The sequence below is a fragment of the Triturus cristatus genome, chromosome 3_2, assembly GCF_964204655.1.
Source record: "Triturus cristatus chromosome 3_2, aTriCri1.1, whole genome shotgun sequence".
NCBI classification, from domain to species: Eukaryota; Metazoa; Chordata; class Amphibia; order Caudata; family Salamandridae; genus Triturus; species Triturus cristatus.
Genome location: NC_140584.1, coordinates 1,051,481,972 through 1,051,554,060, shown reverse-complemented (window position 1 = coordinate 1,051,554,060; position 72,089 = coordinate 1,051,481,972). Strand labels below are relative to the sequence as shown.

General features: G+C 43.2%; 1 protein-coding gene across 1 annotated transcript; it reads right to left on the bottom strand.

Moving 5' to 3' along the window:
• Window positions 1–18,604: 18,604 nt before the first annotated feature.
• Window positions 18,605–65,912, bottom strand: LOC146859094 (eosinophil peroxidase-like). The gene is made up of 14 exons (XM_085649748.1): window positions 65,846–65,912; window positions 65,115–65,192; window positions 61,696–61,789; window positions 58,882–59,057; window positions 56,364–56,484; window positions 48,244–48,373; window positions 46,450–46,656; window positions 41,047–41,362; window positions 36,317–36,477; window positions 31,773–32,031; window positions 25,769–25,939; window positions 23,427–23,664; window positions 21,487–21,698; window positions 18,605–20,143 (listed from the first exon to the last, which is right to left on the bottom strand). Exons 2-14 carry the CDS (start codon window positions 65,188–65,190, stop codon window positions 20,121–20,123), a joined length of 2,184 nt encoding a protein of 727 aa, XP_085505874.1. The 5' UTR covers window positions 65,191–65,192; window positions 65,846–65,912; the 3' UTR covers window positions 18,605–20,120.
• Between the last annotated feature and the right edge of the window lie 6,177 nt (window positions 65,913–72,089).

The window sequence follows — 72,089 nt, the reverse complement described above, 5'->3', positions numbered from 1 at the left end:
CTGCATACAGAGGGACCTTGTCACTATAAGTATCCGACAAGCAAAGCCCATATATCGCTCATCCAATCTTATAAAACATTCGAAAGGCTCCACTGCTAGTGTGACTCACAGAGGCAACAGTGGGCGTCCTTGCCTGGTACACCTTTGTAATGCAAAGGGAGGTGACAGATCTCGTCCTACTCTCACCCAGGCACAGGGCACCGCATACAAGAGCTTTATGTAGGAGAGATAAGTAGGCCCAAAACCTAGGTGCCTCAATAATATAAACAGGTAATGCCATGAGATGCTACTGAATGTTTTCTCAAAGTCAATTTGATTATAGATGAGTGTTCCTGTATTGCAGGAGTCAGTGGAATATCATTGTGTTCTTGACGAATATTGTGTCTGTTTGAGGGGTGGGGCATAAAGCCGCTTTCATCCTCATGTATCAGATCTGTGATAACAGTGAGCAGGCGCGTCGTCATAACTTTGGCGAGTATTTTAACTTCACTATTAATGAGGGAGATTTGATAATAGGAGACACAATTGTCCATTGGTTTGTCAGATTTAAGTATACTTATAATATGCATTTCCTCCAATTCCGAAGGAAGGTGGCCTTGTACTCTAGCCTCCTCGTATAAATCCAACAAGGGTTGGGTGAGTATATCAGACGGACATCAATAAACTTCACAGGGAGGCTGTTGAGGCCAGAGGCTTAGTGTGGAGCCAGTTGAGAGATGGCCCCAATAACTTCATCAGTGGTTATAAGCATGTCTAGTTCAAGTGTCTGATCATTGGTGAGTTGCAAGCATTGTAATGCTGTCACATACTTATAAAACTTATTTATTAATTTGAGTATTTGATTTGTGTATAGCTTTGTATAGTATTGGGCTATGGCTTCTGCTATGCCAGTGGGGTTTCTATGGACTGTACCCTAAATGTCTCAAACATGAACTGTGTTTGTATTTGTTTTCGCTGCAGCTAAGCCAGTACATCAATTTGCCTGTTTTATTACTGTAATGATATATGTGACCCTGCGAAATCTGCCATATGCTCCTCACATCATTTTGTTGGACCTGTCTTAGCCCAAGCTCAGCCCTATCATGGACATGGAAGCATTGGGATGAAGTGTCTTGTTCATAGTTATGCTCTGCTAGAACATTGTCCTCTAGTTGTGTTATTTCCTGCATCCTTTCATCCTTTTTTAAGCTAGTTTGGATATCACTGTCTCTCAAGTTGCTCTCCATATGCAACCCACAAACCACCTGCCAAAGAACCTGTGTTTAGCTCAAAGTATTGTGTTAAGATATCCTGGAGCAATTCTTGAAAATCCTGTTTCATCAGCCACCAGGACTTGAGTCACAAAGGTGGGAGAGTGTACTCCCTAAGTGGAATTCTACCAAAGTGTGATCAGGCAGTCCCAGGTGTAAAGGATGCCGTTAATCAATTGGCTGGAATAGAAGCAGGGAATAAAGAGATAGTCCAAGCAAGAAAAGGACTTGTGCTCTACTGAGAAGAAGGTTTTTCCCTCCTGCTCTGGGATAAAAGCACCATACATGAGGAACAGGGACCGTCCTCAATTGGGCCTTTCCCTGTCAAGTAAAATATTGATGAGGCAATTAAAGTTCCCCGTTTGATTGTTCAACTGTTCAGCCCTAAGGGGTAGAGAAAAGCACCAAGCTCAGTAGGTTGAGGAACTCTTGAGTGAGGGAGGAGAAGCATACCGTAAGCATAACACAATTGGGTTGTCCCACAGGGATCTACTCAGCCAGAAGTATCGTCCCAGCTTGCCTGTTTGCATATCTATATTCACTAATTTTGCCCTTTTAAATACTGCCCACATGAATTTGTTTAAAAGGCCATTAACATTCCAGGAAAGGCACCGTAGGGAGTACCCATTAACTGAATAGACACTCCTAAGATGGTTTGGTGGTGGATGTGGCTTGTAGCCAGTGGATGTTGCGTGAAATATGCATAATGTATATTATAACATACCTAAAGTGTACTAAACACCGCCTCATACCTCGAACAAAGAAGAATCTATCTTTTGGGATCTACTGCTCTATCCTTACCCTAGTAGCTCAGGAAAGCCCCGCTATGGGGTTTACCTCAACAGAAACAACCCCTAATTCACTGAAAAGAAACAATTTTCAAAACATAGGCACAATGGATTGTTGTGCAAATCTAAATTGTTACTATAGCGGAGTCATGCCTCTAATAATGTCATTAGAGAAGTGGGGAGAAGAGCCTCTGAAGGCTAGGATACCCTGATCACTATGGTTACATGCCAGCTTGCGGAAGACCTCTCTACCAGCATGCAGGTACTATACAGGCAGCCAATTCTGATTTCAAGTGCAATGAAGGTACCACCTGCCTCACTGTTCGCACAGGGGATCTGTCCCTTGTGGTACCTTAGATCGACCGTCTGTGATGCACGTGATTACATGCCATCTCTGTCTGAAGATTCGGATGGAGGTTCTCTGGTAGCTCTTTACCGGCTCCCAAAGTTGCGTGCTGTCTGTATTGTAGCATTTCCTTGATATTTGTTGGCAGGTGACTTCCATTCATCCATGAGGCACATGCCTGCCAGGAGTGGTCGGTCCTCCACCTACCTCCAGGCCAATTCAGGTCATGGTGGAACACTGGTGGGGTTTTAGAAGTGGGTCATGATCAATCGTCCGGTCTACCCTTTCAAGGATGAAGCTGGGAGAGAAGTCTTCCTTCAGGATCACTGTCTCCAGTCACTTTGTTGGGAAGCACCCAGGGTTTGTTACACAGCACCCTAAGGGAAACCTACAAAATGCCAGGTGTTCTTGTGGAATTGTCCCTCTGCGTTCTATACCTGTGCCGACTGGACTTTTGATTCTACTAAAACATGTGTCACCATGATGCAGCATTCCCTATTTGTCTCCCCAAGCTCTGGTATCTGCCCCTTGTACAAGGCACTAAATTCACTTTGATTTGGATGCTTGGTATAGCGCAGACATGAGCAGCGGTGTAGCGGAGTAGTGATGTAATGCCGGCCTTGCCCTCAGACAACCCGTTGCTCTCTCACTGTGAACCGAGGACCCAGACCAGGTCCTGGTCCTGGACCTGGAGGTCCCTTGCTTTGCCATTGCTACCTGTTCCCGTTTCCGTCTGTCCACTTGCCCTCCTCGTCTTCTTGTATTCTCGCTATCACTTGTAGCCGTGTAGCAACACAGTGGTTGGTGCAGCATGACGCAGCGAGGTGAGGAGCTTAGCAGGGGCATGGTGTGTTGTGCCAGAATGCTGAACCAAGGAGCTGTTGGAAGGGGCAAAGCGTGGCCAGGTTGCAGCGTGGTAGGCGCTATACCATAGGGTAGAGGACCACGGTGAGCAGAAGAAGCCAACAGTGTTTAACAGGATTACAGTTTATAAAGATTCACCACCCCTGTACACCTGAGACTGTATGTATCAGCTCACTATATGCTGTTAAACTCTAGGTGTCCTGGACAAAAGAGCACAGCTAGGATCCAGGAGGAAGGGGGGATAACCATATAACCAGAGCAGCACAGTGGAAATGCAGCTGAGATGCAGAGACGCAGGCATGCGTGCCCGCGAGTAACGGCACTCGATGACCTGATGTCGATCTGTTGACCTCAAGAGGGGTTGCTTGAAGCTAAGTCACACTAGTAAACAGCTGATCAGAGAGCTGGAGGTTGCACCAGGCCTGTACGTGGGATAATACCCACCACCAGGCACCATAAGAAACAATCAGTTCATCAGATAGGAAAACCGTGAGTGCCAATGCCATTGATGAAAACTCAAAATATTGAGGTGTCAGTGAATGACGGTAGTTTGCTAATTTTATTGTATATTTTACTCTCTATTTTTGTAAAATTATAAAAAATCATTTAAGTGATCCTTTCTGTATGCACAATGTGCAAAACAAGGGGGAACTTAAAATTTAAAAAAGCAAAACCAATCATGTCTGATAAACAACTGCGCATAAAGCCTGGAGGATTTTAATCCACTAGAAGTTTGGTCCACACTGTTGCCACATGTTGTGAGATCTCAGGACTATAAATGCCTATAACCCTGTGTATGGGGAAACAAGTACTGGTTATGACTACGCCACTGGTCATGCCAACGCACACAACCCTAAACATGGGAAAACAAGAGTTGGTTATGACTATGCCATTGCACATCACCAAGTGCAACGTTGCCAAAGTTAACCCTGATGACTTTATGGACCACCTCATGGATGGTAAGAAGTGTTCCCAAACATTGCTGTCGGAACCAACATACAACAAAAAGCTTGGCACCAAAAAGGTCCACATAGACCGCCACCAAAAGAAGTACGACTGATTCAATCATTATTCTCTAGGAGTACTGGCTAAATGAACACTGTAAAAGTATTACAGTAACAATCGTGTTAATACACCAGCTTCACCACATCAGGGCTATTGATTCCACACACCTGAGTGGTCACTCTGACTACCTAAGACATCAAATTTACAAAGAGCGGAAAGTTTCCCTGGAATTTTGCAAATTACATCACCAGAAGTAAAGGCGTCTCAAAAAAGTATTAGTATAAGTAACAGACAAACGTTTACCAGAAATACCACTAGAAATGCCACAAAAACCTCAGCTCAACTTAAATCTGGTTTCGATTGAAATAGAGCTAGATCTTGGGAGTCTCCTGGTTTTACTATAGAAACTGCAGAGCCACCTGTTTTACTATCTCCTGACAAACTAAACTCCGAGGGCTGAATTCTGATTTAGGTGTCACAGAAATAATACCAAGCTGCATGAAATTGATGCTCACAAAAGCTTCTCCAACACAAAAATTACTCTATACAACCCTTACAGCCAAAATTCAGCCTCTAATCTAGACATCCGGTGACTGGACTCATCTCTTCTATCAAATGCAGAGGTTCCGGCACAGGGCAGGTCAGGTAGTAATGAGCTAGATTCACACATGGATTGCATAACTTTTGATTGTGATCTACTTGATAAAGAACATCAACTGTATAAAGGATACTAGACAGCTGACCAACGCATGGATCGAATGAGTATTCACTGGACCAACCGATGCTAAGTATCATGAAGGTTATGTGCAAAACCTTGGACATAATCGCTGATGCAAATACGACACAGTACTCAAAACTTGATGCCCAAATTACCAAGCAATTTACAATGTCCATAGGGCCTATCAACTGTAGGATGGTCGTGGTTGAAGAAGTTGTGAAGGAAATAAGAAGAATGGTGCAACGGGACAGCTATACTTCGAAGCACACCGAGTAAGTAGATTCCATGTGTTATCGGAATACACTGGAGAAAGGCTATAGCAGCACCGGTTGTCTGTAGTTACTCCAGTGAAGTGTGTAAAGGAATAATGTGTATTGGAACAGGAGTTCACATTTGTGAATACAAATGGTTAATAGGTCCTGACCAAGGTCACAGTGCCGCCACCTTGTATTGAGGGCGAATATCATGAAACTGATTCAACTCAAGAAACCCACGAAACTGATTTAAATCAATTAAATCAAATGAGTCATATCAACCAAATAAGTCAAACCCAATTCTAACATTGTGAAATAGATAATAAATACTTCTGCTGTCCATTGATGCTTACCAGCAATCTTCAAATAAGACTGCATGTTCCTAACAGAGAACTTTGGATACAACATGAAGCAAGTTCAGAACAAATAGATCTAAGCATTTCAAACGTTCTACATTGGAAATTCTAGGTTTTAACTCCGTGTGATCTAATAACTCCGGTTAGTGGCTCAGCCACTGATGACCTCGCACAGTTCAGTGTAAAAATAGTAAATTCTGTGCATTATAGGGTTTAACCACCTACATTGGATATCCGGGGAAAACCAACCAACGAAATGAGTTTGGGTAACATGCACATAAATACACTACTAGACGGAACCAAAGTAGCATAAACACTACTAAAGAGCAGTAGACAATCATATTTACCCACGAGTATGCATCGCACGGGAATCGATATATTCTCAATATAGGCAACATTTTGCAACTTATAAATACGTTGCCAGATCTGCAAAACATATGGTCAAATGATCTGATAGTTGCAAGCTTTGATCAATCCAACATAAATGGGGGAAAAGAATCCACACACACCGTATTGTCCAGTGTAAAAGTAACAAAATACATTTTAACTCATACAAATCAGTTGAAAATGTGGGGCGTTCATATTGAGTCACCAGAAATTGAATCCTACCCGCTCATCTTTTTAGAGCAGCCAAGCCTAAATATTACAGAAAATCAGCAAAAGTCCAAATGAAGCATACATCCACCCTGAAGGCTGGAGTTAGCTTTGATCAACTTCTTCCAGATTGAGCTAACCTGATGGAAATAAAGTTCTGTATTGCAAATGATTTATTGAAAAATCAACCAGTTACTATAATTGTAGAAACGCAATAGCAAACAGTTCTTCCAAACCACCCATAATCATCTGCCATTAAAAAGACCCTCACTAGAAGATCAAGCATGTAAATCGCCTATAGGACAAACCCAGAACCTCTAACTCAATAATTAGATTATAAGCACATCTAAAAATACTGAGTTGGAACGTAGAAGGCCTTAAGTCAAAAATGGATGATAAGTATTGGTCGACTTTTATAAAACAACAATAAGCTGCTTGCAAGAAAAGTGGGCCGTCGATATCATTGACCTTGATAGATACTTAACATACTGTTTACCCGATACCAAACAACAAAAGGGTAGACCCACAGGTGGCTTGACTATCTGGGTGAGAACCTCTCTGGCTGCTAATGGTGAAGGGACCAATACTATAACAAATGAGAAGATACAAACCCTTGGCCTAAAAGGCCAGGTGTGGACACATAGGATACTGAACGTTTATTTTCCACCAGGTGGATGGGTTCACGTTAAACCTGTATACTGTTATTTGTATTTCAGCTCATGGCAAAATGGCTGGCAGAGCCATCGATGATGCCATTAAAAAGTCTGCATGGAGGGCCCCGTATTGTAAAAAACAATTGCATGCTTGTGTGTTATGATTTTAACTGAGAAATGCACCCCTCCATACTGGATCACACAATAAAAGATGAAGACAGCGCATGGAACATTCCTTCATTTTCCAAAGAGCACTGCACTCTCACGAGGAAAGGCAAATTTATCTTCGAAACTATAGTCGAGGGAGGTATGCGTCCATTGAACTCCATCAGATAATCTAACAAAATTCACTTTTAGATCTGGACACAGGCATAGTACTTATATATATTTTCCTGATCACTGATTTTCAAATAAATGTCAAATCTCGAAGAAGTCCAATACGAAGCTTTCATATGAATGTTGGAATGCAAGTCAATTTCAAATGACCTTTAGAATTCTTCAAACTGTACAGGGGTTCCAGATAGATTTTCATGCCATACCTGCTCAATGCAGTCTATATGCTTCAATGCAGTTCTCTTGGGAGGATTCAGAGTTAATCCCTGTAGAAAATACAGGATTTGCTTTCAAAAGGAGCAAAAGAACCATGTTGCATGATCCTAAAGGTTTTGTCAGCAATATTTTTCTGCTTCAGAAGAAAAACAAAAAGTTCACACCCAGTAATAAATCTGAAGGATCTCAATCAGTTTGTGCTCCTTAGCCATTTTAGAATGAAGACAGTAACCCGCTTACGGGATATCTTACTTCCTGCAGATTGGATGTTGCGTTTGAATCTTAATGATGCCTATTTATTGGTGCCAATATGTCACAATCTCATACTGGGTCTCTAGTTCCAATGGCAAGGTCAGATGTACAGGTTCAGCTTCCTACCTTTTGGTCTATCTGCCTCTCCCTGGTGTTACACCAGACTGTTAATGCCGGTGTCAGCGGCTCTTAGGTTCCAAGGACTGAGCACAGGGATTTATGTGGACGATATGATATTCCTGGGTCAAAAAAGAAATCTTTCAATGAGAGTGGTTCAGGAGGTAGTAGATTTAATCCACAGACTAGAGGTTATTTTATCGATAGAAAAGGTAGATCTAATATTCTCAAGGAGAATTAACTTTCTGGGGTTCCTTCTATGATCAGAAAGGAATTGAGGATGGCGCTGGCTTAGCTACAGATTTCCTTATGGCACACTGCAAGGATGGTGGGTCTTCTCTCATCTCCTACTGAAGCGATCTTTTCAAGACCTCTTCACTACAGGGTGCTACAGCAACTACAGATAAGGCATTTACAAAGGCCTTGAACTACTCATATAGATGTCTGGAACAGGCAGGCCGCCTTTCCTATTTACCCAGATCTAGTATTAGAGTCAGATGCAAGGATCTGGATATGGAGGTAAGGTGTGGCACCTTCTTGACTGGAGGAAGATAGTCCAAGATGGAGTCTTCCATTCACATACATAGTTTAGAGCTTCTTGCAGTTTCCTTTGCAATCCAGAGCTTAGTAAAACACAAGGTAAAATGTGTAGTAGCCGCATGTTTGTATATATATATATATATATATATATAGGTACATAATCAGGTTGTGGGGAGCAAAGTTGGAGCCCTTAGTGAAGTAGACCAGGGCAAAATTTGAGTTTTCTCTTCTCCAGAATATATCAATGATACCAGAGTATCTTCCGGGACAACACAACATGGTGCCAGATTGGTACTCAAGGAACCTCTATTCCGTGATTCATCAGTTTCATTTGCTAGACAGCTCTTTCATATCAGGCAGACAGCTCAGTTGAAGAAATTCTTGAGCTAGAAACCAGATTCAGCTGAGGCTGAGAGCTTGAAAACCCCTGGCAACACAAACACAGGTGCCGGTCGCCTGGACCTGGGGACCTTGGTGACAGCAGGCTGGAATACTTGGTCCTTGGCCTGCCCGCAGGACAAAAAGACAGCTGTAATGTCCACTGGCACAAATATAAGGGCCCCTTATGCGACTTCAGGTATTAGAAACACAAGGCCCACAGAAGACAGGAAAAACAATAGAGGGGAAGTGAAAGTTGGAGGTAACTTGGCAGCCACTAGATAAGTTCACTTATACTGAATAAAGGCAGAAAATACACAGGAAGGGAAACAAGTCTGAGAGATTACTGTCCAGGCTCCTAAAAAGAGAGACTCCTCCACCCCTTATATTGATCTTAAACAAGCCAATTTAAACACTGGCTATAACACAGATCAGCATTAATGCTACCCTGGCCACATATGCAGCTACCCAGTATCAGAAACCACCAGGTTCCAAGAACAAAGGGCCGGGGAGGCAGAATTCCTCAATAAGATTGGGCTCCTGAAAATACACAAGGAACGGCTACAGGAGCTGGACACCAAAATTTAGCAGAAGGAGATGTCTGTAGCTAATTGGGAGCTGCTCATAGTAACAAACCCTGGGGTGGAGGGATTTCTGCCAGAGTTATATAAAGTTTGTTGCTAGACTCCCTGATAAGCTCTTGGAAGTTTATCTAGAGGTTAAACAAATAGGAAGCCTACCGGAAGGTATGAAGGATGCCATTATAACTATGCTACAGAAACCAGATACTTAACAGTCTTGTGTTCATATAGGCAGATCTCTGTTAAATCTAAAGACAAAAGTACAGTCTAAAATACTGGCAAAGAGACTGAGAAGGGCTAATATGTGAAGATCAATGCAGGTTTCTCCCTTGCCGCAGCACACTAATGAACACTAATGAACTTGAGGCACCTTAATCATGTACTACACATGACTAAAAAAAGACCTAAGCAGAGTGTGTGGAAATGTGTAATATTTTACTTAGCATAAGCGACAGCCATTTTGGCTGTGATGTCCATTTCGTTTCCTTCGTAATTCTTCCATCCCCTGCTGCTCGTCTTTTCACTCTGCTTGTGTTATCTATTTTAGTTGACTTCCTGACTCAGCTAAAAGCAATGTACGTGCTGAGGGTTTGTAGCTGCCAGTGCACCTGGTCTCAGATGTTAACTGTCGACCATTTACTGCTGCCATAAGCATTCTTGCTCCCCCGCCCACTTTGCCGACCACGTAGTAATTCATCTGCCCTTGTTTGCTGATTTTCTATTTGATAACTATTTCTAAAGCTTGTTCTTCCTATTTCTGTTCACATGCTTACATTGCAGAAAACCGGTATAAAAGGGACGACGGTTTGTGAATTCAGTGTACTACCTCCTGCAGCACTTGAGAGAGTTGTGTGGATGTGGTCCCGCTCAGTAGTGATTAATAAACTTGTTATTTATTTCAACTCCAGTGCCAATCTCTATTTTGTTGGTCTTTGGACCCGTGGACAAGAGGGTGACCCTGCACCAGTGTGCCCACTTTTAGGCACATTTCCACAAGTGCCCTATTGGTATTAGAGATTTGGACATGCGTTGGTTACCCTAGATTGGAATACATGCTAGAGGTCCTTGGAAGGATGCACTTTGGGCCCAGTTTTCTGGGCTGGATGCACCTATTATACTTCAAGGCTGATGCCAGAGTTCAGCGTTCAGTCGGGATGGATGGTGTATGGTAGTTAGAGGACCACAAGGAGCACTAGACTTGATTGACCTTTGTCATCATTGCTATTAGCCCTGGTGATTGAACAATTGGTGATTTGACTTAGGACAAAGACGCAACTGTGGGAAATACGAACCGGTAAAGCAATACAAACATGTATGCAGACAGTATTTTGGTGTACCTAAACTAGCCTCAGAGTCCTCTTCTGCTCTGTGAACTTGATAGATTTGAAGCTGTCTCGACCCTACACTTTGAAAAAACAAGCTGGTTCTGTTCTCATTATCGGGCCTAGTGAGACAGTCTTAGGTGGAACTCCCAGTGCTGGACCTGCGTTGGTAAACCAACAGGTTCTGTTATTTGGGGATATGGGTGGCACAAACTAGAGGGAAACGAAATCCTTACGATATGGGATTGGTGCTGCAGGACTTTGCATCATCTAAATGTTTCTGGAATTCACCACTGCTCTATGTTGCGGGAAGAGTGGCCATAGCGAAGATGGTTCTGCTGCCCGATGCTTGTACACACTCCAAATGTCGATGTGTCTAATACCAATGGATGCTCCGGAGATGCCCGTGACATTGGAAATGGGCCAGGTCAATGGCAAGTTGCTCGTCTTTATGGGGCCTTTAACAAATAGGCAATATACTCCATTATGGCCTATACAAACTTGGTACTTACAAGACCCCCTGTCTGATTCTGAATTGCACACAGGTGAAAAAGGTAGAGAGCAATACCAGATTCTAATTGACGGACTTTAATCTCTTATGCTGCACATATTTGACACTCTAAGATTAACAGATATATTGAAGCAGATTGCTTTGCTGCCTTAAATGCTGTGACCCAGCAGTTCCATTCATACACATGACCTGGGCCTGTCCATCTGTAGTAGAATTCTGGAGTGAGGTGGTGCAAACTCAGTGCACCTCAACTGCTATAAATTGTGAGGTAATCGTATTCTACCAAAGCCCAAGAACAGAAAAATGCAACATAAATCTGTGTTGCTAGAATTACAGTTGGCAAAGCGCTTTACTGTATTTTGTGGGGAATTAAGTGCAACACCCACTGGGAAGGCCTGGGAAACAGATGTGAAGGAATGGGTCCTGTCGGAAGAGATATTAGAACTGAGGAGAAGGCAAAAGAGAATTTATTGGTTTGAGTGGATATGTTATCTAATATGATTGATATACCGGCAGGAGACTCACATGATATAGGGATCAATTACCACCAGCAAGGTGATACCAAAAAGGAGCTCAAACATACGCAAGAACGCCCTCTCTCTGGAGGTGGGAATAGATCAGAATGGACTAGCCTGACTATGAAGGGAGGAGTACATGGGAGCGGGAGGGTGGTGTGGGAGGAGGACTATTCCAAGGTGTGAGTTGACTGAGTTAGGAACGGTCTGGAATATAGAAACTGTGCATAGATTTGTGGAAACTTCCTGATGAAGGCTGGTGTGTCCAAGGTCTTAAAAATGATAAATAAAGATGTTAAAAAAAAAAACAGTGGATGGCATGGAGAAGATATTTCAAGTGGAAATACCCAAGGAAGAGAAGAATTAATGTGGTTGCTTCCTGGTTTACTGTTATTATTTTTACTGTTTCATTTTACAAACGGACTATAGACTTTTTTGAGATCATCACAAAAAGACGAAGTTAATTATTGGCTGTCCAATTTATACTGTTGTGTTGTTACTTCCTTCCTAGGGTAATTGTAGTTTGCTTTGGAAATTTTAACAAAGATAAACAGCAAGAAATAAGACAGCTTAATGCTTTTGTCTTTGATAAAATTAGGATCTTCCTCCACCAAATGGCTAGGAGAATCTGAAATTTGAACTGAAATCAGCTGGTTTGGGTCTCAGCAGTGCTTCTCCTCAAGTCACAATCCCGTCTCATGTGATGCCTCACGCCGCTCGGGTGTATTTGGCAATCCCTGCCTCTAAGCGCTAGACGTCTACTACTTACAGCTTGTGGACTACCTGCGGGCTCAGAGCACGCTGCTTGTCAGATCCTAATCTGAATGAGTCTCGGTGACTATCCTGCTGAGGAGTGACACAAGTCTTCACAGTGCTCCTGACTTACAATGTATGGATCACAAACCTGCGAGGCTGTGGGTGGTGCTGTGCAGTCTGGGTAAGCCTGATAACAGGGAGCCAGCAACTGTTCTTTTACTAGAACTTTAATTGGGGATAACGAGCAGGCAGGTCTGAGAAGCATAGAAGGATGGAAAAAGAAAAGAACATTTGGGAATCATCGACATAAATGTGATATTCCAGACCATGAGCACAAAAAGGTGGAAATAAATTAATAGAAACATTTACTTGCTTTACATGTGTGATGCATGTAGAGCAAGTTCTGTCCCACATAAAAACCAAAACTACATGTTCCAAAATGCAACTAGCGATTTGCTTGCTGAAGGTATCCCACTTGATGATGGGGCTCCAGGGCGTAGCTTTCATTGGTGCACCAGGCGCAGTTCACCGTGCCCATAGACCGAAGGGGCCAACTGAGCCCTGAGTATTTCTGTATTTTATCATTCAAACAGCAGCCAGGGGGGCCATCCCCTTACTTGCGCCAGGGCCCACGACACACTCGCTACACTAGTCATGGCGGCTACAGCTGCAAGCTATGTGCAGAAATACAGTTCACTGTTATGCTTTGGAGATGTAAAATGCTGCTGCAATGGCAGGAGCCCAGAGTTTCCATACCTTGCTGTGGAAAAAGTGAGTCGCACATGCCCTGACTGGGAGCAGGTTTGTGCTAAGGTTAGAAAACTAACTTCACATGAGTACAGTGTACTGATGTTTGTAAAAGGTGGAGGCTGTGTGTGTTGGTGTGTAAGAGAGAGGGGGTTTGTGGTGTTAAGCACACAAGAGCTGCTAAGTTCTGTGTTTTGCAGGACTAGCACCTTTGAATGGTCTTGGATTTTTAGATAAACGTTTGATTCCCTGGTACTTGTAGTTGCATTTTTTCAGGGGTGAAGTGGTATTTAACCTTACCAGGCTGATTCCCTTGCATCAGAACTCAGGACTTAGCCGACCACCAGCTTCACTGCATGACACATTATTTCCTTTATAGCTAGCATCACTAATAAACTGTGTAAATTACATGTCGCTGCTGCAGGACCTCCCTCCCAGCTTCCAGTGTAAGCACGTACAGGCTGACCTCAGGCACTTCTATACAGATCACATTTACTGCACTACACCAGGGCGATAGAACCAAAGCAGCTCACTCTGTTAAAGAACTTTCCCATTATAAGATAAATCAGCATCGAACAAAATATTACGTTTGGCCTTTTGAGGTAACAGTGCTTCTTTATTCATTGGTAAATGTATTTGTGTGATAATGTGGAAGAGTGAATGCAAACAAGAGTGAATGGGTAAATGAAGAACTGCAAACTTGAATAGATGAATGGATGAGTGAGCGAGTGGACAGCCGCCTGGGATGGTGCATGACTACATATGTCTTAGGTGCAATACAAGTTGCATAAATATAGATATATTTATAAGTAATAAAAAAGTTGATTTTTCCAACATAAGTATTTGAACAGGACAAAGCACAAGTGCTTTAATAATTTATGAACATGACAAACAACACCGTATCTCACCTTCATTACAAACACACGGCTTAGCAAAGATTCTGCACCAACATGCTATGAAGCCACCCCTCCTGATTTTCACATTGTTAACAAAAATTGCAAAATTGGCAGAGATCTAGGTGTCATCCATACATAAACACTACAAACAACAGTTCTTGAAATTCTCACCAAGGACGGCTGTTTCTAGGAAACATCAACATATGGTTTGACAGGACAAATTGAACAGCAATCACAGTTATCACAATGAAACCTTCAACCTTACAACAAATAATTTCTGGCCCAACTCACTGTGCAGGACAAACTCTAGATGTCATATTTGCACCCCTAGGGCAAGACAACATCCCCGTAAGCTAGAGGGACCACAACGTCATAACCTTCAAGATCCACACACCTATCAATAATAACACTTTGAAGACAACAAAAACCAACAACAACAAGCAATTCTACAGACAATGGAAAAAAATAGGCATCCAGCAACTCAACAGTCACCTTTAAAAAACACCTCAACAAACATGAGGCCGAAAGACATAAACACCTTCTACAACTGGACAACAGATACCAACAAAAAATAAATTCAGAGCTAACCACAAAAATAATTCAATGTGGTTTAATATCAAACCTCAAAAGAATGAAAACACAAGTCAATATACGAGAGAGCAAATGGAGAAAATCAGGAGATGAAAAAGACAAAAGCACCCTACTTCTCTATAACCGAGCCCACAAAAGAGCCACCCGAACCACAAAAACAAACTATTACTCCACGTGCATATCTGAAGAAGACTGCCCTTTCAAAGAACTCCATAAAATTCTAACAGAATGCCACAATCCAGAGTGCCTAAACACAGAAACACACACAATCACATGACTTCTGTGACAAAATATCCAATGAATTGATCTAAAAAATACAAAGTCGAAAAAATTACTTAAAGGAAAACACAGATAACACCACAACAATGCCTGACCTATCAACCACAGAAAGAGACAACAATAACCATCCATCAATGCATACCATCGATACCCTGTTTCAAAAAGATTACCTCAATATTATCATTGTAGCCAGACCATTAGGATCGCCATCGGACCTGGCACCGCGAAGAATGTTTAAACATATCCTTCGCTCAACCTGTGCAGGAGAGGAAGCCAGATGCCGATTTAACAAGGCTCTAGAACACAGCTCATTCCCACCTGAGCTCAAAATCTCCATACCAGGCCCATATCAAATGGACCATTCTTAGGAAACATTTTTGAGAGAGCAGTGTTTACTCAACTCTCTAATTTTACCTAACATTATGGCTTACTGTCAGACCAACAGTCCAGTTTCAGACACGACAGAGGTACAGTGTTAGCCATTATATCTATCTGGAATGGTCTAAATCTCACAGTGTATGTGGCTTATTATTTCTGGGTTTATCGGCTGCATTTGACATTGTCCACTACCATACCCTACAGCAAAGGCTTCACGATATCGGAATCTGTGGAAATGCGTCTTAACTCACAGACAAATTGTAGTGCGCCTACTCCATTTCACATCACCTCCTCACACACATCACTGTGGTGTTTCTGAGGGTCCATGATCTTCCCTCTATTATTCAACATCTACCTAACCCCCTTACCAAATCTAATTAAATCTTACAAATGTCACCTGTTACATCAATGCAGATGACACCCAAATCATTTGTAAAATGGATAGCCAAATAGACCTCTACAATCCAAAACTCAATGACTGCCTACATACTATAACCACATGGATGATGCATTACCATCTAAAGCACACCACTGCAAAGAGAGAGATTATGACAAGTGGACAATGGCAAAACTACCACCCTACCGCCATATGGTCTGGAGAACTTGCAGCCCATCCGACAACATCAAGAAAAGTTATAAACCTAGGAGTAGCTATGGATTCTGGTTTATCCTCGATAACGCATGCTAACAATGTCACAAAGAGTGCCTTCTGCACAATGAAAACACTAAACACTTTCCAAACACTTTCCAAACACTTTCCATACCCTTCATAACAACATAAACTACAAGCCATTCTCACACTCTCAATCTCCAAGCTTGACTATGCCAATAGCCTGTACCTGGGTGCACCCTCATTCATTATATGCATCATAGAACTCATCCAAAATACTGTCTTAATGCTTCTTCTGAGCCTTCACCCAAGAGAACGCATGACCCCAGTCCTGCAATTGCTCCACTGGCTACTATAGCTCGAAAGGCACTGTTCAAGGCACTCTGCAGTATCCACAGAGCATCTCAAGGAAAAGCACTGCTATAGCTTCAAGTTAAATATAATCCAAGTAATACAAACAACACGGAACACTGTGGTTCAGGCTTACACCTCTTATAATAGTATTACTTTACCATAAGAAATCCATAGGAGGCACTGCTTTCTCAGTACAAGCTGCCAAGGTCTAGAACTCCCTACTAGCCAGCACAAGAAGCCCCCATAACCACTTACACTCCCAAAGACAGTTAAAAATGTGTATATTTACTAGATAAATACAACACTTGCAGATAGGCAGCAAAGCCCAGACAACAGTCACACCCTCACTATCATTCCTCAGCTTACAATCAATACATTTCAAACAACTCAACCAGCAAACTGCGCTGCTTTTATTATGTAGATAAGCAAAAAAGGGCTGAACTATGGCTTGCCATGACATTGTATAGTTATGTACTTCCATATATAACTGCCATGTTCTACAATAATACTAAAACCATAATACACACTTGTCAACAACTTGTAACTTTTACCTACCAAATTAACTTAATACATGCCTGCTATGAAGGCACCCAGCACTGTACAGCCCCAAAAAACAAACATCACCAAATGAACAGGCATGGAATAAATAAAGAGATCTGTCACACTTAACTGGACAGTTTTGGAGGAGTTTAAAATAGCCCATTCAGTGCAGATGCCAAATATCTGAATGATCTGACCGCTTCTTAACATCTCACATAGATACTCAGTCATGGGAGGATAAAAATGGCCATAGTTTCTGGTCTCTCCACTTTGTTCTCTTTCCAACCATGCCAGCTCAGGACCACAACTTTACAGAGGATCTCAGATTTCTTAGCTCAGTGCAGTAACGAGCTATATCATAAGAAATACCATAAAGGGGCCTACAGAGCTGTTCAAAGCTAACAGCATACTGAAAATCATAAAAATGCATGTCTATCTCTTACATTTCATCATCCAACACACTGCTCTGAACTGCTTCTCATAACACAATAACCGCACCTCAGTTGTCATCACGCATAACATAGAAACACTTCCCACATTGGATTAAAACAAAAAGACCATCCTTCCATCCACACACCCTACATGGAGAGTGGCGTAAGTATGCAAGTACTTCAGCACCCTACACAGGGGTTGTAAGTGCTATATGAATTCTGCTATATAATACAATACAATACAATTCTCCTAATGAAGGCTCTCTTTTCATTGCTTCAGTGGCAGGAGCCTAGCAGTGACACCTCTGCACTAGGTTCTTTAAACGGGTTTTAGTCAGGATCAGACAAGCCCTAGCTGTGATGGGTGTGAAGTGTGCATGTGGTACTCACGTTGTAATCGATGGTGGGGAACAGGAGCAGCAGAGGACCTCCAGCCTGAGCCCAAGATACACACATAGCAAACACATCATAGACAACTGCAGTGAAAGCTTTCCTCACAGCTCATCCACCTGATACAGCACAACACTGTCAGTGCAAACCTCTCTTTACACACACTAGATGCAAAATATGGGCAGCCTGCTCACTAGGGGCAGAGAAATTAAGATTAAATTAATTTCCCAGCAGTCACCAGGGATCCTACAAAGAGGAAAAATGCTAAACCCGATAGTAGGTATGAGAGTGTGGTGGACCCTGCTGGAGCTACATGGCCACGAACGCTGCACACAAGAGGTACCCCTACTGTCCTGCGAGAGACAGGAAGCAGCCTTGCAAGTGGCTCAGTACAGACAACACCGTAATGCCATTAGGTCCAGGAGGGAGGAGGGGCAGTGTTGCGTGAAGAGTGGGCAGTCCGACACCTCACACTCTTCAAATTTTTTGTTGTCTTGAGTGTGCAGCAGGAGCATTATATGAACTGCTGGTGTGAGGCCTAAGCACACTTGACACTTGCGGCATTGGGGATTAGAGGGTATTGCAATGTAGCACGGAAAGGAGAGGGCCTCAGAAGGTGATAAATTGGGTGCATTCTGTGTTGCTCTCTTGTGAATGGCATCACAGGAGTGGCTACCGCAGGGCAAAGGAGTAGCACATTCAGAATTAGTGAAGAACCCACTCAAGAGCACCTATTTATTAGCTGTATCAGGCACAGGTGCAGTTTCATTGCCTGGACTGGCAAAGTCACCCAAGCGTTCAGTAGGCAATACTTTGCTCTCTCCAAAAGAACACAGCTAAAGAGCAACTAGTAAGCATTTTCCATAAAAGTCCCAATCTTCAGTACACTCTTTGAAGCCCAACAGCCAATAAGCAGAGAGATCTTCGCAGCCAATCTATTGACAAGCACGCCACCAAACAAGCAATGATCCTTACATGTTCCCAATTCCAGTAGAAAATGTTTTCTCCAGAGTATTAATGCCATGGAGAAGAAGGTGTTAAAAACAGAAATAGAAAAGAATAAAACTCAATAAACATATTTATTAATAACAAAAATAATATGTTAAGTTGAGATTCTTTGAATAATGTCAGTATTTGGATAGTTAACCCTGAATAGGTTGCAAAACAATTAGACAAGTAAACAAACTAGAAGTACAGGAAATAATGCTATCAGTTTCATCTTGTGCACATAACTCACTATAAACATTTACTAGGAGGGGGAACAATATATGCTTTAGGAAAACATATAGACTTTCATTATCACAGTGGTAGAGACAGGTTTGCAGTATCTTCTGACTTCATGATATGTAAAAAAACATCTGATAGAGACTTTTCCTATAGCCTGCCTGAGGGTCTTCTATGTGCCCTTTAGGATTCAAATCAGACTTCATTATTCATATCCTTTTAGATTCTACAATTTCCCAAACATTGTGATCCACCACTCACACAAGTGATGCATAGGTTCTCAGGTGGAGTTGAGAAGAGAAATCTTGCCACTGAACGGATTATTAGACACATGAACAGATTGAGAAAAGGATTGATACATGGCTGACTTGACAAAGAAAAGGGCTTAGCATAGGCTCTCATGGCAAAGGTCTTTCCGTTGAACAGTACAGTCTAGTGGTGTATCTCATTATTAAGGTTGTTCCAGCTTCTAGAACTGAGCATAAAAACTCAGGCTTGACATTTCTACCTAGAGTAGGGTGAGTGTAGAATAGCAGGTTCCAGTATCCATGACTCCATTCAGGCCCACAGGATGAAAGTCCATACATACACTTTGATGGGGTGCAGGATTTAAGGATGGATGTCACCCATACACTAGGATTGAGTGCCGTATTTCATGAAGAAGGTCTCTCCGCCATTACGATTTGGTGTAGGATCCCAGGTTGAAGATCTTTCTAAGCAATAGGATAAGGTGTAGGATTTCAGGATGAAGGATTCCCCATACAGTATCATTAAGTGTACAGTCTCTGAAGGTCTTGCCACCCTCCTGGATTGGGTTTAGGGTCTCAGAATGGAGGGCTTTCCAAACACTAGTATTAGGTGTAGGATCTTAGGATGTAGTCCTTCCGAGTACTAGAACTAGGTATTGGATTTGAGGAAGAAGATCTCTCCATGTACTAGGGTTTGGTGTAGAATCTCAGGCAGAAGGTTTCTCCATCCACTACAATTGAGGTCATGATCATATGATAAAGGCCTATATGCTGGGACTGAGGGTGGAACAGCAGTAATACAAATCTTTCCATACATTTGTGGGATCTGGGTGAAGGCCTCACCATACAGTAGAGTGAGTGCGGCTCTCAAGAAAAATATCTCTCCAGACACTGGCGTTAAGTGAAGGATCATTGGTAGGGAGATTGGAGGAATGAAGTTTCCCCAGATGTAATTAAGAAGCTGTCAATCAACAGAGGTAGAGCAGCACCAATTACAGGACCATTTAGGATCAAATGTAAGATTTCCTTGCTCAGAGTGAAAGCTTAATATCTTGTGAGCTTCGGTCTGGATGTCGCCGGCTCCTACAGAGTGGGATCTTCATTCTCTGCGGAAGAAAAACATGTGTTACTGGAGCAAAACAAAATGAGGACAAATGCAACCAGTGCTAAATGAATGGAGGGAGGTAGGTAGGGTTAAGAAATTAGGTGGGTGGGTGTGAGTGAAAGGTAAGCATGATTGGCATACTCTATATATGATAAGGATAGAAGTCTAGTGTGGGAAGGAACGCAAGCACAAGTAGGACACACTATATGCATGAATTTAAAGTGGGCATGTACGAGGAAGATTGCATGTGTGAAACTGAATACAGATGAGGGGCAGGGATTGGATGTGAACAGAAATGTGAGTGGTAGAAAACAATAATCTCTAGATTACTTATTGGTACTGGAAAATGCAACTTGGGATGTGAATATCGGATACCGAAATTGATGGGACAGTATATCTTTATAACAATATTGAGGGACTAAAAAACTAAAAGGTAAGTTCATAGAGAGATGTAAGTTTTTACTAATCTTAGCTCCACATCTATGTACTGTGAAGATATATATCCCCAAGGTACATATATGTGGAATTAGGTATAGAAAATGTATAGAAATGTACCTTTCTGACCTTCATAGCTGCAAACAGAAGAACAATCAACCTAGCAGAAAGGTTCTGTTAATATGGGTTGCTAGGTACCGACTCTCACATTGCAAAATGAGAAAATGGAACAAAGAAACTTTGTGCTACGTTTTCCTGACACCACTAAGAGATGAGAATGCTGACCCAGTGGCTTCCATGCAACACATTCTGAGACCAGAACTAGCTCCCTGCCCAAACCTGCACATGAGCAGGAACAGTAGCTCGGAGCATTGAACTGAATATTTGTCAGCAGAGCGAGGCGAAATGGAAGCATATAAATTAAATCAGAAAAAGCATCTAACCTGGAACTGGAAGTCTTGAAAGGAGGAGGGTATTTATACATCATAGCAATGTAAATGAGTGCAAGGACTATGTTGTGCATAGTATGTTTTTATAGAGTGTGGGGAAACCGCCCGGTATGGAGCCTCTTCACTAGTAGTTTGGACTGGGACAAGGAGGACAGGCAAAGGGGGGATGGAGTATTCAGGCATTTGTCTGACTTTGAGGAATTACAGTGAACCTTGTCAACAACTTTGGAAGGGGTGTACGGCCCCCATCTCTTACTCACCCTGTGACACTCTAGAAATACTAGGCGCATCTTCCACTTAGTAAGCAAACACTCACCAACAAAATAGGAATATCTGGGATTCTGTTGCCAGTACCATGCAGTACCGGTCAGGGAATCTACAAGAATCCCCTATTGTAGGGAGAGTACTTGCACACTCCTGGGAATAAAATCCCAAAGAGTATGTATTGTCGTGAACTTACCAGGCTCAGGGCCCCGGCTCCTCCAGGGACCTAAATCGAGGGGAGGAATCTGGTCGCAACGCACAAAATCCTTCGGGTAACTGTTTGCCAGGAAGACATCTCTTGGCACTTCTGTGATAGCCGTGTTGTCACAAATGACTTGCGCCAGTGTGACCCTTTCCAGAGAGCGTCGTTGAGCACTGCTGAAAACACCAGGATTCTCATAATAAAACCTATGTTGGAAAAAAAGATGCCCACATGGTGAAAGTCTGCTTGCCATAGAACTCACATTTCAGAGACATTTCACACCAATACAATTTGCTCCCACTGCCATTATCACATTCCTTCTAGTCCACGAGGCGTACACAAATTAAACCCCAACCCTAGAATTTGTACTGCATGATGAAATGCACATCCAGATATACTATGCCAGATCCCAAAAGCAACTTGCACATCTAAGTCTGACTTGCACATGCACATGGCCAAATTTATTGCTGCAAGCAGTTCACTAAAGATCACCTTGCAACATTGATGCCCTTACTCGTGCACAATATTACCCGTGAGCTTTTAATATTGCACTTGAGTAAATTCCTTTTGCGGTGTTAGTGATCTGCTCCTGCTATCACCACATAGCATTATTGTACAGCTGGTTACTGTCAGATCAAATGGTAACGTTCTTAGCAGAATCTTGCTTCATGAACCCATTCCAATACTGGACTAGAGAGAAGCTTACACGATGAGTTCTTTGCATCATGGGGCCCATGTTTGAGATGTGGGTTTTCCTTTTTCAAATCACTGTTTTTAGATATATAGTCCAGTTGGGCCAGTGTCCCTCTTAGAATGCAAATGATTGATAAAGGAAAGTCTACGGTTGGAAAATTGTCTTTCTGATGGAGTCATCTGGTAATCTTAACTAGAAGTGACTAATTTTTTTCTATTAGCCCATAGAGGATACCACATCACTGCTGCCTCACCATATTCCTTTCATACTTGTTCAGAGTAATTGCTGCACTCAGAATATACACACACTGATTACGTTTCCGTACTTTTACATATTACATCTACAGACCGTCCTCTTGGATATTACTCGCTCTGTGAACAATAAATTAAGAATTAGGACTTTCATCATTCACGTTCATTTGCAGAAATATCAATCTTTTGTGCTGTCTGCATGAATTTTCATGCAGGTCGTTGAATCTGGGAAAATATGAGGGACGAAACACATGTTGCCCGTGGCTGGTAGTTGCATTTGAACTGACACGCAAACAGAGATTAGGAATACAATAAATGTCATTCAGAATCTGATATAAACAGTGTTTAACTGCTATGTAATTTTGTAAACATTGTTTCTTCTCTTTTGTTATTACCAATCATTGGTCTCCCACAGATCTGTAAGGGACACAAACATATCTAAGGAGGTCTATATTAACAGATATACACTTGAAGGCAACTCTCTTTACACATATTTACCTAAAAAGGTCTAATCCAACAGACACAGGCTTCAAGTGGACTCTTTGTACACATATATGCCTAAAGAGTTTTACCCCAACAGACACAGGCGTGAAGGGGACTCTCCTTACACACATAAACCTAAAGAGGTCTATCCTAACAACAACACAGATCTGAAAGGGATTTTTACTACACACATATATATCTAAAGAGATCTATCCCAACAGACATACACATGATGGGGAATTCTCTTTACAGATACACACTTAAGGGGTGTATTCCAACAGACATAGATCCAGGCTATATTCCCAAATGCACACTGTCTTCTTCATACAGAGGTACACAATCTGTCCCCAAAGACAGCTAGCCATCTCTGAAGTGTACTCAGGGATCTCCCAGCACAGATCAAGAGCCACTACCTTCTGAGAAAAACATTGGTTTATTTGTTTACAGCTCAATAGCAGATCTCCTTACACAAACATACAAAATATTCTAAAAAGTGATGCACTTACCTGTCACCATCCCGTGCAACTCGGAACTGGTTTCCAATGATGCAGGCTAGAAGAGGTCCAATTTTCCCACCAGGAACAAAAGGTTCTGCCACTCCTCCAAGCCAGATATCAATATTTTTGGGAGTCCCGTAGAGACCCATCAACTTTCTGGCCAGGTCACCATTATTCAGGACTCTTTGGAGTTCTGACAGATTTTGTGGCTCAGAGAGTCCACAAAAACGCCGCCACGCACCATAATCTATTGCAATAGAAAGACAGTAAAGTGGTGAGGGTAAAGTAATTTTCAAATGTATACCCAGAACCACCAATCAGTTAAATTTGTATTGGGTGGTGAGAAGTTGGAAGGTTGAAAGCAACTTCCACAATCACCAATGAGGATCACTGTACCATGACATTGGTGTTACTTAGAGATAGCACAGCTGTCAATTGTTCTCATGTATGACACCTTTAGTCTGATTTTGCTTCTTAGCAAATAAACATTTTAATTCTGCTGCTTTTAATTTCATACTTTACAGTTTTTAAAGCGAAACCACACGTCCCAGGATGAAAGTTGCATATGGCTAAAAGCCTGGACTGGCTGATGGGACCGAATTTCATAATAAAGGAGTGCAGATTTGGAATCTAAGATCTCCTGTGTTTTATTGTGCCCAATTTGAAGCCCATATTACTAAATGGCTTACTAACCAAACACCCATCTGGATACATATTTCCTAATTTTTTGCACTTCTTTTTCACTTCTTCTTTCACTTTTGCCCGTGTATCAGAACATCAAAGTTTCTTCGTTGATATTGTGGCTCTGTGCTTTGCATGTGTCAGGCTGTTTGTTAAATTTCTTGTTGCTAACCGTCTTAAAACCATCCTTCATAACCCCCGTAGGGGATCATTAAAATCCAGGGACCTCAGCCTGCTTTTTAAAGTTAATCACCTTAACCCCTTTTTGGGCTGTTTTTTCTGGTATCAAAAGACTTTCTGATGGAAAAAACAGCTTCAGTTTCGATATCTGTAAATGTTCCCAGTCGTTTCCTTTTATGAAATCAGTAAAGGAAGTAGTTCCTATCCAAAATTTGCAAGCCATATAGAAATAACGTGAGCAGAGGTTGAAATCTGGTGCCTGAGCAGGTAAGAATTTGTTAATGACAGTTTGTGGGTCTTATTTCAAACATATGTGTAATTATACAGGACGTTTATGCTTTGATTGTACAGTGAAGTGGTGGGATGTGTCTACTGCAGTGAGAGTTAAATGTAAAGCAAACAAAGAAAGAAAACCTATGCACCATGAACACTGGGTGGCACATTGAACAGCCAGGACATGTTTAAGAAACACTATTGCAGAACTGAGCCTCCATGCCAATTTAAGTCTCACCCATGACAGACTGGCACATTTAGCAGAACACTGACAAGTTGAAGTAGTCACTTCCAGTACTTGTCCAACCTTCTAGTATATTTGTGCAGCACTCTGACATTTTTGACCAATACCTCGGGCAGGCTGGTATAATGAGCATCGTTAGCAAAAAGTGCCTGAGAATATTAGAGCAGCACCCTAAAGTTACTGGCAGAAACCTCCAACATTAGAGCAATATTCAAGCATGTTTTAATATAAATACAATGGTAGAGTCTGTTATATTTTATATTTTGATGCTCACTTTTTGATGGGCAGCAGCACACTGTCTGAAAAGAACTCTTTTACTGCTGGCATAAATAATGGTGAGCTGGGCAACCAGTATTACTGCTAGGCATATAACAATTTTCTAATAGGTACAGTTTTATTTTAACAAAATGGTGCTGCAAAAATGTACTGTTCACTCAGATTGTTGTCTAAAGCTACTAAGAAAACAATCGCACTGACGATGGGCTACTTTGCTTGCTTGATGCAGTAAGAGGCCGGTATAAGTAACAGTATTGCACCCCAACCTATTTGAAACGTCACCAGCCGCCTCTGCCACTTTATACATTAGACAAGAATTTTTTGTAGGTAAAAGCCTTTGCTTTCAGCTGATAAGTCTGTTTAAAGCACATATCCAATTATGTTCTCTTACTCTGGAGAACAGAACTGCACCAGAGTTTCTTATCTGAAAACCATGTTGTTGCCTCCTAGGCTACTTACCTAAAAGGCTCAGCTCTCTTTCTTATGGTTTAATAGTTAAGTCATCTCTCGTTCCCTGGTTTCTTACCTGTGAAGCCTCATTCTCTCTCCCCTTTTACTTTTTTACCTCAAATTCATGTTATTTGTGTCTTCTAGTCCTTTGTCTGTGAAACTTTATCCTATTCTACCTAACTCCGTACATGGGATACCAGTGTTTACCCACTCTGCTCCTTGGTCACTAACATAAAAGGGTCAGTACCTGGGATGGCATGTTCTCGACCTCGTTGCATGTTGATAGCCGCTAGATCAAGTCCAATCCGCTTGAATAGTTTGAAGAGACGGTCTCGCAGTTCATCCACCACCATCTGATTCTGCCTATTTAGCTTTGCACGATTTGACATGAGGCCACGGAGGAGAGGGTCAATGCCACCTGCAAAACAAAATCATCAATAATGATTATTAAATCTGTACCGTGATTGTGACTATGTGACTATATTGAATGAGCAAGGGAGTTTTAAAAAATCCACCGGTTTACATAAAACGTGGCCCATATGAGGGGAAATGAACGATACACTTTCTTGTTAGCTTTCAGTGGTATGCAAACCGTGCATGGTCTGAGTCAAAAGGACCTTCTGTACTTTTTTATGACATATGTGATTGTTTAACCACCTTGTAAATTTTGGTGCATGCCCCAGAAAATAAGAGTTTTTTTTTGGGAAAGCCAGAGAGCACATGTATGGTTTGTGCTTGGGCTAAACCTGAGCACTTGCAATGTTTGCTTTGGACTTCATAGTACTGATTGTTTGGGGGTAGTGTGCTGGCTTTGATTTGGATTATCCCTTTTCAACTTGACACTTTGGTATACACATCCATTTGTACTTGGACCAATACATGGTTTTACCCTTTGGGTTTCTTGAATGACTGATACTGGAATATCCCTTAAATCACTGACTGATCCAATAAATGCTGATTGTGAACTGATGAGCTGGCTTCCTATCAGTAATTTAGCAAAGGAGATTCACTGTGGCTGTGAACTAGAAAAGGCACAGTTTTAAACCCTTTCAGTGCACCAATCACATATCTTGGAAATCAATCAATGATTATTCATTGTTGAATCACCTTCGAACCTACACCTGGATTTTCCCTCACTCCATTTGGCCATTTAAAAGTTCAGGTTGTTGATTTCTCCTCACTGTGTAAAAGCTGTACAATTCATTTCCCACGGTCAATCTTTGACACCAACTGGCTATAAATGTGTTACACCCATGCTACTGACCTAAATCCGAGCTTAAGGCTGTATGTATTCGTATTTTATTTGTAGAGCACATGTGGAAGGATATGTTCAAAGAATAATACCGTAACAAGAGGAAACTAGCATACACTGACTTTGAGCTTTCCTCAGAGGGAGGTCGATATTCCGCAATAAAGGGTCTTTGTTAGAACCTGTTACTAGGTGTTGTGCTTTTTTCTCCTTCCTTTAATAATGGTCATGCCTATGTGTGTGCAGGATACCAAGGACATCCGCAGTTTTTAAAAGACGATTCAGTTTTACTCTGCCAAATAGATCTTGATTACACTCAATGTAGGACCTCTATACTGTTATCCTTCAAAGAGCCATGTTAACCTGTGTACAGGAAATTTAGGGGGAACCATATGATTGTAAAACATGGTCATCTCTTTTGTGATGCAACTAATGGAAAAGGCCTAACCAAACTATGATAGGAGAAACACATGTACTACACACACAAAAAGAAGCTACCCTGAATAAAATTCTGATTTCACAAAAACTAACAAGCACTAGGCACTAATTAGTGGGGTGCTGGGCATCTCAAAAAATGTGAAGGACTGTCCTCACACACCACCAGGTGTCATGCTTCATCATTGGCAGTCCTCGCTCTCTAGAAACTGCGTTTGTTAGAGAGCGGGCCTACACCTGGAGACAGGGAGGCACTTCTAAAGTCTAAGTGGGGGCCCGTGATAAAGTGATTGCTTAAAAACCAATGTAAACACCAAAATATATTTATTTGCTGGGTATTTATTTGATATTAAAAATCAATGTAGCACCGCAACTATGATTTGTGTAATGTTAATACAATGAAATCAATAAAAAGATTTAAAAAAAAAAAAAATCAATGTGTGGATCTGGGGAACTAGTATCACATCACCACCAGTGTCGTCAACATGTTTCTGCTACACTGGCCCTATGAGTCTGTGGCATTCATCAGGACAAATGAACTAGGGCTCCTATCTAACCAATTCTGATTAGATACTACCACTAAGTAGGATGACCTGTGTCATCCACTACCTAAAGTCGGGTTTTCTTGAAACCTCAAGGCAGGGTCATAATTGCCCCATGGGAAGAGGGTCAGAGAGACCTCTGTAGGCACACTTGCCTCAAGTTGCGTCCCTCGCGTTCTGGGAACAGGAGTGGGCGCTTCTAGGATAACGGCGAGAGACGCACCTTGAGGCTCTAGGGTTTTATGAGGCCAAACTCATGTATTCACATTTTGCGCCTAGTCTGGCAAATCTCTATACTCGTTCCTTTATGAAAAAATACTTTTTCCGGCCAGGTAACCTCTACCTAAGTACTTTAATGCTGTTTAAAAGCTATATAGATGGAATCGTAGCCATCGGTGAAGATAATGAGAAAACAGCTAGCCAGTTTGTAGGCTGGATAAACCAACACAATATACATTTGAAATTGCAGCTCAAATGAGTAGGATTAACAGCGTACCTGGACTCATAATTGGAGTCCAAAGATGAAAAATTGAAAAGTAAGGTATATTTTAAACCGATGGATAAAAACTCTCTTCTATCTCCTGAAAGCTTAGATCTGATAGTGATATGAACATAATTGCCAGGAGATAAATATTAACAAATCCAAAGGAACGGCTCTGGTAGCATAGACCTTAAAAAATAAGATGGTGAACTTACGCAAAAACAAAGACAAAGACATTACCCAATTAAAATCTTAAGTAGAGGCAAAAACTGCCTAAAATACTTAAAGAGTGCCTTATTTAGGAAACATCAGAATTCCTAAAAGAACAGGGTCCTGTGTATCTTCGTACAACAATGAGTAACAGAATTTAAAAAAAACGTAAGCAGGAAGAAAATATGGACAATGCAGTTTAATCAACCATTGTCTTAAAAGGATGAGAAATATGAAGAATCATTCGGTACATACTAAGGCTATGAAGAAGATAACATATTATGATTACGTTATGCTTGAAATCTTCCTAGAGTACAAGGACATCACCCTTGTGGCATCTGGACTGTGTGTAAACGTACAAAATGCCTAAATTTATTGAACTCAAGGCTGGGCCACTTCTCGGAAAAATTGATATTCACAAATTGTAGTTCTGGGGCATAATATACATGATTGTATGTCCATATGGATTAATGTATTTAGCAATATTAAAGTCTAAAGACAGAAAGCTGATGATAGACTGCCACAGCACTAATAAAATGTGTATACTTACTTCGAAATCAGGTATAATTTCCAATAAACCATTTTGGAAAAAGCTACAGCTATATGGATCAATTATATAAAAGACCCTACTGAAAATAAGAAAAAAATGATGATATTTTTCTCAATTCAGTCAGAATACAGGCTTGCAGGATGGCATTGATTGTAATGTGTGAATACAATCTTACATTGAGTGAGGAATATGGACATATGTCCCTTTCACAGAGGGTATTTGTTTCAAATGGTCAATAAGAGAATTTAGTCTCAGGATTGCAAAGATTTATATGTCAGGTTTGTGTCACTTTTCTGATGCAGATCAGATGCAATAATCCTTTTTTGCCGTTTACAAAGTAAAGCAGAAAGGTGTTTGCGTAGCTTTATAAAGAAAAAAAATAAATGTATCGCAATGCATCACATTACTTTGCATTATTTTGCATCAAGTAGTCGTTCCATGGGCGGTGCATGGATGTTCCTATGCATCCACCTATAGATTTGGAAGCAAACCCATATCTACAATGACATATACGGAACTTAAAATTGTACTCGCTGTGGGTCTTGAAGCCAGTGAAGCTCCACCAAGAGGGAGACGAAGCGTGGTCAAGTGAGGTCAAATCATGATGATCTACCAAAAAACAGACCTGCAGAGTACTGGATGATCTGAAGTTTAGCCATCGAACATTTGGAGGCCTAGATCTAACAAACTGCCATGTTCCTGAACCTGTGAAGGCAGTTACTGCATTGACCCAGCACTTCTAAGCAAGCAGGATTAGAAACTGTCCAAGAAACATTGTAGAAAAAACACAAGAGGCAGAGACCGTTTTTACTTGAGTTGCCAGTGACAGAACCTGTTCAGTCCTAGAGGCGAGGTTGCGGACAGATTTAATGGGGTGGTTTCATATCTGGGAGCCAGAAGGTGTAGCTCTAGAGGTCTGCTTTAAATGCACCTAACATAACAAGTGAAATTGTTAGTGCTCAGAGGTGATGCAACAATTGTAGCGTTACAAGAGTAATGCTGCACTTCTGTATTTGTTGAAGGTCAGACAATCGCTTCAACAGCAGGAGCAGTACTAAGACAGCAAATTTCTGGCTTTCGTTGCAAGTCAAGTTATCAAGATGCACATGGGCTGTGAATGGGTGAGTCTCTTTCTTATGCCAATCCTATTTACCCATCTCACCTCAGAGGTGCCTCTCACTATGCTAATAGTCCGACCCTAAAGACTACATTTCAAAAAACTTTAAACAGGATGTAAAACGGCAGCAGAGAATGTGTTATTTAAATATAAGCAATTCAGCATTTTCCAGTTCCAGAATTCTCCTACTGTGGAGGGAGTAATGCAGCTTTTGTAGTAAAAACACAACACATGAACGTTTTGGGGTTATTTTATATTTATAATGTTGCTTTATTCTCTGGCTCCGTCTAGTGGATGGACTCGTCGGGTACCCTGGATCCCTGAGGCTGCTACAATGTGTCTCCACAGGACACCCTACATTTAATAATGTTCAGTAGCTATTTTAGCTTACCCGGGAGAATGTACATCATCCCTCTTCTTCTACAACTCTGAATCATGGTGAAAGATAAACGAGGTTGACATACTCAGGCTAACAATATTCTACCATATACATCTGCCCCTAAAGAAGCAGACCCTAGGGGGGGCATTCCTGCGATGAAGGGGCAGAAAAGCTCTGATATGCCTATAGCTAGTGACATCATGAAGGTGACAGCAGACTCCTGAATGTCCCCAGACTACAAGATAGACTCAGAATGCATACTCTCAGTGTAAAGAGCTGAGGTGCAGTTCATCCCTGCACCCAGTGGAAGGTACCTGCCACTAGGTGTAGGGATCAACAGGGGGGCACCATAGGTTCCCCCAAGGCTGCCATCCGGAGGCCTTGCACACATGGGGGCCCTGCTGAGGACCCCCAAAGTCTGATTCTGACAGCCTTTCTGTGCCTAAAAGGCAAGCACAGAAAGGCTCTTGGAATCTGCCATCATAATCCCTCAGACGGAAAGAGACGCCTGAGGGATTATTAGACGCTTTCCGAATAGTAGAGTGGAGGCCATTTGGAAATCCGGTTCGGATTCCTTTCCGACCAACCCCATCAAAATGGGTTGGTCGGAAAGGAATCCGGACTGCCGATCAGGATGCCTTAAGAATGGCTCCGAACGAGGGTTGGAGCAGCTTCCTACGGCATCGTAATCGGGCCCTTAGTGGTGCATCTGATATGTCAAAAAGGGCACTGAACTATGACCATTTTTGATGGATTGAGCTTGGCTGGCTCAGTGATGGGAATGGAAGTGGACGTGCCATAAACTGAGCTTTAAATTGGGCAGCTAAGCTCCTGGAGGCAATTGGCAGAACCTTCATTACCACTGTCCTGTACATTTGGCTCATTGTGTTTTTAAGATCACATTAAGAGACGGCCACCCCTCATTGAAGATTATTGTAACTCGGAGTGTCCATGTAAAATGGGCCTCTAAGAGTAGCTATCGCAAGATGCTTTATCACAAATTGTATTCCTGTGGCAGTTTTTGTTTAGCAATCTCAATTTGACAGTGCTGTGCCTCCATTACCGTTTTTGTCAACATTACTAAATTGGTAATGACTTATAATTGATATGTGTAGCCCCAGAAGAAAAACACATCACTGTCTGCTCATGACTCTCCATGGACAAATGTTGAGCACACTTCCAGTAGATTTTCAGTGCAACCCTCTGTCCCTTACTTCCTTGTAGTATGCTCTGCATGTGGAGTAGTTGTATGTGCTGTTTTGGCAAGAAAGATGGGGTGCATTCTTACCTTCCCTCACGATCCTCCAGGTGTTGAAGAAAGTCAAGTGGAGTGGAACTTCAGAAGCTGCCCCAGTCAGCGGGCGGTAGCCATCCTCCAGGCGGTATATCGTGGGCTGGATGGAGGTATGAGCATAGCGGAAGGCGATGGAGAACACGTTTGCTACTCTTGGGTCCACCGACTCGTTGTATCCCCGGTAGGTACCAATAATTCGTGCAGCTGCTTCACTGCCCATCAAAAGGGGGATGTAATCTTTGTAGGTGATTTTCTGGAAGATAACAAACATTACAAGGATATTTTATATATAAAATAACAAACAGCCAATGGGCATGCAAGGGCTTTACACAATCTGACACTGCATTGTGCCTATAGTGTTGCAGAAACATGCACATAGAAAGACTAGATGGGTCTGGTGATCTTTGGTTGCATAAATATAGAAGTGCTGTGGTAGTTAATACATCAGGGTATGTTAAAAACTTTCTTTATTGGCATTTAATCTCAATTATAACACACCGCATGTTAATACATCAGGGTAGCTATGACTGACCTCTTTAGGCCCATGGCACAGAGTTTAGGTGCCTAGGTTATTGGCAGCCGCTGCTGTCCAATGAGGACAAGCTAATGTGAGATTACACATTTGTGGTCTTTTGATCTGGCGTGCTTTCTGCACTTGCAATGTTACACAGCATAGTGTCACCAGAACAGGCTCACTCTCACTGTTGCACATCATAGTGTCACCAGCACAAGTTTACTCTCATTGGTACACAGCATTGTACCACCAGCACAGGTTCACTCTCATTGTTCCCCCATCAACCCCCCATCCAAGACCCCCCCAAATGGATGAAAAATCTTAGACAGATCTCCATGACCGACTTTAAAAAAAGGGTAGGCTCACTCCTGCCTACCTCCACAGATGATCTCTCTACAATGCAACTCACCACTCACTATAACTCTACTATGACTTCCATCCTAAATCAATTAGCCCCCCTGAAACTAAAAAAATCCAGGAACACTCCGTCCAGATCCCGGTTTAACTCAGACATCAATGCTGAAAGAAGACAATTAAGAGCCACAGAACAACGATGGAGGAACAGACCCTCAACAGGCATCCACGAGCAACTCAAAGTAACCCGAAGGAAATACAAAAAACACATTAACAACGAAAAAATCACCTTCTTCTGCACCGCCCTGTACAATGCGAAAAACAGACCCAAAGAACTATTCAATATCATCAGACAACAAACATCCAAACCCTCTGCTGCCCCAGGCCAGTCCTCCAAAGACCTGTGTGACAACTTCGCCAACTTCTTCATAGACAAAATCACCAAGATTGAGCTCTCTCTAGACCTCAACCCCAACACCTCTTGCATATTCTCAACCCCAGAAACCGAAGCCAATGCTCGCAAACACCCTATGAAAGTCTGGAAATCTTTCAACCCCATACTGGAAACTGAGATTCTCAATCTGATCGCCACCTCCAAACCTGCAGCTCACGCATTAGATCCTTTACCCACTCAATTGACAAAGAAACTGAAACTCTCCATAGCTCCATACTAGTGTAAGATCATTAACAGCTCCCTGAGAACCGGTATCATTGCTGACTGTCTCAAAGCCGGCCAAGTTACTCCACTCCCGAAAAACCTGGCCTTGACTCTGACAATCTTAACAACTGCAGACCCATCTCCAATCTCTCCCTCCTTGCCAAAATTCTTGAAAAGTGCGTTCTTTCACAATTGACTCAGCACATGGACAGCATCAACCTTCTAGATCCCCAACAATCGGGTGTTCAGAAAAGGTTGTAGCACTGAGACGCGATCCTCAACATTATGGATGACATTCACAAATCTCTAGATACTGACAAATGCTGCCTACTCATCCTCCTGGACTTATCGGCAGCCTTAGACACGGTGGATCACAATCTTCTCATCAAGGCTCTCCGAGATAGGGTGGGAGCAGACGAGGTGGTCTTACAGTGGTTCTCTTCCTTCTTACACAACCGCTCCCAAAGGATAAAAATCAAAACCTTCACATCTGACTCTCATCCTGTCAATGGAGGTGTCCACCAAGGATCAGTGCTCTCCCCTCAACTATTCATCATTTAAATGGAACCCCTCACCTCCATACTCAAAAAAAGCCAACATCACCTTCCACCTCTAGGCAGACGACCGCCAGATCTATCTGGAAACGTCCTCCTTTGAAGATATTCAGAGACTAAACAAAACTCTTAAAGAAGTCCAGCATTGGCTATCCATGAACCACCTCAAACTCAACCAAGACAAAACTGAAATTCTCCATCTCCAACAAAGACGAAAACCCACAAATCATGGAATGGCTTAAAGAAATCGATGCTCTCAACTGTAATCTCACTCGGGCTAACTCCACTAGATCAATAGGAATTACTCTAGACCCCAAACTTGACATGGTCAGTCACATCAAGGACTCCTCAAAGAGTGCCTTCTATAATCTGAAGCTTCTCGACAAAATAAAACCCCTCATCCTGCCCAACGACCTCAAACAAGCCACCCAATCCCTGGTGTTATCCAGACTCGACTACGGTAATGCTATCCTCTCTGGTACAGCAAAATCCCACCTAGCCCCCCTCAAAATAACTCTAAACGCAGCAGCCAGAATGGTCACCGAAGGCAGGAAATTTGAGCATATTGCACCCGCACCCAAAGATCTAAAATGGCTCCCAATAGAAATGTGTGCCAGTTTCAGACCTGCCTACCTCACGCACAAAGCCCTCCACACAGGTGAACCTGACTACCTGGCCTCCAAACTCAAAAAGGCTGGCCAGACTAGGAACCTCAGGAGTTCCAACTCCCTTCTGCTCATTCCTATGAAAACACGCAAACAGAAAACTGCTGCACGTTCCTTCTCCGGAAACGCACCCAGAATCTGGAACTCCATCCCAGCAGACATAAGGACTATCCCGTCCTTTGTCAAATTAAAAAACACTCCTAAAATACCTCTTCCTCAACCTTGCCTTCCCGGACAGGTAAACAGCGCTAAAGGGCTCATTCCTGAATTCCGCAACACCACCACACCTGTCACCATAATCTACCTCCTCCTAGAATCCTTTCGCCCCTCCATGCTCCTTCCCTTCCTGAAAATGGTTCTGTGCAAGACAATCATGCACTCTGCAAGGCTCTCAGGACTGCCCTGCCTCCTTGTTACACTACACGCCGGGATTTCTGAACTGATATGTACACTGATGATTATTTGTGATTCCTGTACTATAAATGCTGTAAAGCGCTCCGATACCCTCGGGTCTGGCTAGCGCTATATAAAACTCCGAAAATAAAAAATAAATAAAACATTGTTATACAGTATAGTATCACTAGCACAGGTTTACTCTCATTGTTATACAGTATAGTATCACCAGCACAGGTCCACTGTCATTGTTACACAGTATAGTATCACTAGCACAGGTTCACTCTCATTGTTATACAGTATAGTATCACCAGCACAGGTTCTGTCTCACTGGTACACAGTATACTATCTCCTGCACTGGTTAACTCTCATTGTTACACAGTATAGTATCACTAACACATGACCACTCCCACTATTACCAGCACATGATCACTCTCACTATCACAGAATGCAGCCTCAACAGCTGTTCCGTAGCACAGTATCAACAGCATATGATACCTCTCACTATTACATAATACAGTATCAGGAGCACAAGATCACTTACACTGCTACACAATCCAGGATAGTATCTCATGCACAGAACCACTCTCACTGTTACACAGATAACTCAGAAAATTAGACAGTCAATACAGTATCACCAGTATTGGATCACTCTCACTCTTTGTAAACTATAGCATAGTTTCACCAGGAATGGATCAATCTGTGTTACAATGTACTCTGACTGCTTCACAGTGTGTAGAGTTTACCCTGCACTGTTTCACTAACATTGTTACCCAGTACAGTGTACTCAATACTAGATCACTCCCATTGTTGCACTTGTGTTTGTACGAGGGGGCATCAACCCCGCATGGAAAGGATTTAGTTCCATCTTTGACCCAGTCACAAAGAAATAGGATTGTCCAACCAAGAAAGCTGCAGTCCAACAGGCTTTAAAGGTGGATGTGCTATGTAGTATGGTTTAGCTTTCCATGTCGGTCAGTTCTGCTATTATGCAATTACGAATTACATTCAACCACGATACTGCACTATAAATGCACCAGTCAATATATAAAATGCTTCCCTCACATCCTTTGCAGGAATTAATTCAGTCAAATCCTACTGTGAAATATATCTGCTGAGGTTGACACTAAAGCTGGTGCAGCTAACATTGGGGTCAGTGTCTGGACTGTAGAAAGTATCTTAAAATCCTTCTCTGGTGGGGACTGGCAACCTGGGTGCATAAAACTGCCTGCCACTAATATTAGACCTAGTCAGGCCATGGTATTCAATCAGAATGTATCTGCTACTTTCAGGCACATTAAATGCGCTACACTCACATAGAAGATTAGAGTTTTTGGCATAAACAACGCAAATTCAACAGGGTTTCAAATTCAGTCAAATAAATGTACTTATTGGAATACCTGGAGAATGCCTCCTACAACTTTTCTGGCTTCCTGGTAGAGAGTTTCTCCTGTCCATCGAGGGTTCATCCGCTGCAGCTCCCTGGCCACACGGTTGTGTTCTCGCATGAAAAGTGTGTGAAAGGCTACGAGGCCTGGTTGCTCACTCGTCCTGGGATCACCTTTATGTAAAGAAAAGCATTATACACAAAATTGGTAATCCTGTCATTTAACAACAATAATACAGAGCAAAGTATTATTTTCTCTAAGGCTGCATAGAATTCAGACTGGGCAGATGTTGGAAATAACCATCTTTTATATGGCATTCCCCCAGGTCGCTGCATTGACTGTTTTTGCTGCAGTGGAAAAAATGCCTGTGTTTCCTCTTTCAACATAATGAAATTGGCATACCCCCAATTTGCATATTTAACTTACCTATAAGTCCCTAGTATATGCTTCACAAAGTGTATCCAGTCCCTGTTAGTTAAATGTCTCCAGTGGACTGCAGCACTCATTGTTTTACCCACTGCAGTGATTCAGGAATCCCGACCCCAGGCCTACCCTGGCAAAGCAGTTTTAAAACTGCCAATTTGACCTATCAAAATGAACCCTGTAGACAAGTCTAAACCTGTATTTGAAATGCTAATATGTCATCCCTAAGGTAGGCCTTAGTGCCCATCAAGACAGAATGCATGGTATTTAAAATGAGAACATATAAAAGTGTAATGCCCCACATGTCCTTACAGTAAGAAAGCCTAAAATCTATTTTCATAGTGGCAAGCCTGGCTCCTTCTATACTGAAACACTGGATTACATTATTACACTTTTGAATAAGTTTTTATTTTGGTTTAGTAAAAGCTACAAATTAATCAGAAAACTCTTTTTAATAGTTAGACCTACCCAGGCAAAGCAGTTTTAAAACTGCCAATTTGACCTATCAAAATGAACTCTTTGGACAAGTCTAAACCTGTATTTGAAATGCTAATATATCATCCCTAAGGTAGGCCTTAGTGCCCATCAAGACAGAATGCATGGTATTTAAAATGAGAACATATAAAAGTGTAATGCCCCACATGTCCTTACAGTAAGAAAGCCTAAAATCTATTTTCATAGTGGCAAGCCTGGCTCCTTCTATACTGAAACACTGGATTACATTATTACACTTTTGAATACGTTTTTATTTTCGTTTAGTAAAAGCTACAAATTAATCAGAAAACTTTTTTTAATAGTTAGACTAAATCAAAGTTAATAAAGAAGATTTAATCAAAGTATTAAGGAAAAGGTATTTTAGAAAATCAACTTTTCCCTACCTGTAGCCTCTAAGGCCTTTCTGTAAGTATTTTAACTATCAGCTGGCAGCTGATGGCTCCCCTGTAGTGAGGTGTGAATTGCTCTCATGAAAAGGACAGGGCCTTGGGCGTATGTAGGGGTTCTCCTTTCCTTGACAGGATGACTTGGAAAATGTGCCCAGGCACTTGGTAGACTTAAAATGTGTCGACCTACCCTGTCTAAGGTAGATGTAGCTCACACCTAGGACAGACCCCCCGGCATTGGCCCTCAAGCCAAGCTGGCACCGATCCCTACAGGAGAGGGAGCTGCCTCAGAACCACAAGGGAAGGGCTGCCCATTCCCATGACCCATTTCTCTATGTCACCCCTGATTGATTGGATAGTTCCTGTGCATTATTTATATTTCCAGTGCAGTATGTTTTTCTATTTCACTTTAGGGACCTTTCTTCCTTATAACAAAAATGGGTAGCGTCACCCCTAAGAACTTCTCCCCCATTGCTTAGGAAGTGGCTAGGAGTTACACCCAACCACAGGCTGGTGCCAGTCATAAATATGAAATCCTCAGTACCCTCCTCAGGTCACTTCTCGGCCTGTGGAAGAACAGAAGAGAACTGGACCTGTTTTCTGTGACCAGAGAGGAGACCTGAAAACTGCACTTGCTCTATCTAATGTACACAGAACAAAGAAGTGGACCCCAAGGTTCATCGCGCTGACCTCCTCTTTGGGCTATAGGGACACACAAGCTTCAAGATGCCTTTTCATGCATTCTCATCTCCTCAGTCCTAAGTTAGCATGCTGCTGAAGTGAATATTGATCCCCAGGTGCTGTCCTTGTGGCCCTGGACACTTCGCTGGTGTCAAAGTGTACTCTAAACGTTTGCTGAAACTTGGGACTCAGAAACTTTTTGCTAACTCTTTGCCCTGAGAACCAGCGTGGGACTGAGAACAACTCGCCAAGCTGATCCACAAGGGTGCATTGCTGTTGGGGTGAGTTTCCTGCAATCTTGCTGTGTTCTTGTCCGCAGCAGCAAATCTGATTTAGTGGTACCGCCGTCGACCAGCATCGGTTGATGTCCAATCCTCTTTAACCACAGCCTGCAGCCTTTTCCCACGGAGGAAATTCAAACTACAGAAACGTTTGTACGTTCAAAGGTCAAAAGATTCCCTGAACCAAGCTACCGCCTGTATCCGACAGACGTTGAGAGCAATTTGGAGGCAAAACCTGAACTTTTCCTACTCTTTACTTTCCCTCCTTCGTCAAAGACTTCACAGAAACCATGGACTTCGGTTCCCCGTTGATGTAGAGCACAGCTTCTACCACATCCTGCTGACTTATCTGGCTGAAGCCTTTTGGGTCCAAAAAGATTTCTAAACGCAAAGGTAACTTTTTGACAGCGACATATTCGGTCCATGTATCCCATCCGTGCTACATAACTTTCAGCCTTAATACCTAACCTTGTCCCGGTCATGTGCAACCCAGAGGACTGCGGTTGGATTGTAACTCTTTTTAGTACTAGTTTATAATTCACAATTTTAGAATTAATAACTCTGGTTCTATTTATTAGGTGTTGTCAATTTTGTGTCATTTTATTTAATAAATTCACTCTATTTTTCTAAATTGGTTTGGGATTTTTTCTGTGTTGTGTTTTGACTTTATTACTGTTTGAATACTGCATAAATAAATTATTAATTGCCTCTAAGTTAAGCCTGTCTACTCCATAGCTATCAGGAGGGTGAGCTCAGGTTAGTTTAGTGACTTTCATGGTTCACCTTGACAAGGATTGTGGAAGTTATTTGAGGTGGGTACTCATCCCCCCTCAACTAATACCTCAATTTCTTATACCAAGAGAGTTGGCATTTGTATCTAATGCAGAAGTTGGATACCATCGGGGCATCACAGGTATATTGAGGGAGTGCACATTCTGCTCATAAAGAGGTATCTTGACAGTATTGATAGTTAGGATATGCTTGCCATTGCACAACTCACTGTTACTTATTAAATCACTCTCTGAAAGATTAATGCCACATTAGACCCACTGAGTCTGGTTTATGTTTGAGCTCCCTCTAGTATGTCTTGGGTCGGAAAGCAAGTTGTTATCGCCTAACATGTGCCAAAGAGCTCTGCATCACAGTACCTGTTCCTTAGTTTTCCATTTTGGCCCCACCTGTCTTGTTTAAGTGCCTCGGAATTGTTGGTGGGTACTCTGATTAATTGCTGCCATTAACTCATTGGATTGACTAGGTCACTGTAGGTCATCACTGATTTTGTGTAATGGTTGAGCAGGTCATCATCACTATTGGTGCTGGTTTCATGGCTTCCACATTAACATCAACAGAAAGATCCAGCTACTTCACTCTATCCAGTTGTACAAGGTTTGGGTAGACAGAAATATATGAGGCAGATTATAAAATGTATGCAGTCTCCGGCAGTCACTGAAGAGTGCCGGTTAAAGTCCTCGCCATGGCCCACAAGTCTGTCATGGGCAGTTCACCAAGCAACAACAGAACATCAGGAAACCAAATTGGCCAACAAGAAATGTTACTATCACCAACAACATGGCTGTCTCCACGCTCAAAAGATCTTTTTTTACTTTTTGCCTTTATGTGCGATATGTAAGTGTATTCATTCATCCATTTGTTCTCATACGTCTAGAAAATAAATTGCAAATAATGGTGTTCCTTTTTGAATTGCCATCCATGGCACTGTTTGTTCATGGTACCATAGTTACAGGTTTTCCTAAATGTTGGCTGTTACCCAAAGCTCGGTTTCTTCTGTTTTGCAGCGTCGCACAACACTCTTGTTTCTTTCTCTTCATTTCACATATCTTATCTTTAATCTCTACCTCTTTACATTTGGACAAGGAGTTTATATCTATATCCATACTTGTCTCTATTTTTATAACTGTACATATATAGAGATATATTTCAGTATAAATCTATATCTATTTAAATTGAAAGTGTTTGTATACCTATATTTATGTTAATACCCATTTATGTATTCCTCTCTTTCGTTACACTTATTTATTTATTTATTTATTATTACCATAATTTTTCCTTCCCTTACATATCTGTGTTTACATATTCCCTTATGCACTTTTTCCTCCATTTATTTACATTTCATTCTCTATCAATCTCCCTCATATCTTTCAATTTTTTTGTTTTTTAATCTTCCTCACTTTATTCCTTTTCCATATCTTTCTATTTATAATTATTTCAATAATATTTATATATTGGAATATGTATATTTATTAACTTATTATATCTTATTCTCGTTCTTGCCATTTTCTTTATACCATATAAGATATCTTATGTAACTTTAAATCTTTCTGTCTTCTGTGATAATAATATATTATATATTTAAAATGTTAACTGATAATCCTACATCTTCATGTGTATGTATCCATTATCAATGGTATTAATAAAACATTTCGACACAAAAGAAAAAAAAAACAATGCTTCTCACCACTCAAGAAACATGGAATGCCCGAAGATCTGTTGGTTAGGACGCAGAAGTCTTCTCCCATGGTGTTGAAGGGAAGATACTCTCGGCCGTTATCAGTAAATCTCTGGTTAACAGCCAACAGCCCAAACTGGTTTGTCGGATCCCTAAGTCTGGTTGCCAATGCCATGTCACTTCCATACACTTGGCTTCCATCAATAAATGATGTCAAAATGTTAATCTGTTCACGGACAGGTGATCCTTCGTTGCAAGCTGGAGCCGAGCGGAATAAAGGAATGCAGTCACTTCTGTTTGAAATCCTTGGATCATTGGGTGGAATCTGCATTAAAAACATCACAGTAGAAGATGGTCTGTTATTCTGATGTATGATATGATGGCAATTTATTATAGGACGAGATGACATCTTTAGGTAAATACACAAAGTAAATTGGAATCTGAGTATTAATGACACGTTGAAGGAACTGGATATTTGGTAGTTACTTGAATGGTTTATCTAGGATAGAGCTTACCTGATGAGTTGTTAGAGGTAGAGATAGGGCAGTGGTTTAGGACTGTGGTTATTGGCAGTGGAGATATAGAAACATCTTACAATGTAGAGTTTTTTTGTGTTTTGCGTGTATTAAAGGAGAATACTTCGAACCGCAGAGGATACTTTTTATACGTAAGTGTGGGCTGATGGTTCTTTGTATGTATTAACACAGGTGAATATTTAAACATGCCTCAATGGGAAAGAAGAAGTAGAGATCTCGTATGGGTTCTATGGACACAGCTTTGAAGGTGGTGATCATAAACCACCATGGATGAATTTTAAGAGGCAGAGATATAGGAGGCTGGTGTTCTTTGATTAGGCTACCGGAGATACAGGGGCATCAGTAAGAGAAAGTTGAGGTACAACTCGTATGGGGAGGCTTGTAAGAAACATTAAAAGGAGAGCCTTGAAAGCTCTGAGGTAGCTCTATGGCTAGAGTAATGAAGAGAAAGACATTGACATCCTAGAGGATATTTATTTATTGAATTTTTAAACAATTATTTATCAGCACCCTAGGCTTCATTTAAATGTTATTTTGGTAAATAGAAGATACAGAGACTCTTTGATTTTGATTTTGGTATGCAAAATTTCAGGGTCTACAGATAGGTTGTCCCAGGTGGCAATATACTGATGGTTGTATTGATTGATTTTTGGCATTGAATGTCTGGAAGGTGTGAGAAAGTGCCATCTTTCTTGCATGGTATGCTCCCACTTTTTGCTGAATTGCTGAATATACTTTGACTGAGTGTGCCCTGGACTCCTGCCAATCAGGTGCCCAGGGCCTATGTTCCTTCCTTAAAACCTAAAACCAAAATTGGCAAACCCTGGCCACATGCATGTCAGCCCCTAGTCAATGGTACCCTAGGTACCCAGGGCCATGTGATCAGGAAAGGCCTCTAAGGGCTGCAGCACTTATTGTGCCACCCTTAGAGGCCCTGTGCCCTAACACAAACACACTCCCCTTGCAGGCTGAGTGTCTGGGTACAAGACAAAACATGGCACACATCTCTTTGTGCCATGCCCACAACCTACACTGCCCTGGCATACATCAGCCACCCCTCTAGCTGGGTGCCCTATGCCAGTGGTGTGGGCACAGGAGCATGAACCCTGTGCCCCTACAGTACCCAGGTCCATTCCTGGGCACTGTAAGTGCAGTGCTGCCATTTAAGAGTATATGGTGCTGGGAGCTCGTCAAACATGAACTCCACAGCACCATGATGGCAACACTGAAGACTGAGAAGTTTGGTATCAAACTTCTCAGCACATTAAACCCGCACTGATGCCAGTGTGGGATTTAATGTACAATGCACTACAGGGGACATCTTAGAGATGCCCCCTGAAACCTAACTTACAATCCACGTCTTGTCTGAGAGGCTGCCTAGGCTACCACACAGCAGACATGTTGCTTGACCCCTGGGTGGAGGGCCCCCGCTCTCCTGGGCCTGCAACAATGCTCATCCTGGGCAAGGTGCTAGGTCTCCTCCCCCAGGATGGGCAGGGGGAAGCTTCAAAGGCATGCCGCCTTTGTGAGCTTCTCCAGGCCACTTGCTGTACTCAGCAACTGGCACCCAGCGGTTCTGAGCCCCACTCTGGTGGGAAGACTGGCTGTGAACTCCAAGTAAGGACAGTGGATGTGCCAGCCCTGCCAACCCCACCCCTCAGGTGGGTGAGGCGAGGTGAAGCACATCTCTGGGCCCTCGCCATCTTGAAGATGGGGAGCCCTACCCAATCAGGACTAGGCCACTGCCCCCCTCCCACAGGAGAGTGGCAGGATAGGGGGTGAACCCACCCCAGGACAGGGACCCAGTGGTCCCTGCCCTTTACCTACCTGTAACACCCCTACATTTAGTATTTAGGGGCACCCTGAACCTTCCTTCCTCAGATTCCAGATTCTAAAACAGCAAAAAAGATCAAGAAGAAAGAAAACCCGCCGTGCAGCTGCTAAGAAGAGGCAGGCACCAACTGCTTTGGCCCCAGCCCTACCGGCCTGTCGACCCTCGAACCTGCTCCTGCTAAATCCCGGCAACTCCTGTGGCCAGCAACCTCACAGACCCTGGAGGACCTGGCTACCTTGTGACTTTGAGCACCTGGGACTCCCATGAGCAGTGGCTTTGCTCAAAGCAAGTATCTAACCCCTGGCACCAGCCCGGCATTGCGAACCCTGCACACTCTGTACCCGCCAAGCCTGGCCTGTGCTGGAGTGGACAAAGACCCAAAGGACGTCCCCCCGGAGACTGTGACCCCGAATCCAGCACCCAAGGACCCAACTCGATGCTCCTGACGACGCCTGTAGCCTCAGAACGAGGGACCCCCCTACCGCGATCAACAGAGGGTAACATTTCCCAACACCAAAAGGCACCCCTGCACCCGGCGCCCTGCGGCCCCCTGTGCCCGATTCCTGGGTACTACCTATCCTGCAACTACCCAACTTACCTCTCGAAGTGGTGGGCGCACCTGAAGAATCTTCGTCCCCGAGCTTGCAGCCTTCGTTTGTACTTGAGCTTTTCCATTGCAATCCATTGAGCGCCCAAAAGCTCAAAAGCACCCTGCACCCAGCCGCCCGAGTGGCCCTGGTAGTGTAACTTCTACTCCTACCTAATTCCCCATTTGCCCTGAGCAAGTGACCAGGAGCCCAGCTCCCACAGCCGCGTGGCCTGCTAGTCAGCAGCCACCAACCAAGGGCCCCCTGCCTCCTATAGGATAACATTGGGCCTAACTCACTCTGCACCCGGCTGCCCCTGTGCAGCTGAGGGTGTAACAACTGTACTTACCTGAACCTGGGAGACCCCTGAGTCTATGCCCAGAACCTTAACTCTGTCAGTCGAGTACTTACCCAAAAGCCGATAACTCACTTTTCTTCCATAGGGTAACATTGACTGTTTTTTCTTGAAATTTCTTCTTAAGTGTGGAGTTTCTAAACTTTAAAATATTCACCTAATATCGACCGAGTAACGAAAATGGAAATACTCATCTGCTATTAGGAGAGATCCCAGTGCTGGATCTTGGTGCCCAACACTGACCCTGAAAAGTACTCCCAACCGTACTTACCACTAACTCAATTTTCTTCCATAGGAAACCATTGACTGTTTTTCTGTGAAAGTTCTTTTAAGTGTCGATTTTGGAAACTTCTAAATATTCCTTAAAAATCGCCTGTACAATTTAAACGCCGTTTCTCAACTACTTACAGGTGGTCCACTAGTACTGGATCCAGGATCCAACACTGACCTGGAAAAAGTAACCATAACCCCACTTACCTGCTAAGGGAATTTCCTTCCATAGGATAACATTGGTAATTTGATAAGAAAAAGTTTCTAAGTGTCAACTTTTAAAATAGCAAAATATTGCCTAAAAATCACAACAGTAACTAATAAGTATTTACTCACTTGTTTCCAAGAACTGTCCCAGGACTGAATCTAGGATCCAGTCATGGAGTTAGAAAAGTAGTCCTGAAAGTAATCAATTGCATATAACTTAAAATTCCCATTGAGCTCAATGTATTATTGTGTTTGAAATTGTGTTGCCTATTGCAACAAACTGTAACTATTGCATTCCAAGTCAATTGTCTTTTGCAAAGTATTTAACTAAAGCATCTCCTTCTGAGAAAGAATATTTTGATACCTCTTGTTGGTTTTAAAATAAAACAACCATATATTTTTATATACAAACCATTGGCCTAGAATTCAGCTCTTGAGTGTGTGAGACCATTTGCTGACTAAGTGTGTACAACAAATGCTTTACACTGTCCCCTGATACTGCCTTACTGCTCGACCAAGCTACCACTTTAGAGAGTGAGGTTATATCTAACTTTAGCCTCTGCCAAACCTCTGGGGACTGTGGACTCTATACACACTGTACCTATTTGGGAACAGTATATATAGAGCCACTTTCCTACAGAAGGTCTGTGATAGACAATTGGAAAGTCAAATCTCAAGGTTCCATTGATGGAGCAGCATTGGAATGTTACTGGTAAAGACATAGAGGTGGTTACTGTGGTTGCTTATTGGAAAAAATGGTCAGATGGCCCTTATCATTACAAGAGGGAAGTATCTGACAGATAAACTATAGCTGGGCTGTCTGACATAAATCCAGAATGGCTGGATCAGTACATATTTTCAGGATAACTATAAAGTATGTAAATTAGTTCTGTTTACAATCACTTTATGTAAATTTGAGAATATTCAGAATATCTACTAGCAATCACACCCCCAGATTATAGGTTGGGCATTCCTGACGTATCGGGCAAGGTTGTGGTTTGAAGGATGGATATCTTAATTTCCTTAGTTAAGAATGAAATCTGGAATCTCTAATAAACAATGTGTATTTCCTTCACACACTTTGTACATTTAAGCAATCTCCAGCAATGATATCGGAGTGCTGTAAAGAACAATGTAACAATTGGGTTCAAATTAAAACAGTGAAGATTTTGCAGCCAGATCATTTATTACTAATTCATTAGAACCCTAGTACGCCATAAATTTAAAGATATTTTAAGAAGAAGAATTTTTGCATCTTCTCTGAACACCATCAGGGTGGAGGGTTCAGAACTCTTCAAGTATCGCTACAGAATTGAAGAGTTGGTTCTGAGAAAGCCTGAGAAACTGTTTGTCATTATTCAACCATTCGGAGAGAGAATCAGGTGCATGTTCCGGACTCTCTTCAGATTGAAAACTATTTTGTTTGGGGGTTGTTGCGTTACAGCTGATGACAGCCTTAATGTTTAATTGAATCGCTGCATTATTGGATAGCTTATAGAATAAGTTTCTTTACTAATTCAAATGTTAATTGATTGCATCAAGCATAGAAGGTGAGCAGCTAGTGGAAACCTAATCCTATCATGTGAACAGATATGGTACAGTAAACATGGGTCTGCAAAATACCCTCAGTGGGAAGCAAGGTGGTGCTTTGACACAGGTGTGGTCACAGTCCAGGCCCTCAACAAAGGTGGTTCTGGCTGGAGTCTCAGGAGAAAGGTCCAGGTCATGGTCTGTCCACTGACCAAACTGCATGAAGGTGAGTGACCGCTCATTATCCAGTGTGATTTCATTGTTTGGAAACTGGACAATCTGGTTTGAAACCGCACGTGCCTGGAATAAAGAACAAAGAAAGGTGATGGTCCTCCTTCCACAAACACAACTTGCTTAAACACATTCTTAATTCTTCAGACTATCCCATCTTTCCCTAGAAATGAGATTAACCATCTGTCTACGGTTAGAAAGCCCCTCCTTCCTAATCCAGAAAAGATTAGGAAAACCCCACATTTTCTCTGAAAGTGAGACCACAAACTCCTCTCCTAAAAAACTGATTATCATCTCTTCATCTGGAAGAGTGAGCCACCTTCTTTAATGAGACGCCCCCACAACCATGTTTATTAAGTGAGACCTATATTGTTCCACAACCAATAAGACTTCTCATTGTATTACTGAGAAAAAGACCACTTTCACATTCTTTGGAAGTGAGACCGCCTTACCATTTCAAGCATGGCTAGACCTGTTAAACTCTCAAAGTGAGAACACTTCCTTCTCTGCTGGGTGTGTGAACACCCATCCCCTCCTTTAAAAGCATTGCCTTGTTTTCAGAAAGTGGGACTCTCCTTTCCCCCTTTGGATGTATCATAACCTCATTTGAATATGTTGCCATTTCTCATATTCCTCTGGAAATAGGATCACCCCACCCTGCTCTGAAAAATACATTCCTCTGCTCACCTGAAAGTGCGGACACCCTTCTTATTCTGTAAATGTGAACATCACTGTTTTTCTTGAAGTGTGACACCCCTGCCCCTTATATGACATGAACACGACATGCCATGCCATGAAGGGCCTAAAGAAGATGAACCTGTTTTTTTGCAAGTTTCACGCAGATCTATGTGCAGTGCCAAAGTTAGTAGCAAAACACAAAACAACCATGACTACACATCACTTCCTGATAAAATATATATGTATGGTGAGTGCATGTTATATTTATTTATGCACCTGCCTGTAGCTTTTCTAAATGTATCAGCTTAAACAAATTCCTTTTTATTTTTCTGTTTATTATTGTACTCATTTTGTGACTGATTCTTAAAACTTTTTTATTTCAACTTAATATTTTATTTATTCACTTAAATTGCTATTTCAACTAGTTTAAATCATTCAATTTTAATACTATTTATCTCCGTAACCCTTTTCCTATGTTTTCATTATTTATAAATACTTACCTTTACAGATATGGGGAGTAAAGATGTACCCAATGTAATGAATCATGATATAAATTTAGCAATACTCACCAGCAAAGTAATGACACTTGATATATGTTTATGTGCAATGTCATTGAGGTACACTGCTTAAGTGATGATGCATGTGTGGAATGATGTGAGTGTTGTGCCTGGAATGTTCGCTGTGAGAGTCAGTAGGATCAGGAGGTTGAACAAAGACGCTTTGCTCCAAGTTGGGTGTCCTACCTACATTTTACTGACTACTTTCCCTTGGAGCATTTGTGGCACCTGAAATGTTCAAGAAGTAATCTGTCTTATTTGGTGATCCCTACTATGTGCCTACTACAGAACGTGGTTTGTACAGCTACTCTATCGTATGGTAGGTAGACACCTCCCCTCTTAACCACTGGCTCTACCATCAGTCATATCACAGAGCAGAAGCCCTCCTACTTCACCACAGTTCAAAGCCCTCATACTGTACCAGAGGGAGTTCAAATCCGTTTATTCTTCTGTTCTCTGTCCATCCTTTGGGGAGTGAACGTCCATCTTCATATTCCGCAGGAAGCCAACGAGCAAACCCCCTGTTTGAAGCACCGAGAAGCGGATTCCTCCTACAACGAGAATGTAAGACAAGTGCAACGAACGCTGGGATTAGGCACTGCTAATAATCTTGGTGTTAAACATTGTAAGGTCAAACATATTGAGGTACCCACCTATCAAATGCTGCTTTGAAGAACAGTTTTTGAACTGAAAGTTTTGAGACATAGTAATAAAATGATGTTATGTTAAAATTAATTAAACAGAATGCAAAAGAATGTCAGGGAACACCAACTGCAATTCTATTACTGAGCCCTCACTAACCAAAAAATGGGATCCTAAGGTTCGAAAGTAAGAAGAAAAACGAACTGGACAGACAAAAACTAAAAAAAGTAAGTCTTTATTAGAACTTCAGAAGAAAATATTTATTACCACCACTATTAGGGTTCAAGACCCATTTCTCCAAAGAGGCTTTGCATAATTGTTTGAAAGAGAGTGATGCACAGCTGTTAAGTTCTTTTGTTAAATATATCGATTATGCAGTCATTTTTTTATTTCTTTTGCAATATCCTACAGCGCAAACGTGGCCCAAGGAAATTAGAGCGCTGTACAAGAGAATGCCAACTAATGTGGACAAACAATAGAAACCAAAAACCGCAGAACAAGACAGTCAAGAAGAGGCAATGGGCATTGGGTGGTGGTGTTAACAGCAGTCAGTGATCAGAGTGTCTTTGTAAGAGGAGGAGGACTTTAAGTTCCTCTTTTAAAGTAACCCGCCATGTGGACCATGCGTTGAGTTGGATAAGAGAGTTTCAGATCCTAGCAGAAATACTGAAGAAGAACTGCCTCATACAATACTCATATTTGAATGTCAGGAGTTTGAGTAGGAGGGATTCAACATTCCTTGACCACAGTTGTGCACAAGAGATTTTCAGTTTCTTAGCCTGACAGGAGGCTTTGGAGTTTTGCAGTAGTCACTGAGCAAGGTAAACAGTCGTAAATTGTGCCCCGTAAATTGTGCCCATACTCCAATGTGGAGCCATTCACAAGTGAGAAGGATAGGAGAGATGTGGTCACCACTTTTGTACCCTGAACTAATGAAAGAGGCACTGTTAATAACAGGTCTGAGGGAGGCCAGGTGAACTTTAGTGTAAATCAGATAGAAGGAAGTTCCCATAGTCTAATCTGGAGAGAACTTGTGTCCTGACTAGGGACTTAAAGTCTTAGTTAGGGATGTCTGATACCCCAAAGTAATCTAAGGTGGTAGCGTGATTTTGTAGCCATCGATATGAGATTGTAGATTAAGCCGATTTTCAAATATGAATCCTATTTATTTCACACTGTCCACAATCACTAGTATGCAACCCAGGAAAGAGCAAGATTTAATCCGCTTTTGGACAGGCACACCGGTATTTTTGCGGTAAGATTAAAAAGAGTTCTGTTTTAGTTGGGTGAGTTTTAGGTTGTGGATGGACACCCGCTTTTTAATTCTGGACAGGGTATTGTTAAGCGAGTGGGTGTTGGTTGAGCAGGAAATTCTGATAAGGGTCTGATTATCATCAGCATACTGGTGAAAAGTATACCAACATTACTGAGGATTTCTCGAAGAGTATGAGACAATATTGATTCCTGAGTGATAAGGTTAACTTCACTTGATATGGAACTCACTGTTTTATTCGCTTGGACGTTTTTGGAGAGATAGGAGGTAATCCAATTTAGAATTGTTGCCTCAGTGCCCATCTATTCTTTCAGGATATTAACTGTATCAATGGCATCTGAAAGGTATAGAAGAAGATGATGGCAGGGGTTGCTCTATTTGAGGAAACAGAATGCGTCCTCAAGCACTTGCAGTATTAAGGTCCATGTGATGCAGCTCTACCCGATTGGAATTAGTCCGGGATGTTGTTTTTCTGGATATCAAAAGAAAATTGTAAGACTACCCAGCTTTCTCGCATTTTGCCTAGGAAGGAAAGGTTTATGGCAGTTGTTTGAGTTCCTTGAGTCTGCACAGGCTTTTTTTCAGAAGGTAGGAGACTGTCTAACTTTCAGATAATCTGGGAAGGTGTCTTGCTTAGCTGACAAATTCAATAAAGTGGTCCAGAAGGGTAGCAGCTCTTTGGCAATCTTCTTACTAATGGATCCTGGCACAGTGCATTGAAGTGACTTGGCAGTTTCGTTTTGAGTAGCTCCGTGTTCGATATTACATCAAAGTCAGACCAGCGAGGATGTGCCTTACAGGTGAGTTTTTGGTCATTGAGGTCAACAGAATGGGTGAAAGAGAGACCTGAATAGAATTTCTTTTCTTTGCAAAGAAGGGCTTAAAGTGTGGAAAACCGGGCATTTCAGACTGGTACTTTGCTTGTAGAGAACAAGAGGACTCAAGCTCGCCCATGAGTAAAGAGGGCATCCCCAATAAAGTATGTATAGATTAGTCCAAATACGTGGGTCCATATCCTCTGTTCATCTCTGCTTAACATAACAGCATTAGGAAAAAATGTAATGAGAGAGGACTTATAAATGAGAATGAGAGATTCACAGCTTTGTGTGCCGGCCCTAAGTTGCAAGAAAGCAAAAGACACACAAATGATGGAATGTGGAACAAATCAAACATTCACCCCCAATCAAGAGATCTGGCTTACATTCTCTGTTCTTTTGCTCACCATGCCACTCCAGCTTTGACCCAGCCATATGCAAATCAGTTTTGACCCTGCTCTTCATGGGAGCAGTCCAGCTCAAACTGCGAAGTCAGGTCCTCACTGGACCAGAAACAAGCACCCTAGGACTGGTTTGGCGTATCACTCCTCATCAACCAGGATAGCTTGAATACAGTGGCACAGTGAGCCCGGGAACGATGTCTGGGCATACCCGGCACACTTGAAGTGAACAAAGCAAACACAAGGAGATGATGGACAGTATGCTGAAACTTTTCAGACACTCACCCCCAATCACAGATCTGGGGTAAATTCATGGTTCTTTTGCTCACCATGCCACCATTCCGTTTATCATTTGTTGCTACAGCATTTGTTAGACCTAAGTTGCAGCAGAATAATTGGGGAGGGGGAATGTCTCAAGACTTTATTGAGTTTTCCTTGGGCTTGTCTTTCTTCATACATATGTTTTGAAAAGAAGGAGAGTGAAGGGTTCAGTCTTTTTTATTTGCTTTTCAATAAAACAAATATTTTAACTGAATCCTCATGCACTTGTTGTATTTCTCTGTAGTGGTGTTCATGTCTTTCTAAGAATAACATGAGGAAATGTTCCATCTAGCCCTGTCGAGAAGAGCTGTCATGTCTATGGTTTTGGTGTCAGGAAACCACATTGTCTCTTGTTTCTGTTGTCATTAGGTTTTCCGGTGGCCATAGGCCAGAGTGAATGAAATCTGAAAATGGTCAGACCAGTCCACCAGTAGGAGGTCTTTGGCAGACAAAGGGATATCCATTGAGATGAGCAGACCAAGAAGGTAGGCCTTAAACTATGAGGAGTTTTAACAGCTTTTGTATGAACATGCTGTCAACAAGGAAAGAAGGCAATAGATTGACAGATTGGTCTTGGATGTCACCTCAATACAGAAATACCTGAGGAAGGTGCTGGCCTCAAGAATCAACAGTTGAAATATAATGAAGTCCATGCACTCTTCAATAAATGTGTTGTCTTTACTAGGCGGTTGGTAGATGACATTTTAACTGAGAGTACATGCCTTATTAGTGAAGATCTCCTTTGAAGGGCATTGGAAGAATTGGTACTAAGCAGCAGGACATTTTCAGAAGCCTAATGTGATCTTATGAATAAGAACTACTCCACCACCATGCCTGTCCGCTCAGTTACATCATTTAGGAAAATACTGCTAGGAGAGAAGGCTGTTGAAGGACTCGGAGAGCCCTATTTCAGTTGTGACTAGGTTTTCAAGTTTGAAAATCAAGATGGCGTTAGAAATCCACATACAGTATTTAACTACTGAACAGATGTGCAGCATGCATCAAAGAAAAGAGTGTCTTGTAATGAACATAGGGTTTTGCAACTGACTGTTAGGTATTGAAATCAGGTTCCTTCCTTTTACGTTACGGGTAGGTGTGGGGAGGTCTGTTGTTTATAATAACTGGAATGATGGGGTTTAATGGGTTTGATCACTTACCTGTTTAGAATTGGGGCAAGTGATTATCTGGCTTTAAACTAGTTCACAGAGTCACTATAAAGTTCAACAGCTTTGCAAATTTCACCATCATTGAGGGAGTATTGTGTTCTCCTGGAGCAAGGTGCACAATTGCATCTTGAAAGTCTATCTTCCCGGATTATTTATCAGGGCCGTTGGTTGGGTTGGTAGATGAGGTGCGCCCTGAGATAAAGCTTCAATTTCAATTTTCTAAGTCAATTTAGCCAAGGAGGTTGTAGATCTGGAGGGGGAGACGAGTATAGTTTGTGGAGATTAAACTTGGATAGCCCTATCAGGCTGGCGGCTGAGTCTGGGAGATGGGGGCTCCGTGTTACCCAAGGAATCAATCCGTCAATCAGGGAATTGTAAGCACGCTACTCACTTGCGAGGGTCTCAAGGCGCTGGGGGAAGTGGGGGGGGGGGGAGCAGCTCCGTTCAGGTGAAGAGCCAGGTCTTGAGTGTCTTCCTGAAGATGTTCAGAGATGGGGCACATCTGATGTCGACTAGGGGCTCATTCTAGGTCTTGGCCGCGATGTAGAAGAAGGCCCTTTTGCCAGTTCTGGCTCTGCAGATGCGCGGGGTTTCAGTGAGGGCGAGTTCGGCGGATTAGAGGTTTCTCTTGGGTACATGGAAGATGATTCTCTTGTTGAGGTAATGGGGTCCGGTGTTGTGGCACTATTTGAAGGCGTGGGTAAGTATCTTGAAAGTCATTCTCTTCTCGACGGGAAGCCAGTGGAGGTCTCGCAGGTGTTGGGTGATGTGCTCTTGTCGAGGGATGCCGAGGACGAGTCTGGCTGCGGTGTTCTGTATGGTCTGCAGTTTGAGGAGCAGAGACTTGTTGATTGCGGCGTAGAGGGCGTTTCCGTGGTCTAGTCTGCTGGTTATGAGTGCGTGGTTGATGGTTTTTCTTGATTCGGGAGGATCCATTTTAAGGACTTGCGAAAGATGCGGAGGGTGTTGAAGCAGGTGGAGGTCACAGCGTTGACCTGTCGGGTCATGCAGAGGGAGGAGTTGAGTATGATGCCGAGGTTCCGGGCATGGTCGGTGGGGGTCGGCGGGCTGCCAAGGGTGGTGGGCCACCAGGGGCTGTCCCAGGCAGAAAGGGAGGGTCCGAGGACGAGGACCTCTGTCTTTTCCGAGTTGAGCTTCAGGCAGGTGTTGCACATCCAGGATGGGACGTCCTTTAAACCTTCCTGAAAGCTGAGTCTGGTGGTGATGGGGTCTTTGGTGAGGGAGAGGTTGAGCTGCATGTCGTCGGCGTAGGAGACTATGTTGAGTCCGTGCTGGGATAAGCAGGAGAGAATGAATTTGGGGACCGTGAAAGTTGAGATGCATTGAAGGAATTTGGGAGGTAATCAGAAGGGGGTTTGGGAAGAGAGTACGTTGGAGGGGGCGTAAGGTTGTAGGCAGAGGGAGGAATTTACCATAGGCTTTATACTAACACAGCTTCCAGGTGAAAGAAATGGAATTTGTTCATGTCTATAAAGCTGAAGGTGAGTGCAGTTGGGTTTACTATTGTTGCCAGAAGTAAATGAGGTCCAAAGCCATGGTCTTTATTCTAGCTAGTTTCATAGTTCCCTATTGCAGAGAAGGGCACTGTGTGGCAGTCTCAAGAAATACTATCTTACTGCAAGGTTTGGTTTAGGTTAGTTCTTGGTTTTTTTGAGGGAAGGTGAGTGGTAGTCTTTTTTCTGGACATATTCTTTTTTATATGGTTGGTGGAGGTACTCTTTTCCAGCAGCAGGGGGAGATTCATGGTTTGAAAACTTGCAGAGGAAGTTGAGCAGACGTAAGTCCTTAAAGCAAGATGCTGGGTTTGAAAGAGTCAGGTCAATTATATCCAGTCCAGCCTCACGTCCTTCAAAGGAGGCAGAGGGTGCCCGGCTTGGAACAGTCGTGGAGACAGTTAAGCTTGAGCTCAAGTCTAAGAACTCAGCATTACAGACGCAGTAGGTGGGCAGACGTTGACGGTGATGAGCAGTACCAGTGATGTAGGTGGATCAGGGTGAGTGCAGGAGTAGTAGAGGAGTAGAGGAGGCCTCCTCTCCTGGTCACTACTGGCTCTGTGCCCTGCTACCAGCTCCTTCAGTATGAGTCTGTGCCAGACATGACCTCAGCATCCCTCCGTGAACCACATGCTCTTTACAACGGTAGCATTTCATCTCACATCTAGCTTGGTCATGGGGACGATGCAATCACAAGTGACCGGAGAGCGGGTGGGACTGTAAACCTTTTTGGATTCTCATTCAGGTCTCATAACTTACAGCTTCATTCCTGGATGGGATTTCCTGAGAAGAATTTGCACCTAATGTATCCCAGGGTAGAGGAGCTTGTAGTGGAGCTTCCGTGCTTGTGGCGGCTATTTTGTGAGAAGTAGCAACTGCTCAGATGATATAGTATAATATGATTTTCATAACACCAGATTTTGTGTGTATGTTCTACAAAAAACATTTTTAAACTGTATAATATGAAGTGTCCTGTTGATGAAAACATATTTAGCCCAGCTTCAGTTGCAATGGTTTAAAATTACTATGCAGTAAATGATGCATTCATTCATGTAGTCATTCATCTATTCATTCAGATTATGACTTTGTAATATAAAACAATGTCCTTACAACAATAAGAATCTACTCAATAGGTGATACACCTTCTCTGAAATGGCAAGTGGCATTCAGAGAGAAAGGTGTCACCTGATCACAGGCTCTACTCAATTCCTCCACCCTACATTTGGTTCTGTGCATGTTCCACTAAGAGCATCCTGCCTGGATCACATATTAATTATACTATACTGCAGCAAAGGACTGATAGCAACTTCCCTGTTTGGGGAGGCTCGCTGTGTCCTAAGGAATTTATTCTGCTGAACATTACATGAACCCTTCCATTTCTGAGAAAGGCACTTTTTTCAAATTAAGTAGTCAGATTATCCATTCTCTGTAGTGACCACCTCATACCTTGTCACATTAATTTACATTGGAGGGGAGAGTTAGATGTACGGCAAACCATTTACAGCATATTAGAACATTGGAATGTTGGCAGCTCCATTGAAAACAATGGAGTGCTCCGGGCTTATAATGGCTGGTATAAGCCCGGAGCGCCAACATTCCAATGTGTCTTTGTTCACAGCTCTGGCTGTGAACAAAGACTTCAGGGAGCCGGAGGGGATTTGAATCCCCTCGCGCTCCCTGAAGGCTTCGTTTTGTTAGAACATTCTGCCCTCTAGTGGCAGAATGTTCTAATAGCCTTATAGCCCTTCGTAGCAGGGCTATACCGGCTTTTAAAGTCCCGCTACTGTTGTTAAAGTCCCTCGCCTTCGGCTCGGGCCTTTAACGCTGCAGCGGGCCTTTAACAGCCGTTATAGCCCCCTACGGCAGGCTATAAGGCTATATTAAACAAAACTTGAATGAATGTATGACAATCTCCAACTGAGGGCCAGGTGCTCATATCCAGGGCTGCTAGAATTATGTGGCAGAAGATGGCGAAATTATGCGCCAAGAAACTGCAAATGATGTGGCGTAATGCAGTACATTTTTGGATAGTATTACTTCATTATTTTGTAATATTTCACTTATTAACACTATCTGGGCATGCAGTGCATCTCATTAGTACATCTAAACATAGCTATTAGCAACAGAACGCTGACCAGTGTACTTTGGCAAAGGGTACTTACACCATGCGGCAAAACACAGAACAGGGTTTTTACAAATTTCTGAACTGTTTGAGCTAGAAACTATTTTTTTTGTTAAAATCTGGAGACTATGCAACAGATAATGGATTATGTAACAATTGCGGCAGATCCATAATTATGCGGAAAAATACCACAGACATGCAGTTACATAACTCCAGTGACCCCTCTCATAGCTCAGATTGACCCACAGGCATTATATGTCAAAGGAAGCCACAGTGAGCACAGTTACCTGTTGTTGCATTCGCCAGTGATGGTTCTGTATCGACTGTCCGGACAAGCTGCCGGCATTGACTGATAGGCACACCCAGTGACCTTGGAGACGGAGTGAAGCTGTTCAGCAGTGAGTATATCTGCAAACGGTTACAGCAAAAGTATTATTAAATCATTACTAATCCTCCCAACCCCTCTATTACTGAATATGTACTTTTTAACTCCCAATACATTTGCCAAACCATTCCATTGCCTGTTTTGTTTCAAATGTTTTTTACCATGCTTGCCTTATTCAAGCACTTTTATCAAAATTATTTTTCCCAAAAAATCCTTAAGTGGTTAGATTGGGAGCTGTTTTACTGGTCATCTCAAATTGTTCCTTTATCTGCTAATAGTCTTGTCTCCTTTAAGTATAGAATGTACAAAGTACATTCTGGGAAAAGTAGAGCAATAGGGCACTGTACAAAAAAAATCCAAACCTCGGACCACGCCAAAAACCTCGGCATCATTCTCAACTCATCCCTCACCATGAACCGACAGGTCAACGCCGTCACATCCAGCTGCTTCCACACCCTCCGAATACTCAGCAAGACTTTCAAGTAGATCCCCCCTGAGTCAAGAAAGACAGTCACTCATGCACTCATCACCAGCAGACTTGACTATGGAAACACGCTCAACACGGCATAAACAAGTTCTTACTCCGCAAACTCCAGACGATACAGAACTCCGCCGCCCGACTTGTCCTCGGCACCCCCTGGCACATACACATCAGCCAACACCTATGAAGATTCCACTGGCTCCCCATGGAGAAAAGAGTCACCTTCAAAATCCTCACCCATGCCTACAAATGCCTGCACAACACCGGGCCCGAATACCTCAACGACAGAATCAACTTCCACGTACCCAAGAGGAACCTCCGATCTTCCAACCTCGCAATGGCAAAAATCCCGTGCATCCAGAGAGCCAGAGCAGGCTGAAGATCATTCTCCCACATCGCGGCCTAAACATGGAACGAACTCCCGGCAGACATCAGGCATGCCTCCTCCCTGAACACCTTCAGAAAGGCTCTCAGGGCCTGGCTCTTCCACTGAACGGATCTGCTGAACCCCCCGCCTCATCCGTAGCTCCTTGAGACCCTCACGGGTGAGTAGCACCCTTTACAAAACCCTGATTGATTGATTGATTGATTGATTGATTGATTGATTGATTGATTGAAATAAGATTGGAAGGATATATGCTTGATAAACAAATGGATAAATAACTTAAGGAACATTTTAAATATATTACAAATTTAAAAATGCAAAAAATTACAAATAAAACCACAATGGAAATTACGAATATTCAGTAGAGTAGATACTTCAAGAAAGAGGTCAAGAGACGATAACAAACCTGCAAAAAGTCTACTCAAAGAAATGTGTTTTTGTGCACTTCAAGAAACAATTACTGAGGAGATTGTGAGGATTTCAACTGACAAAGAATTTAAAAAAATATAGTACAACATCAGAACATGCTTCATTTTTTAACTTTGTCTATTGAAATGGTGTATTGTCAACACAATATATGCCCTTATTGGTGTTGCTGTACCTTAAGAGCACCAAACCAGACTATGGAGGCTGCGTGCCAGACAGACCCAGCTCCCTTCCCAAAAGCATTGTATTTTTCAGAGAGAGTGTCTTCCACTCACCAACAAAGCCTCCTCTACCCCCCCACCCCCCTTCCTAAACTCTGGGAAAGGAGAATTGAGGGAATTTGACTTTCAGAAGTCATGTTCTGTTGGTCATAGGTTTTGTTCGCATGTAGAGGACTTGGGTCTCTCTCTGTCCATGATTGCTGGCACAGGTTAAAGTGAGGCAGAGTCTACATTACAACAACACAGTAGATGCAGTGAATGTCAGGTCTTCTAACCCATTCTAAAATGGCCACTGATCTACCAGGGACTCCCTGTTAGCTTATAGTAGGAATTACTTTCCGCTTGCATACATTCTTATTTATACTCAACATATTCTAATCTCTTACTGGTTCCACTAAACAGGCTGCTAATTGTTGTATTTCTTTGTTATGCAGTACAATCTATCATTGGTAGTACTCGGTCTCCTCTGGTTGGAGACACTCTGAACATTCTCTCAGTGGTTGTGTTGAGCCTCCTCTGGTTGGTTAATCTCTGAACTGTCTCTCTTTGGTTGGAACATACAGTCTTTTGGTAGCTTTATTGGACATTATCTAGTGGCAATACTTAACAATCTCTTACTGGTTGCACTAAGCAGTCTGTCAGTGGTGTGTTAGAATGAACAGACTATCAGTGGTTGTATTTGACCTCCTGCGGTTGGATATCCTCTGAAGAGTATTTCACTGGTTGCAATGGACAGCCTCTTGCATATAATATATGATATGTAATACTAAACAGCCTCCTAGTGGTTATATTAAACAGTCTGTCAGTGGCTGTACTGAGCCCTCTCTGGTTGATTAGACTGAGCAGCACTTTGCTATTTGCTAGTTAGCGAACAGTCACCTCCCAGGGCTATTCATCAGTCTCTTACCTGTGATATTGAAGGGCCTCTGGTAGGAGTTCTCCACCCTCTCCTTCAACAATTGGAAGGTGGTCTCCATATAATCCGCTGCCCGGATGGCGGTCCTGCTGCCGGCCACCGGCTGCTTGAAGAAAGCCATGATGTCCGAGGGCGAGAGGCTCCCCTGCTTCAGTTTGTTCTTTAAACTGGGAAGGAAATATATATTTTGGGTCTGGTCAATTTGTTGTGTCTTTAATTTTTAGTTAAATGTGTCAATTGCCAGAGCTGCAAATGAAGACATTGATCTACACACAGATCATGAGCAGCACCGCAGCAGTGCAAGCCTCGAGGTCGAGGACTGGACCTACATGCCTTAAAGTTCTGATTCACTTTTATGGTTATCAAAGAAGTGAGCTTTGTAGTGCAGTTACTCTTTTCATTTCTAGATCTGAATCTAACAAGTGTACCCCTTTTCCCTTATTTTATGAAACTAACTTCTCTAGAACATGTTGTTCCTCGCATGCTGTACCTCCCCATTAGGAAAGATTTTCAAATTCTGAGTTAATGTCATGAGAGCCCCTGAACAGTCCTTCAGTGATCCTCCAATGGAATCAAATATTAGGAGCAGATCATCTGTGTATTGTAGTAACAGGACTATATCACTAAATAACTTTTCTACTTGGTTTCTACTGACCACCATTCGTCTCAATATCTGATTTGTGCACACTCAGAAGTTTAAGTCTAAATCAAGATGCCAAGTTTGGTGATACCCCACAACTGGCCCCAGGATGCTTGTTTTCCGGTCCAGGGAGGCCATTGCCTGGCCGTTCGGGATGGACTGTTCCCATGGGGAGCAGGATCAATGCTGATTTGAAATGGTTGGGTTTGAACTGGAATGGCGTGGCAATGAAAACAATGATGGATTATACCCATATCTGAGACTAGGGGTGAATGTTTGACAATGTTCAGCATCCCCTCTATCATCTTTTTGTGTTGCATATCCTAATATCGTGCCGGAAAATATCAATAGCATGGGGTTGGTTGTTACTTAGTGTGATGTTGTTGCACTCTTCTGATTTCCACACTTCAGAATGAGGGCTAACGTGGTAATACTGCATATATATTTTGTCCTTCTCTGTGGTTTGTAAACTCTGTATGTGCCGTGTTTTTGTCGGCGCTAATTCCACTAGATTTTACTTGGTAAAAATTGTGAGGTGAATAACAGTAAATCTCAAAATACCAATTTGGCGCAAAGTGTCCACTCGTAATGAGGGCCAAAGCAGGTCCTGTCATGAAATGGGTGTACAGTCTAAATCCTACTTAGTTGGAAAGCTGGCCTCGGGAAAAAGACGTCCCTACATAATCTCTGTGTGATCTCTTTAGGTGTGAGGAATGAGGAGTGGAGTTGGTAGTCAGGGTATCAAGATCTGAAGTAAAGTAGGGGTGGCATACTTCACCAGCAGAGAGAAATGAGGCACGGCACACATGGGAAGGGTAGACCAAGCTACCTCGCGTAGAGCAAATATAGGACCTGATGTAGAGTTTGAAGGCGGGTTACTCCATCACAAACGCGACTGATATCCCAACCACCTTATTACACATTACACATACCTTAGGATATAATACACTTGTAATAAGGTGGACGGGATAGCGATCATCTTTGTGACAGAGCAGTCTGTCCTCTAAACTAGATCAGGCCCATAGTATCACCAGCAGCAATGAATGCTTCATCATCGGAGAGAGCAGTGGTGTGACACACAAGGGCAGGGTAGACTAGGCCATTTCACAGACACAGAACAGACACAGTATCACCAGCAGCAATGAATGCTTCACCATCGCAGAGAGGAGTGGTGTGACACACAAGGGCAGGGTAGACTAAGCCACCTCACATACACAGAACAGAGATAGAATCACCAGCAGTAATGAATACTTCACCGTCGGAGAGAGGAGAGGTGTGACACACAAGGGCAGGGTAGACTAAGCCACCCCACCTACACAAAACAGACATAGTATCAACAGCAGCAATGAATGCTTCACCATCGCAGAGAGGAGAGGTGTGACACTCATGGAGGGTAGACTAAGCCACCCCACATACACAGAACAGACACAGTATCACCAGCGGCAATGAATGCTTCACCATCGGAGAGAGGAGAGGTGTGACACACAAGGGCAGGCTAGAATAAGCCACCCCACATTCACCAAACAGACATAGTATCAACAGCAGTGGTGCACGCTTCACCAACAGGTAGTGGAGAGCCTAAGAGGAAGTGGAGCTCGATAAGAGGTGGCGGATCTTAATCGGGTGCATATAGAGCAAATCTTGTGGATTTATGGGAGTGATAGATTCAGCCGTGATGGAAGCTCCAAGGGGCTAAGTTAGAATTCGGGCAGTTATGATTGCTCTGAAAGGGCAGGTCACTGTTCAGAGTCCTAACAATGATAGGATTTCTGGCAGTGATCTATGGTGAATTCTCTCTTCACTCTAACAGTGATGGCAGCTGTAGAGCAACGAATTGAGAGATTAGTAGTTGCCTATTTTGAAAGGGGTAGGCTCTAAAACATGTTATGATGCAGCTCTGAAAGAGCATGTTGGGTAGTGGTGGCAGCTCTGAATGTGCAGGTTCGAGAAGGTCAGAGACCAGAAGACAGGAAGTGATGTCAGCTTTGATGGTGAAAGATGGAGGTTCGGAAGTTGAATAAAGAATCCTGAAGAGACATGTCAGGGTCGGAATCAGCCAGGTATTCTGCGCCTGATGGCAGTAGTATTACACCTCTCTGTTACTCCCACACTTGAGAAATTGTCCTATAGATATGACTCAGTAATACCCAAACCTTCAGACTCACGTTTGGCGCGTGTGCTTGTAGGCGGCATCCACCAGGTGCTTGGCTTCTTCAGCACACCTGAGAATGAAGGGAGTCTCCACCTCTTCCAGCCCATCTGCAAAGATGAAACTCAGATTAAAACACAGACTGGTGCCATTTACAAGAAGAGACTACAGTCTGCCACTTATCTGCAAGTGCTGCTGTGAAACTAACAGTACCTGCTCGAATTCAGCCATTGTCAAGGAAAAACAAACCACAGCCTTTTAATTCGTCCTGTGTATCATGCTATTTTCAGGTGGTTTTCTCACAGTTGCCGTGGAATTCTTTACACAAAAGCGTGAGAAGAGTTTGAGGGAGTTAACCTTTCCTGTTTATTAATAAATGTATCCATAGTTCCTTGAAGCATGAACATTTTGATATAAAAAAAGACAGGGTAGGAAAGAGAGAATAAAAAAACAAGGCAAAGAGCAAAGTAAGGAGAATAAGCTAAAAGAAGTTGGATGGAAAAAGGTGGTGTGCAGACAGGGAAAGGTAAAAAAATACTTAAGGATAAAAGTCAAGTGAGATGTAGGCAAAGGTACATGGGGACGATGAGAAAGAGAGTAAAGAAAACAACAAAGGGAAAATTAGACACTGACAGCAGATTTGTAACAAGTATTGACAAAACCCACCCGTCTAATTTTTTTAAAACAAGAATTGGAAAAGCCAATACATATGGCTGTAACTGAAAATCAGCTTTGCTAATGCTTGTGACTAGAAATGTCTCCAATCAGACATAAGACAAGCTGCAGTATGTTAGGTAGTTTCTAGTGATCACTTGAGTCAGAGATAAATTATTTCTGCAGTAGTCTTCATGGATTCAAAAACAAATCCTTTCTGTTTCAGACTGCAGTACCTCTGGTTGTTACTAGAGGTCACTGTCGTGAGAAACAGATCTTCTCTCTAGCAGGCTGCAGTACCGTAGGTGTTTACAAAAGATCAGGCTGCAGGAGCATAGATTAGTAACAGGTGGTCCTAGAGTCTGAAACAAATGCTTTCAGGGGCAGGTGGAGTACTTTACGTTATTAATAAAGGTTCTGGAATTCATCACTAATAGTTTTCTGTGGCAGAGTGCAGTACCTCGGGTCGCCACTAGAGGTTCCTAGTGTCCTCCTTTTCAGGAGTAGACAGCTACACCTGCAGAACCAGTCAAAGGTGGTCACTGTGCACACGGTTCGGCCGTGACTCAGGGCACTTATGAGTCGTAATGCCCTAGCCAGGGCTGGCCTTGGGCGCCATTTTTCAGAGGGGCGTCTCGGGGAGCTCAGCTGCCTGACTTATTGACATGCAAAGAGCAGCGCGTCCATTCCACTTGATCTCAGTCGAGTCCCATTAAAGACTTTGTAATCAGCCCTTAATGGACATCAGTGTAATTGTTAGCACGGCACCCCATAATTTCCATGTTCCTCACACAGTTCCGTCACACCGCAACGACACACAACAAATGCCAAACTTTCTTTCCACCCAGAGCGCTGTCCCGGGCAATCCGATTTAGAGCCGGCGCTGGCCTCAGCTTTACTTCACTGTTGCAACATGGCTGACAGGCTTTAAGAATGGTGCAGTTAAAAAATGGGGAGTGAGATAGGAGCACCTGGGAGGAATGGATAAGCACTGGGGGAGATTGAGCAGACAGAGTGCAGGGGCCAATGATTGTGTGTGAACGTCTACCTTGAAGGATGCCTACATCCGTGAGGTGCCAATGACGGAATCAGCACTGATGGACAATCCTGTTATCCAATGCCTAGAGCCCACTGAACCACATCAGCCAATGGATGAAATTGGTTGTTTAGACGCCCCTGTCTGTGTGTGTGTTTTATGTTGTGTTCAATTGTGTGTTGTGTCTGGCAATATGTCTTACCATACAGCTAAAGCTACCTCTAAGTACCAGTTGTGCACCGGGGAGATAAGATAACATGATAGTTTTATCTTCCTCACTTAATGCATCTGTTCACTGTAGTGTGCAACAAGTCCTTATGTACACTGCCTACAAGCTTGCATTGCTGTTCAATACCGTTAACGTGTGTAGTATATCTGAGGGTGCATTGCTATGTGTAAGAGGCCGTACCGTCTGCCTCCGCACAATCTATTCAGTATTAAACGACTCAAACAATGAGAGCAGGCATATCTCACTCACTCGTAGCCGATATATCTCACCCACTCATAGCAGGCAAATCTCACTCACTCATAGCAGGCATATCTCACCCACTCATAGCAGGCATATCTTGTCTACTCATAGCAGGCATATCTTACCCACTCATAGCAGGCATATCTCACCCACTAGTAGCCGATATATCTCACCCACTCATTGCAGGCATATCTCACTCACTCATAGCAGGCATATCTCACACGCTCATAGCAGGCATATCTTACCCACTCATAGCAAGCATATGTCACACACTAGTAGCCGATATATCTCACCCACTCATTGCAGGCATATCTCACTTACTCATAGCAGCCATACCTCACCCATTAATAACAGACACTTCACACACTCATGGCAGGCACATCTCATTCACTCAACGCAGGCACAGCTCACCTACTCATAGCAGGCAGGGCTCACCCTCTCACAGCAGTCATATCTCATCCACTCATAGCAGACACATCTCAGCCACTCATAGCAGCCATTTTGTCACCCATTCATAACAGACACCTCACGAATTCATTGCAGGCACATCTCACCCACTCATTGCAGGCACATCTCACCCACTCATAGCAGTCACACCTCACCCACTCATAGCAGGCATATCTCACGTACTCATAGCAGGCAGGGCTCACCCTCTCATAGCAGTCATATCTCATCCACTCATACCCATGTGTCATCCACTACCAGAGCCGACATGTCTCACCGTGCCACTGCCGGCCTCGAGGAGACATTAGCTCCACTCACTGTAATATTCATTATAACTAACATTCATTGAGTCCACTCCTGCCCGAAGTCACGGCTGCCCCTAGCCTTTACCCCCAAACTCTGTGACCTCATCCCTCAGGAGCTCTCGGTCCGCACAGATCTCACCCGCGTCCAACAGTCTAGAACCCAGCGTGTCCTCGGCAGCGGTCTCACCCCGTCAGGGTAAACACCCCCCTCATAGGGCACTCTCCAAAGCTGGAGCGCTAACTCGGGGGACAACTTGTAGGCTACAGGGTTAAAACATGGCAGGGGGCGTCTTAACCTTTCTTATAGGCAAGAATAGTTCTAAATTCTAAAAAACACATTTCATATACATTTAGGTTTGAAACAGTGAAACCAAAAATCACTAGTTCGGTTATTATCTGAACCTGATTTCCCCTCAGCAGGGGCCTGAATGTCGCTTTCATTCTGCCCAGTTTTAAACCATGTTTTAGGAATGAGCACTCAGGGGCCAGTAGGGAAGAGGGACAGCGGCTGCAGGACAAGGCCTTACCGTAGAAAGAAGCTGCTGCTGTTTGTAAGAAGCCCAGTGCCAGCAGCAACCGGAGGGCAGCTCTCACGGGACCCATGGCTGAAAGGCAAGAACAGAGTTAGAGAAGGCCGGCCCGACCCCCCACCTACCCCCGGCAGCCCTCAGCATCAACATGCACGGGAAGGGCTCTGAAACAGTGGGGCGCTCGATCCCCAGCACCCCAAGCATCCCCGCCATCTGACCCCAGTGCCTGGCAAGGTTCGCACTGCAGGGGGGCACGGCTGCTTTCCAAGAAGTGAGGGTCGTGACTCGTGACCTCCCGTAACGCAGCCTACCTGCCCGTCACTTGGGGCCTGTGATGGGCGTTCCAGAGGGTGAACAGGGCCTGTTCCAACAGCTGGTGGAAGCCTGACCCCCGGGGTACACACAGGGGCTGATGCTGCACCCGGTGTCACAGAAGAAATCGGGATTCAGTGCCAGTCAGAGGGCGTGTGCGGGCACCGCGTCACCCCACCCACAGCGATGCTGTGCCAGCCGGGTACAGTCCTGGCACAGGGCCAATGCGCCTTGAACCGGTGTTGGAGTTGCATTCAGTGCTGCAAAGAAATATGTCTATACCATATAATATACAACAGTTGGGGGGGGGGGGGGGGGGTGAGCGCTATATCCCTCGTGTCTATATCCTCTCTCGGACAGTCTCTTAACCCCGCTGCGCTCGCTCAGTCACTGTACGGACAGGGCGAACCTCTTACCTGCTGGAAGGGTGATAATACAATGTGTGGCCTCTCGGCTGCTGTGTTCTCTGACTGGCGCCGTGCAGAGACAACGATTGCCTTCGTTTTTATAGACCCAGTGACTCGTGACTCAGGGAAGTGACCCCCGCAGTCACCCCCTCCCGATCCCCTTTCCCGTGTCTCAGGGGTCTTGCACAATGATGAGGCCCCCCGCCCGCATTTCCCCTTCACCTGAAACCATCCACCATTGAAAGAGGAACACACTGACCGGGCTCAGCGACACAACCACGACACATGTGTGAACACACACTACAGAAGCTGACTGAACACACCCAAGCGCTGACGAGGTGGGCCCAGCACACTGCATATTCACCTCACAGGAGCGGCGCAATCGTTAGTGCAGCAGGTGCAGTGGCACTGGGGCCGAGGGGTATGAGGGGCCCACTGAACCCACTATGACTGTCTGTTATTATCCACTTTGGACTCGAGTGGCATTTCTCTGCTTGCACTAGTGCCCAGGACACATTTGTAACTCATTGAAGCCTCAGCGCTATGTGGCAGATTCCGAACTCTCATGATCGTGCTGTGAGTGAAATGTTGCAAATAATTAATACATCGAGTTGAGACAGCAACGAAGGAAAACGCAAAACGTTACGTTTACAGTTCCCACCCCCTCCCAAAGAGTTTACATTGTAAATGTGTTTCTCGGAGGTATCTCTCTGGGTCTGGGCAGGCCTTGGTTCCGGGGCAGTAGCCCTCTTCTGCCCGTTGTTTCCCACAGTTCTCCTGGGCCCAGAGGCGCCATTGCCCTCCGAGTGGATTACCAAGTAACCCCCTTTGCCCCAGAGGTTCAGGACGGTTCTAAGGACCTGTGCACATCAGGGGCAGATAGGGAAATCCTTGCAACAAGCATTGGCACTGCTCCTAGAAACACAGGAACCAGATACTGCTGGGAGCTTGATGGAGCAGGTATAGCAAAATGTTGTATACCTCCTCTATTTTGCATGAAATATTAATTACGTAATCATTCTAAATATGAACTTGTACTAATTGTGTGGAGTGGTATAATTAACCAACAAAGTGCACCTTAATAAACACAAGATACATGCGGGACTAAAATGCTAATTGCTTGTCAAATAATTAAATGATGAACTGCGGTACGCAAACTAAATGATGTGTTGAAATAGAGATATGCATGATTCATGTTGCTTTTGTGATGGTTTGGTGAGTATTATTGCTTTGAATGTTGCTACAAGCTAGGAAATTTGGGATTAGTGCGGGTTTAACAATAGAATCCTCATTTCTATATATTAATTACCGTTATTTTTTTTTTGCTTAAGTTGGCATTTTGGCCTACTAGGCCGCAGTACTTAAAATGGAGTTCGGAAGTGGCCACCATCATGTGAGCGCGATGTCGACTTCGCAGACTCGGATGGCTCTGAAGATCTCCAAGCGTCCTCCGACGAGAACCAAGATGTTCCTTGTCTAGGATAGGAACATGGTGGATTGCCAAGATAAGGACTAATGTGAATGACCGATGGACAATGGGAGACCTGTACAAGAAAGCTTACATGTTGTTACTTCTGAACTTTTGCCTGTGAAACTACCAAAAAGAATACAATTTAGAAGTGTCATGCCCGGTCTCACGGGAAACAGGCAAACATGGGAATATTGAAGAGACTTGCAATTTTCAGAGGGTTTAGCCAATCAGAACACTTTTCTACCCCTAAATTGTTGCTCATTATCCTAAAAGTAAGGAGGGAAAAAGTATAAAAAGAGAGGGATTTGGAAGAGGGGGTGGTATTGTCATTCTCGCTGTCGGAGGCTGTTGGTGTTGAGAGTCGATTTGTGGGATTATTGGTTCAGATTGATGCGATCGCCTGGTCCCTTGGCTAAATCGTGGTGACTGCATCGTGCTGAAGGAGATTTCCTGGACTTACCTGGGTTTCTTTGATTATAAGAGGACGATTCCATCTGAAGGAATTTTGATTATTGCTGTGGGTTGACGGGTTCTTCTGGAGGTGGTCGCCAATTTTCAAATTTAGGTAAATATAAGTGTTATGTCAATTTATGTTCAAGATCAAAGATTGGAAATCGCTCTATTGAAACAAGATTTGAACTGTAATCCTGAATATGCCAACACAGAGTGAATTAGTTTAGATAAAGTAAACTTTGATTAATAAGAAATGAGTTTGTGATTTCTTTATTAGGCGTTAAGAGTTAACAGAAAGGTTCTGAAGCTTTAATGTGTTTTAGCTGGTTCTAAAATCACCATCAACCAGTCCAACTAATTGGTCCATCGACCAAGTGGTGGAGTCTCTTGATGCTAAAGTTAGGATTCTATAGGTGCCCATGTATATAATGTATATAATATAAAGGAATTATTTCCGATAGGTAACAAGGTACCCCATATGTCCAGCGCTTCTTTTTTCCTCCTGTGTACAGACTTGAGTGAGACGTGTGAGTGTTGGTGTTATGGGCCCCACCAATGAATGCGTGTGTGTATGAATAAGTGTGATGACGGGTCTGTGACGCAGGGAGAAGATGTAAATTTGCCCCTTTCCGCTGGAGCAAGCTGTCTGAGTGTAAAGGACCCACTCATAGGCTTTGACTTTCAAGGGTAACAAGGTCAAGGTGCACTCATGGAGGGGGGTGAGGATGTAAGTCAAGCAGCACATGTGTCACTCACAAAAATAAACAGATTGTTGTAGCCATGGTCTTTCTTTTGTAAGCAGGGATGACACGTTTATTAATATTAAGCAAACAGGCTTGTTAACTTTAGGAAGTTCTATGGCACTTATATTACTTCCGGTATTACTGTGATTACGTTTCTTCCGCCATCTATGATCAGTAAGGGGAGGGGCCATTGGGAGTACACCAGGGCTCCAATCAAACATGAATTTAATCTTGAATTTAGCCAAGCTCATGCGATCTGGAGCTCTCTGGGGGATATTACAGAAGAGTCACCCTGGTGTCAGTGATGGCCATGGGCGGGTCTTCATCGCAGCTTGCAATAGTCACATCAGGGATGCCGGATCCCAAGTGCAGTATACTCAGGGTGCAGGAGGCTCACAGAGGTGAGAGGCCACTAAGCGGAAGGTCGCTTGAAGGGTCATGCACAGGCCTCACATCTGTGGGGTGGATGGTTCCATAATGAGGACGGCTATCTCACAGGGGGGCCTCTTCCAGGGTGTAGGGACTTGCAGTGGGGTCAGGCACCTTGAGGGGTGTCCCTCCCAGGGTCACATGCCGTGAGTCCTGTGCTCCGAATTCAGCTGCATTGGCCCCTGCACCACACCTCTCCACTGATGATCAGCTTCGAGAGGTCCTGGACCATAAAGGGTCGACTCCAATCTCCGTCTGAAGCAGTAGCACTAAGCGGCCCATGGCAGCACACCAGATCAGGGTTTAAACTTTGCCAGTGCAAGACAAGTTCTCAATGCACCCCACAGTATAGCTCCTTCTAAGCAGGACTCAGCAACACAGGTCTTCTCAGAGTCCTAAGGATTTAGCCCGTACCTTAGAGCAGCTCAGCAGCCCACAGCAGCACAACAGTTCAGGGTTTAAAACTTTGCCAGTGCAAGCAAGTTCTCAATGCACACCACAGGTTAGCTCCTTCACAGCAGGGATCAGCAGCACAGATCTTTTCAGAGTCCTAAGGATTTAGCCCGGATCCTTCAAAGGAAGACATACTGGGACTGATCATCTCCTTTCTGCATGACCCACTTATATCCAGTCCTAGGCACAGGTGTACTTACAAACAGCCGCGGTGCGTCCATTGGGGCGTAGGGGCGTAGCCCCACCAGCCCTGGACCCGCGTTAAAGTATTAAAATAAATCAAGTTTTAAACTCGAAATATTACTTACCATTCATTTACACGGCGCCGCCGCGCCGGGCAGCACCCGACTTTATCGGGAGTGTGCAGGGGGGGGGGGGGGGGGGCGGGCCGGGCTGGCTGGTGTCTGTGTTTAAAAAAACGTTTTTATCCCCGCATGTATGCTCCGGGCAGCAACTTGCCCGAGCATGCGCACCCAGGCCGGCCCCATTAGCTAGTAGGGGGAGGGGGGGTGCAGGACCTGCTGGCGGCAGCGCTGGCAGCAAAAGGGCAACAGGGCGAGGAGTCACTGTGCCCTCCAAGCCAATCCTGGTGCTGCATGCAGCGCCACTGCGCCAGGATTGGCCGGTCACCGCAGGGGCGGGCAATCCATATTGGATGCCGAGAGCGTGACGACGTAAGTAACGGTCGGGTTGAGGTTCACTAACTTGAACTTCACTCTGTCTCGACTGACTGACTCGTGCGTGCGCGTCGCTGCCTGAGCCCAGCCTCGTGGTCGTGAGGGACGGTGTGTGTGCGCAGGACCTTCATTAGTTCCCCTATAGACAGGTAAGATACAAGTATTTATGGCGGGGGGCGGACTGACCAGATGAATAACTGAACTGAAGTAAGTTGATGGCCCTTGGGCTGCTCTATTTGTGAGTAGCCCCGATCCGTATGTGAATGTATTCAGGGCAAATCATATAAGCAGGTCTGAAACACCTCGAGTCCTGTGCGGGGGCCGTCTGTAACAGGTAATCAGATATACTCCCTCGCTTGAAAATCAAATGATAAAACGGAATTGACCTCGGGGCATGATGACATATTAACAGTAAATGTACAAACATATTTGATCAGAACTGAATCAGCCAGCTTTATTTATGTTTGTTGCTGAAAAAGGCACTTCACCATCGCGTGCTCGTTTCTTTAAAATGCGTCATTTCTACATCTTAGAAGAGTAGCTGGTTTAAAAAAAAGTTGCCTCAAAACTTCGCACCGTCTCGTTTGTATAATCATCCCGGATCAGAACTCGAGGTATGGAAATGTGTTATCTCCCAGAAGAACTGCGAACAAGCGTCCTGTCAAGCACGCGCATAAATTAGAAGAGCTCCTATTTTCCATATGATTATGGATTCAAAAGTGCACGAATTACAGCAGCGCCGACTCCCTGCGGACAGGAACAGCAGCGCGCGCAGTCTGAAGCAGAACCCATTTGTTTAATTTAGCCGTTCCTTCAAGTGATTGGCTCCGCTGATTTAGCAATCTAATCCTAAAATACAGAGCTCCGGGGCCAATTTAAACTTTACCCCCAATGAGCAAAGAAAATATTATTCTAGAATTCGTGTCTCCCTGTGAAGATTTATTTCTCCACCATCTCCCGTTAAACGGTGACGAACATTCCCCACCGCCATAACGTTCAAGATACAGACTGCCTAATCATACAGTTGCGTAAGTGCACACAGACATCACATTAGCATCATTCATTTTTTTTAGATGAGGAAATATTCAACTCATCCCTGACTTTTGCCAGAAGTGCATAGTGTCTGGGATTGTAAACATCCGACAATGTGGAAGCTCTGTTCTTCGACTAGAACTCTGTTGAGTCAAGGGCTTTGGAGCTGGGGTACCGGGTTCAAGGCTCAGCATCCTGTCATTCTGGCAAATCACTTATTCTCCCCGTGCCTTCCAAAAAGGAATGCTCCCTTGTGAAACGTAAATGGTGCTCATGTAAAGCGCTCCAATACCTTCGGGTCGAGTTCGCGCTAAATAGACCTCCAATAAAATAATAATTTAAACAGAATTACCTGGAGATGGGTCAGATTCCTCAGTACAACTAATTGACACCACTAAGGCCCTTGGACCAAAGACTAAACATTCCGTGAGGCTGATAAAATTGTTAGGAGCCTTGTACCAGCTCATGTTGCACTTTCTCCTGTACACAACCACGTTTGTCAATGGTATTGGAAATTTTAGTCAAGAATTATGGAAAAGTGACCAGGTCAGCCTTACTCCAATATCAACCTCTGTCACACCTGCTTTCCATGCAGCCCTTTCTTTATCTAAGCCTTTAATTTAATGTATGAGAGTGATTTTATATGAGTCATAACTGGATGGAGGTCCGAATCACTTGTAAAGAGCTTCTAGGAATGCCCAAAGTTTGAGTGTTAAAGTCAAAGATGGAAAAGCTCTTTTTACAGAGAAGAATAAGTGGTGGTGAATGCAGGCACGATCAGTCAGGGGAAATGTTTTTTTAGTAGCAGCCACATTGTCTCTGCTTCTGTGCATGCGTGCATGTATTTGCATACACAGCCAGGCCACTGTTTGTACACTTAAACACGAGTGTGCGTGTCGCATGTGACTGAGTTTCTGTTTGTGTGTACACTTAAGTACGAGTGTGTACGTGTGTGTGCGACTGAGCTCATGTGTGTGTGCACACTTCAGTGTAGG

What these genes read in the sequence shown, in the direction of transcription:
- LOC146859094 (XM_085649748.1), bottom strand. Translation starts at nt 65,190, where the DNA reads ATGGGTCCCGTGAGAGCTGCCCTCCGGTTGCTGCTGGCACTGGGCTTC. An exon ending in AGCAGCAGCTTCTTTCTACG is followed by an intron (nt 61,790 to 65,114) that starts GTAAGGCCTTGT and finishes TCATCTTTGCAG; the next exon opens with ATGGGCTGGAAGAGGTGGAG. An exon ending in TACAAGCACACGCGCCAAAC is followed by an intron (nt 59,058 to 61,695) that starts GTGAGTCTGAAG and finishes TTTCCTTCCCAG; the next exon opens with TTTAAAGAACAAACTGAAGC.